This window comes from Myotis daubentonii, chromosome 1 (genome assembly GCF_963259705.1).
Source record: "Myotis daubentonii chromosome 1, mMyoDau2.1, whole genome shotgun sequence".
Taxonomy (NCBI): Eukaryota; Metazoa; Chordata; class Mammalia; order Chiroptera; family Vespertilionidae; genus Myotis; species Myotis daubentonii.
In genome coordinates this window covers 199,185,592-199,246,539 of record NC_081840.1, presented here as the reverse complement: position 1 = coordinate 199,246,539, position 60,948 = coordinate 199,185,592, and the positions used below count along the sequence as shown (strand labels likewise).

Sequence of the window (60,948 nt, the reverse complement as noted above, 5' to 3'; positions counted from 1 at the left end):
CATGAAAAGAAATGGAGAAAGTTTGAATGCATGTTACTAAGTGAAAGAAGACAATCCAAAAAGGCTGCATGCTGTATGATTCCAACTATAAGACATTCTAGAAAAGGCAAAACTGTGTCGATAGTTCAAAGGATAAGTGGCTGCCAGGGGCAGGGTGGGAGGGGGGAAGGATGAATAGGTGGAGCATAGAGGACTTTTAGGGCCATGAAACTACTCTGTATTACACTGCACTGGCGGGCACTTGTCATTACCAGTATACTAGTACATTCGGCCAAACCCATGGAATTCAAAACACCAAGTGTGAGTCCTAATGTTAACCATGAACTTTGGGTAATTATGATGTGCCGTTGTAGGTTCATGGGTTGTAACAAATGTACTGCTCCGATGGAAGATGTTGATAATGAGGGAGGCTATGCATGAGTGGAGGTATACGGCAAATCTCTGTGTATTCTGATTAATTTTGCTGTGAACCTAAAACTGTTCTTTAAAAATTTATTAGACTAAGAAAACCATTAGTTGAAAAAATAAAAAAAATTGGAAAGAGGATTTGTTCTGCAAAGTCTTCCTTTAAAACTTGGAATCTGTAGCAAAACAAAAAACCAAATTTGGTGAAGACAGCCCCTCCCATTGTTAGCACATAGACTTCTCTATCAAACTTTGGGTCTAAATGGCACATAATTGAACTTCAGCGTGCATGTGCAAATGATTAGTAATTTCGCTCTGAGATGCTAGAGTGTGTGCCTTTAAGGTCACTAGCTTTCTCATAGTCAGAGGTGCAGGATGGTGTTTAACAGCATGATATTACGACAGCCCATTCAGGTGTCTGAGGTCAGACCTTCTTTTGTCTGGCCTATGGAGACTGGTTCACACAATGATTTGGGATTATCAGAAACCCCGAATTTTCAGCCTCTGCCCCAAGGATGGCCATGAACTGAGTCCTGGACAATTCCTTAACTATTTTGTGTCTTACTCAGTCTTCACTCTGGCAAAAGACTAAACCAAATGCAGGCCACTTCCAGTCCCAAACTCTGATTCTATAAGGTATCTTTTTATTATGTTTTCTAGGGTGGTCAGGGGAATACCTAAGTTCCTGGATGCCTATTTCAAAGATGATGCTTTTAGATACGAAGTGATATCTCTGTTTTTCCTCACTTAGCCTTGTTTTTTTTTAATTTTAGATTCTGCATTTTAGCAATAAATGTTGTGGTCAGCATGTTTCCTTCAGGGAATAGCTATTGAATGCCAATATGGTGGTCACTGGTTGGTGCTGGGGATGAATAAAGCAAAGACGTGAAATATTGGCAGACTGTCAAGGGAGGCACATGTCTCAGGGGTTTCTAATGGAAACGGCCAAGACAGGTGCGAGTGTAGTAAAGAAGCTGTCTGGCCGGTGGTCTGCCCAACAGACCTCATGGGGGGTGGCATTTATTCCTTTGGAGAACTTTCCACACTCTGGTGTCTGTTGCCAGCCTTCCAGGCTGAGAAGCCATAGGTTTAGTGTGCATGCTAAGAGCTGGTCTGTCTTTTCATTCATTCATTTAATCAACATTTAATGAGCACCAACTCTGTACTAGAAAATGTGTCAGAACTCTTTCAGTTAAAAATGATGGAAATTCAAGTTAGATTTTTGTATGCCAAGAAAAGGGGATCTGGGAGTCTCATCATACTGGGAAACTTGGGCCTGGGTGGATTCAGGGGTTCAAAGTTAAAATGTTCTCCATCATTTGGCCCTGCTAACCTCTACTTGGCTTCATTCTCCAGATTCCCTGGGCGAGGGACATTCGCCTACCACATTCGTATACTAGTACAGCTCATGATCCCGGAATAAGATGGACCCTCTCCTTCTAAAGCAGCCATCCAGCAGATCTCAGGGAGGGCACTGATTGGCTCTGCCAGGGTCACGTATTCATCCCCGAACCAATCCCTGTGGTCATTTTGCCAGGACCAGCACTGGGCCAATGTGAAGGTCCAGGTGTAGGAAGAAGCTGACATGGGAAATTGCTTGACATGTTAGAGAGGAACAGGGAGGCTGGAATGTAGCCAGTAAGGGCAGAGCAGCCCCCAGTAGACTGGAGAGAGAGGCAAGGACCAGATCACCCACGGGGCCCCATAAGGTGCAAAGCTTGCAATTTATTTTAAACAGTTTGGAGCAGCGGTTCTCAACCTGTGGGTCGCGACCCCTTCGGCAGTCGAACGACCCTTTCACAGGGGTCACCTAAGACCATCCTGCATATCAGATATTTACATTACGATTCATAACAGTAGCAACATTACATTTATGAAGTAGCAACGAAAATAGTTTTATGGTTGGGTCACAACATGAGGAACTGTATTTAAAGGGCCAGAAGGTTGAGAACCACTGGTTTGGAGTGTCCTGATTGGAGGTCGGCCAACTCAGAACACCCGTCTGGAAGGCTCTGCAGAATAGAGAGAGAGAGAGAGAGAGAGAGAGAGAGAGAGAGAGAGAGAGAGAGAGAGAGAGAGAGAGAGATGGCCTGGACTGTCAATCTCAGCATCCCCTCCGTGCCTACGGAGAACCTGTGCCAGGGAACCTAACAGAGACTTGGCTCGGCTGTCTGAGTGGCGCTGTAACTGGTCTGGAAGCTGGTACGTTCTGCAAGTCTCCGCAACCGGAGCAAACGGAGTACTCGCCCTTGACACTCGGAACGGCTGGTCAGCAGCGAGCTGAGGCTGGGCACACAGGGGTCTCTGGCTTCTTTCTCTAGGGCGGAGCGTGCTTGTGGGCCCCTGGGGTGCGTCACGTCGCCTTGGCAACCAGAGAACCTGCCGGGAGCGGGCCAGGACGGGGCTCCTCGTCCGGCCTCTGCGTCGGGTGGGCTGGGGCAGGGCGCGGGCGGAAACTCATCCTTCTGCCATCGCGTCAAGGCCAACCGCGACCCAGCTAGGGCCGGGGCCCGCGCAACCGGAGCTTCCTGGGCCCCCATGAATAATAACCAAGAGTTTTTGGGTTCATCGGAGCTATCCGATGGGCATGATACGACAGAAATATCCGCTAGCTTGAAAGCTTCCCAGGCACCCTTAGTACAAGGCATCCTGACTGCGCTTGGCGAACAGGAGCCGGAGCCGGAGCCGGAGCCGGAGCCAGAGCCGGAGTCCAAGGTGTCGGAGGCAGCCGACGAGCAAGGCCAGCTAGAGGAGAGCAAGGAGATCCCCGAGCCCTCCGAGTCCTATGAGCCATACATACTCTGTGAACCCTACAAATACATTGGGCCCTTTGAACCCTCTGAGCTCCACGTTCACGATGCTCCCTACGAACCCTACGAAAACGACGAACCCTATGAACCCTACGAGCCTTACCACTACGAGCCCTACGAGCCCCAGCAGCCCCATGCATGCCAGGAGCCCCAAAAGCTCCGTGTGCGCGCTAAGTCCCACGGCGCCCACAAGGCCCACAAATCGGAGCTGCCTCACGACGCCGCCATGACGATCGCTCCGACTCCGGGGACCAGGAACCTGCCGCAGACTTCCCTGAGTTACCAGAGCGGTAGGTGTGCGGGCCCCTCCAAGGCACTGAGCAACCCGGCCCCACCTAAAACCGGGGGTCCTCGTGTGGAAGTTTGAACGCTCCTTTTGTTTTAAAGGAAGATGACTGGTGTGCCATCCACCTACTTCTGTTCCTGGGGGGAAACTGAGACTAGTCCCCAGAGGAACGGGATCAGTCTCTCCTCCCTCCACCTGCTGACCTCCTCGCTGTCTTGATTACCCACCATCGCTTCTTTTTAAAGCTCTTCGCAATTCTTCCCTACAGTTAGTTACTGCATTCCTCTGGGTTGCCCCTTTGAACATGATCTCTGTTATAGCACTTGAGAATTTGTATTTCATCGTTATGTTTCTCCCCAGCTAGAGGGATCGTTAAAGAGAGGATATTTTTGTCAGTGTTTGGCACATGGTGACAATCAAGAAATGCTTAGCTATCATATTGTGGAAGTTGTAGTAACAAAATACTCATGGAGCAAGTAGTCAACCAAGTAAACGCCTACTATATGCTCAGTCCTCACCAAGGTCGCAGGGTAGCAGCGCTGATGGGACTTGGGTGTGAACATCCTTTGCTCTCATCACCCCAGCTCACCTCTGGCCTCTCAATGATGACCCCACCCAAAGCAGTTAAATCTCATATTCTCCTTGACTCCTCTCTATCAGCCTGGATTTTATGGTCTATTGTTCCAGTTGCTCACATAATCTACCACCGCACTGGCTCTTTGGCAAACCACCATACTTCTCCTGGCAAAACCCCAACCCTGGTTAACCCCAACCACCCACCTTCTGCCAACACCTGAGCAGGTGACTACTGCTGTACGAAATTCCATAATCATATTGTGTGCTTCTATTTCCGTTTCACGACCACTAATCTCAAGCGGTCACTTGGCACTACCTGCAAACACACTTTATTCACCTGGTTACTTCTCACTCCTCCCTCCTTCATACCTTTGACTCTCAAACAGCTGAAGATCTTGAAGGAGACCCATATATCATTTTACACTCCATGGCCCACCAATGGAATTACTTATTCCTTTGCAAATATCCTTAACTCCCTTGCCAATTCTTGTCTGCACTTGAAAAAACAGATGATGACAACAAAACAACAACTGTTCTGGTCTTTGAAATTCATGATGTCGAACTTAGAGGTAGGCTCTCAGTGCTGCTTGGCAATCATAGTGCATGTCCCTAGTCAGCTCATTTTCCAACACAGAAGCTATCAAACTACCAGCACCTGTCTATGCACTCTAGCTTTTCTCCTGCTGATAATGGATGAACTGTCTCTGTTCCTATTCAAGGCCAGTCTCCCAACCTGCAAGTTGGATCCCATCCCCTCCAACTTTAAGCTGCTTTTCTCCTAAAATTAGCCTTCTCTCTCCTGCATCATTTTAGTCCTCTCTCTACTGGATCATTCCCATCAGCACATCGACATGCAGTGATAACTCCTATCTTAAGCAGAAAAACAAAACAAAACAAAACAAAAAAAACTTCCCTTAACCCCATGTACCCCTCCAGGTACCACTTCTTTAGAGAAAAATTTCTCAAAATAGTTGTCTATAAGTCATTATTTTCAGAGCCTCTCTTCCCATTTTCTTGAGAACAGCTTGAAGCTTTCATCTCCTTTATGTAGCGGAAGTTGCTCTTGTTGAAGTCACAATGACCTCTGCTTTGCCAAATTCAACGGTTCATCCTTCATCCTCATCTTACTCATTTGCCACACATTACCTCTTTCTTGGAAGTCTTTCTTTATTTGACTTTGGGGTTAACCACTGCTTTCCTTGTCATCAGACCTCATTGATTGTTCCTGACTCAGTTTCCTTTGCTTCTATTCCCAGCCTTTAGGCCAGTGGTTCTCAACCTTCCTAATGCCGCGTCCCTTTAATACAGTTCCTCATGTTGTGGCGACCCCCAATTTCATTGTTACAAATTGAACATAATTAAAGCATAGTGATTAACCACAAAAACAATATGTAATTATATATGTGTTTTCCGATGGCCTTAGGCGACCCCTGTGAAAGGGTCGTTCGACCCCCAAAGGGGTCGCGACCCACAGGTTGAGAACCGCTGCTTTAGGCGAAAGTGAGTGGGGATCAGTTTTTTTCAGAGTCTTTAGAACTTTCCTTGTTCCCTGAGTTATGTCATTGGTTTCATGGCTTTAATTATATGCTGGTAAGTTCCCAAATATCTCTAGCCTCAATTCTCCCTTAAACTCCAGAGTTTTATAACCAATTGTTTAACATACCTAGTAAGCATGTAAAATTTAATGTGTCCATATCTGAAACTCTTACTTCTGCACCCAAATTTGTTCTTCCCCCATTGTTCACCATTTTAGCAAATGTCACCCCCATTCATTCATCCAGGGGCTCAGGTTGAAAGCCTTGAAGTCATTCTTGACACCTGTTTTACTCTTACAGCCTGCCTCCAAATGATTAGCAAATCCTAATTTTGAAATATATCATGACTATGGCCATGTCTTAACATCTTAAACCAATGTCATTTTAAAATAATTTATTTTTATTGATTTCAGAGAGAGGAAGGGGGAGAGAGAAAAACATCCGATACCTGCAATCTGGGTATATGCCTTCTGGTGTATGGGACGATGCTCCAACCAACTGAGCCACACCAACTAGGGCAAAGCTTTATCATCTTTGTAAGCCACTATCTTTTGCTTGGTCCACTGCAATGGCTTCTACTCTTGCCCCATTCTCCCTCTACTTTCCCATCCCAGTTTATTGCTCATATACTAGTAGTGGTCACAGGGATCCCTTAGAACAGGGGTCCTCAAACTTTTTAAACGGGGCCAGTTCACTGTCCCTCAGACCGTTGGAGGGCCGGACTATAGTTTAACAAGAAACTATGAACAAATTCCTATGCACACTGCACATATCTTATTTTGAAGTAAAAAACAAACAAAACGGGAACGAATACAATATTTGTATTTGCATGTGGCCCGCGGGCCATAGTTTGAGGACCCCGGCCTTAGAACATAAATTATATGCAACTTTCCTGCTTTATACTCTTCAGAGGGGTTTCTCATCTCACATAGTTTGTAATCTAAAATTCTTAGCAGGCCTACAAGGCCCCACATGATCTGGCCTCTGCCTGCCTCCCCAGTCTCGTATGCCAAAACTCTCCCCACCATCACTGCTCTTCAGCCACGCGGGCCTCCTTGCTTCCACCTCACAATCATTTCATTTGCTTTTCACTCTGCCAGGACACACTTTCCTCAAATATTTGTCACCTCCTTATAAAGCTGTATCAGACCACTCTGCTCATTTTCTTTCTTTTTATGTGTGTGACTTTAAAAATATATATTTTTTATTGATTTCAGAGAGAGGAAGGGAGGGGGAGAAATAGAAACATCAATGGGAATCATTGATTGGCTGCCTCCTGCATGCCCCCTACTGGGGATCAAGCCCACAACCCGGGCATCTGTCCTGACTGGGAATCGAACCATGACCACCTGGTTCATAGGTTGACACTCAACCACTGAGCCACGCCGGCCCACTCTGTTCATTTTCTTTAAAGAACTTATCTGTTTCCACTTACAAATGTATTTGTTTAAGCTGTCAGAGGGCAGGACTTTTTTGTTTTTGTTTTTCCTTTTTTTATTGATTAAGGTATTACATATGTGTCCTTATCTCCCCATTGACCCCGAACCCCCCCACGTATGCCCTCAGCCCCCCTGTTGTCTGTGTCTATTGGTTAGGCTCATACACATGCATACAAGTGAAGGCAGGACTTTTATTTTTCCTACGGTTCCATCCTCAGTGCCTAAAGTGGTGCCTGGAACAAGTAAGGACTTAGCAATTATTGTTGAATGAAAGTTCTCTTCATTCAGCTTCTGTGTTACCAAATCCAATGGATCCTTCTCTATTGTTAGGGTTGTTAAGATTAAATGCATTAATACCAGTGAGGCATTTAAAACAGACTGTGGTACATGGTAAGTGCTCAGCAGTGTTATTAGCAGTGTTGTTATTATCTTACTTGACCTCTTGGCAGCATTTAATACAATTGACTACAGACCTCTTTCTCTTGGCCTCTATGACATCACAATCTCCCAGTTTATCACTGACCTGACTGGTGGCTGCTTCTCATTTACTGAGCCCTCCCTGTTCTCCTGAACTCTTAAAGGGCTGGATCCTGACCCTTTTCCTTTCTATTTTCACTTTCCCCCCTTAGGTGGTCATATCTATAATTATGGCTTTAAATAGCATGTTTATGCTGCTGCCTCTTAAATATGTTCTTGCTGTACTCTTGCTTCTGAGCCCTACACTTATATATTCAACTGCCTATTGGACATCTCCATTTGGATATATCATGGGCATCTCAAATGTAATGTATTTTGAGACAGAAATCTTGATTTTCCTCCTATTCTTGTTTCCTCCTCAGTCTTTTAGCTAGGTGCTTGCAGAAAATGGCATCCAGTTGCTTAAGCCAAAAAGAAAAAAAAAATCTATTTGTCCCTGGTTTCTCTTTCTTCACCCTCAAATCCAATGCATCCAATGCAAGTTCTGTTCATTTTCTCTCTAGAACATCTCCGAAATTCATGCATTTCCACTGCTAATTCTTGCCTCCCAATTACGGTCATTTCTCTCCTGGATTTCTACATTAGCTTCCTGAGCAGTCTCCCTGCTTCTACTCTTGTCATATGCAATCTCTTTGCTACTGCAGCCAGAGTGGGCATTTTAAAAACTGAATCAGATCACACCTTTCACTCGCTATACAGCCCTTCCTATGATTTCCCATTCCTCCGCAAAAAGTGTGCGTTTATCCTAAGAGGCATAGTTCTGCTCACTCTGCCCCAATCATAACTGACTTCTTTTCTGTTCCTCTGAAAGACCAATCTGATTTTTGCCCTGCTTCACAATCATCGCGTGCGGTTCTCTCCCTAGATTCGTATTGCTTTCCCCGGATCATCTCATGGTTACTTCCACAGCCCATATTTTTAAAAGGTGGGCAAGCCTACCATTGAGCGGGCCTTCGGTGTCATACTGCCTAAAGTGGCACCCCTAAAGTAGCTTGATGAGACTCGCTCTAAAAAATTTTTAGCCTGACTGGTGTGGCTCAGTGGTTAAGCATTGATCTATGAACCAGTAGGCCACAGTTCAATTCCCGGTCAGGGCACATGCCCCCAGTAGGGGACATGTAGGAGGCAGCTGATCAGTGATTCTCTCATCATTGATGTTTCTGTCTCTCCCTCTCCTTTTCTCTATGAAATCAATAAAATCTATTATTTTTAAAAGAGTTTTCAGATCTGCTTTAGAAAACACCACTTTAAAGTTTTCTATCCTCTCAATCTGTCTACCAGATTTCCCTTGTTAAAAATTCCAATAAGTCTTTATGTTAATTCCCTTAATAAAGTTCAAATAAGCATCAGGCACATTTATATAACATTTACATAAAATAGTGTGAACATTAAGCAATATTTAGTCATCATGTCACCATGCCCCTGCTCACGCAATAAAGATTTCTTCCCCAGCGAAAGTTTCCTGAGCATCTACTAAGGACAGCATGCTTCTGTGTCCTGGGGGGTGGAAAGGTGCCTGAGACATGGCAGTTTGGTTGCATACAAAGTTTTGAAATTTATATTGTAGACTAGGTGTCACCATTCTATCACCTTACTAGTTTCTCATCACCTAATCACTGTCGCTGTTAAACTTTATTGAGTGCTTACGATGTCCAAGTTGTAGGTCTGAGCTGTAGATGAGTAAGGCATGGATCCTATCTTTGAAGGACTGTCAGAGTGGTTGGGGAGGCTGCACACTTCCATAGCAATGACACATCCATAGCATAGAAAGTCAAGTTGACTGGTTGTCCTATACGACATTCACTTCCCTTTTCTGAGTTAAATGGCAGTACTAACTTCTTTTTTTTTTTTTTTATATTTTTTATTGATTTTTTACAGAGAGGAAGGGAGAGAGATAGAGAGTTAGAAACATCGATGGGAGAGAAACATCGATCAGCCGCCTCCTGCACATCTCCCACTGGGGATGTGCCCGCAGCCCAGGTACATGCCCTTGACCGGAATCAAACCCGGGACCCCTCAGTCCGCAGGCCGACGCTCTATCCACTGAGCCAAACCGGTTTCGGCCTAACTTCTTTTTTTAAAGAGAAGATGGGCTAAGAAAAAAAGACCCAAAGTGCTCATTAAAGCTACTCATCTAAAACTAGATGCCCGGTGCACAAATTCGTGCATGGGTGGGGCCCCTCAGCCTGGCCTGGGATCGGGCTGATCAGGGCCATCTTGCCTAGTTCCAATTGGGGCCGATTGGGGCCGGCCAGGGAGGGGAAGGGACCATAGGAGGTTGGCTAGTGGCAGGAGGTTGGCTGTGGTAGTGCACTGACCACCGGGGGGCAGCTCCTGCATTGAGCGTCTGCACCCTGGTGGTCAGTGCGTGTCATAATGACTGGTCCTAACGGTCGATTAGGCTTTTATATATATATATAAATAGGCCTAAATATTTAATAGAGCCTACATATGTAATCTCAAGTATACAGAACCCAGAGTGTTTGATCTGGATTCATAAGGGATTAAGGAAGTGATTTAAAAGAAACAGAATCTCAGGCAAGTGTGGGAGAATGGAAGGAAACTATATTGAGTGAAAACAAAATCTAAAAACTTTTGAAACTTGTAAGCTATTCACATGATTAAAAAGATAAAACAATATTAAAAGACCACAAGGAAATGTCTCTCTTCCTATCCTGTCCCCTCTCCTGTCCTTTGTAGGTAACCATATTTATTAGTTTCTATCTATCTTTATGTAAATACAAGAAAATACTATACAAGCTTGTCTGTGTGTTCCCCTTTCTTACTCAAAAGGTAGCATATGCTATACTGTTCTTTTCACTTGACAGTGTATCTTTCTTTATAAAACCATGTTGTTTTCCTCATTTTAAAAAACAGCAGCTGCCTCATGTTCCATTACATAGTGTTGCCACCACTAACTTAACACCTCTTGGTTCTTCCCAGGGTGTTTCTATTACAAGCAATAGATGTAGTAGGTAAACCCATACACCATGTCATTTCATACATATGCTGGTATCACTGTAGAGTAAATTTCTGGAAGTGGGATTACTGAAGGGTAAATATACGTGCAACTTCGATTTAGCAAAACTGGCCTACATGGGAGTAACTGCGTACACCCACTAGCAATGGAAGTTTCTATTTCTCCGTAGCCTTACCATTGCAGTATGTGTTCAAACTTTTGGTTTTTTGAAAATCTAAGAGACAACAAACTAGTAGTAGGTCAATTAAATTTTAATTTGTATTTATCTTATTATATGGGTGATGTTAAGCATCTCTTTTGGTATATATCTTTTTTCATCCTTTTGCCTATTTTCCTTTTCCTAAGTTTTTCTCTTGTACACAGAAAGATTGGCCCTTTGTCTGGGTTATGTATGACATATTTTCTTCACTTTGTTGGCAGTCTCTTTGTCTTCACTTATTTATTTTTTGTTTTTCCATAAAAACATTTTATAGGAAAAGTTATCAATCATCTTTCTCACAGCTTCTGTATTGAGTCATCATTGGAAAAGCCCTTTTCTACTCCTAGGTTAAAAGGAAATTCACCCACGCATTTTCTTTAGTCACCTTTGAAAAGAACATTTAAATCTTTCCTCCATTGGAATTTACCCTGGGCATGGTGTGAGTTATAAATCCAGTTCTAAGTGGCTACCCAGTTGCCAGTGCCGTCTTCACACAGGTGAAACCGGGTGAGAATGAACATGAAAAAAAGATTTGAAATTAGAAAAAAAAGTCACAAAAGTGCAGACTTGAGGGTGTGATGTTTTTGAACTTTATTTTGCATAGAAATACAAGTTTTTTGCTGTTGTTTCATCAGATGGAAGGCTTGCCCTCTCCCTGTCTCTGCCTTTTCACCGTTTCCTACATTCTCCCATCTCTTGCCCACATGACCCTGAGCTACAGCACTGGAGCGCAGTGCTAGGGAGCTGTGCCTAGCTAGGGGAGGAGCAAGGAAGAATGAATAGTAATATCAGATCATAGAGCTGAATATATCATATCAAAGAACACCCAAGGGTTTCCTACATAGCCATACCAAATATAGAACTGGACTGCTTTAAGACCAATCTTCAACAGCACACCTAAAACAAGCATGAATTCCACTTCAAAAAGCTGTGAAAAGTAATCTAGGTCTTACTGAAGTATCTTCACAGAACTATCGTCTAACAGAGCAAAACCTGCTATGATGTTCTTTTTTTTTTTTTTTTATTAAATCTTTATTGTTCATATTATTACATTTGTTCCTTTTTTTTCCCCCCCCCCCATAACTCCCCTCCTCCCAGTTCCCGCCCTACCCTCCGCCCTCACTCCCCACCCACTGTCCTCATCCATAGGTGCACGATTTTTGTCCAGTCTCTTCCCACATCTCCCACCCCCCTTTCCCCCCCAAGAATAGTCAGTCCATTCCCTTTCTATGTCCCTGATTCTATTATAATCAACAGTTCATTCTGTTCATCAGATTATTTATTCACTTGATTCTTAGATTCACTTGTTGATAGATGCATATTTGTTGTTCATAATTTGTATCTTTACCTTTTTCTTCCTCTTCCTCTTCTTAAAGGATACCTTTCAGCATTTCATATAATCCTGGTTTGGTGGTGATGAACTCCTTTAGCTTTTCCTTATCTGTGAAGCTCTTTATCTGACCTTCAATTCTGAATGATAGCTTTGCTGGATAAAGTAATCTTGGTTGTAGGTTCTTGGTATTCATCACTTTGAATATTTCTTGCCACTCCCTTCTGGCCTGCAAAGTTTCTATTGAGAAATCAGCTGACAGTCGTATGGGTATTCCCTTGTAGGTAACTGGGTTTCTTTCTCTTGCTGTTTTTAAGATTCTCTCTTTATCTTTTGCTCTTGGCATTTTAATTATGATGTGTCTTGGTGTGGTCCTCTTTGGATTCCTTTTGTTTGGGGTTCTCCGCGCTTCTTGGACCTGTAAGTCCATTTCTTTCACTAGGTGGGGGAAGTTTTCTGTCATTATTTCTTCAAATAGGTTTTCAATATCTTGCTCTCTCTCATCTTCTGGCACCCCTATAATTCTGATGTTGGTACGCTTGAAGCTGTCCCAGAGGCTCCTTACACTATCCTCGCATTTTTGGATTCTTTTTTCATTTTGCTTTTCCGGTTGGATGTTTTTTGCTTCCTCGCATTTCAAATCATTGACTTGATTCTTGCGCTCCTCTGGTCTGCTGTCGGGCGTCTGTATAATATTCGTTATTTCAGTCTGTGTGTGCTTAATTTCTAGTTGGTTCCCCAATATAAGATCGAGGGTCTTATTAGTTTTCTTGTAGATCTCATTAAGTTTATCGGCAGCTTCTAAACAGTTCTTGAGAGACCTTAAAAGTGTGGTTCTGAACTCTATTTCTTCCATTGACAATTTTGTCCTGTTTCTTTGTCTCCGCATTTTGTTATGCTTCCTTGGTGCACCCCCTAGTGGTCTTTGTTCGCAGTCTTATAGATAAATCTTGATTGCTGTAGCTAATTCCAGGGAGGGTTTGACCTCCAGGCCAAGTGGCTATGAGATTCAGCTGTGTCAGCGGTGAGAGAACTTCTGTCCTCTAGGGAGGTGCTAATCTAGCCTTTGCCTGAGGCTATCTGGCAAATGCCTCTGTGCAGGGCTTGGGCAGGGCCAGGGTGGGTCGAACAGGATCAACAGCGTGGGCCGGAGAGAGCAGTTATGGCGGCTCTCAGTCCTGTCCCAAGGGGCTCTGCCTCTCTGAGTCCCAGCACCCGCTGCAAAGCTCGGAGAGAAAGCTGCACTCGCTCTGACCGAAGCCAGACAGTCCCGCTTCTCCCGCCTGAGTCTGGGTCCCTAAAGACTCGCCCGGATCTGGAGCTCAGACTCTGCGACTCCCTCCCGATTGAAAACAACAACCACGCCCTCCGCCGCCAGCCCGCTCCGCGCACTCCGCACCTCAGAATTTGACTTCAGCACTGCGCCTCCTCTGAGTGTCCGTATGCGTTTCTCTTTCCTCCTAGTTGTAGGACTTCCACTCAGCCAGCGCCTCTGTGGTTCTGGGTGATGTCCCTTCCGTTTTTTGGTTTCACTTTTGAAGTAGTTGTTCAAAGCAGCAAACTCCAACGTTAACCTATGCCGCCATCTTGATTCTCCCTGCTATGATGTTCTTGAGGGGTCTTTCTTCTCAAGTCCCTGTCACCATGACAGCAATACCCCAAACATTCCTTGTTGTTTCTCTCAAGCTCCAGCTTGCCTCTCTTCCCCACTCCTCCTGTCCCCTTTAGATCTGTTCTGAGAGGTGCTCCCAGCCTTTCCTTGTAGATCACTGGTACCCCATTTCGCACAACCAAGGACTAGAGGCTGAGCAGCTACATGTGGGCTCCTTAGGAGGCAGGGTGGAGGGCAAGGTGGAGAATGAACTTTGAAAGTCATTCCTATGATGTTACAAAATGCTTCACTTCTGCATGCAGTGGGCCCTCCCGGGTAGGAGTGCCTCAGAACGAACAGCTTTGGAATCTGCTTTCTCCCAGCAGATGGCAGCCTTCTCCAGCAGGTGGCTTGGAGCGCGGCCCTGATCGTCCCATTTGCTCGCCGGAGAAGGCAGCCTGAGCAATGTGGTTTATGTGCTATAGAGTAAAATCCAAACACTCAAAGAGCATAATAGAACACACAAAAGAAACGTACAGGCCAATATCTCTGATGAACACAGGTGCAAAAATCCTAGCAAATCGAATATAGCAGTACATTAAAAAAAATATTACACCACTACCAAGTGGAGTTCATTCCAGGGGCACAGGATCTTAGAGATTTTATGAATTTGACCCCAAGAGTAAGGTAAATAAAGGAAAAAATAAATAAATGGTACTATATCAAACTAAAAAGCTTCTGTACAGCAAAAGAAACTGCCAACGAAACAAAAAGGTGACAAGCCAAACGGGAGAAGATATTTGCAAACAATAGCTCTATCAGGGGTTAATATCCAAAATATATAAAGAACACATACAACTTAACACCAAGCAATCCGATTAAGAAGTTGACAGAGGGCATACAAATGGCCAACAGATATATAAAAAGATGCTCAACTTCACTAGCTATTAGGGAAATGCAAATCAAAACTACAATGAGATACCACCTCACACCTGTTAGAATGGCTATTATCAACAAGACAGTAATAACAAGTGCTGGAGAGGTTGTGGAGAAAAAGCAGCTCTCAGTCACTGCTGGTGGGAATGTAAACTGGTAGAGCCAGTACGGAAAACAGTATGGCAGTTCCTCAAAAAATGAAGAATAGAGTTACCATGTGATCAGTAACCCCTCTTCTGGGCATCTACCTGAAAATTTTACTCCCAAAGATATATGCACCCCTATGTTCATTGTAGCATTATTCAAAACATGGCCCAAACAACCAAAATGTCCTTTGATAGAGGATTGGATAGAGAAGGTGTGGTACATATATACAATGGAAGACTACTCAGGTATAAGAAAAGATAAAATAGCGTCATTTGTGACAACATGGATAGACCTTAAGAATATTATGCTGAGTGAAATCAGTCAGTCAGACAAAGCTAAGAACCATATGCAACTGAAACTCACAGGCACAGACAATAGTACGGTGGTTACCAGAGGGGTAAGTAAAGGGTAAAGGGGGCCAAACATATGGTGATGGAAGATGACTTGACTTTGGGTGGTGGGCACACAATGTAATATACAGATCGTGTATCATAGAAATGTACACCTGAAACCTAAACAATCTTATTAATCGATGTCAACCCAATAAATTTAATTAAAAATAAAAAGAGGTCATCATTAGAGCCATAATGTTCTGACTGTCTCTTAGAGGGAGATGCTATCAATCATTGTGTTCAAAAAATTTTAGGGTGGCTTCTTCTTGTTGACCCACTAAATATTTAAGCTTCTCTAGTTATCTCAAACATATACTTTTTACAGTTAGAGCTTTTGAATTAGGCCTCAAACAAGAGCCATACATTGCATACATACATTGTTTCTTCTCTGTTATTCTTTATCACTAACCCTTACCATCTCTTCCTTTTTAAAAGGCCATTCATTTGGCAGAAAAATTGGGTAAAATATCCCATATTCTGAATTTGATTTGTTCTTTGTGATGTCTTTATCTTGTTCATCTAGCTCTTATATATTTTTTCTATTTAATGTCCATATTTATTTAGAAGTAAAGTTGAATGTTTTCCATATGTCTATTGGCCAGTTTTACTTTTTCATTAATTACCTGCTAGTGTTCTTTGATTATTTTTTTTAATATATTTTATTGATTTTTTACAGAGAGGAAGGTAGAAGGATAGAGAGTCAGAAACATCGATGAGAGAGAAGCATCGATCAGCTGCCTCCTGCACACCCCGCACTGGGGATGTGCCTGCAACCAAGGCACATGCCCTCGACCGGAATCGAACCCGGGACCCTTCAGTCCCCAGGCCGACGCTCTATCCAGTGAGCCAAACCGGTCAGGGCTGATTATTTTTTATTGAAAGTATCCATCATTCTCTTGTTGATTTGTCAGATCTTTCTACATACTTAAGCAGTATTTCTTTTCTTTGCTTTTTTTGCATAAATCTTTATTGTTGCGAGTATTACATATGTCTCTCTCTTTTCCCCATTGCCCTCTCCCATCCCTTTTGCAGACTATATAGATTAAGAGGCTTGCTTAGATTCAAAGGGAATTTTTTTGAGCAAGAATTTTTCAGAGGTGGGGCTGTGCCTCTTGCCTCACCACTTGAGGCACATGATGTCTCCCATTTGTGGTGGTTCTAAGATTGATGAGTAGGTTCAAGCAAGGTTGACTTGATCTCTCTATTATAAAGTTCCTCATTCACCTTTCATTGAATGGTTTTAGCAACCAATCTCATTCCTTACCTAAATTCCACTATCGGGGGTAAGAGAAGGCCCCTTTAGAACCTAAGTTTGATGCTGTCACTTATGTTACAAGTCATCAGGACTCATTCATGTAATATTAAACCGATAAGAACAGATACTACACTTGATCTTAGCCAAAAGGCCGAGAAGCGATGTAATAATAAGTACTTAAAAAATTCATGCTGTAAGTGTACTTTTATCTTCACAATACAATCACTATATTTTTTGTTTCTATTTTGCTTTTAAAAATGATGTTCACCCCTGGCCATTGTTCTCAGTGTTTAGAGCATTGGCCCAAGGGTTGTGAGTTTGATTCTCAGTCAAGGGCACGTACCTGGGTTGCAGGTTCGTTTCTGGTCTCACATCATTGTTTCTCTCTCTCTCTCTCTCCTTCCACTCTAAAATCAATGGAAAAATATTCTCAGGTGAGGATTAACAACAACAACAAAAAAAGATCAAAGTTGTTTAGAGCCACATCCAGCATTTAGGATACTTAGGATTATAAAATAACCAATAGCCTGGTACACAAATTCATGCACATTAAAAGGAAATTAATTAGAAGAAATATTTTAATATTGTTATTCGCCCTTTCTCTATAATAAAAGTGTCAACCAAATTCACGATCGGAAATGACAGATTGAAACATATGCATGTGATTGGCACCAGCGAGAGCTTTATATGTATCGTGCATGCGCAAGTCAACTTAGCCATGTGTGTGTGTGTGTGTGTGTGTGTTTGTGTGTATAATAAATTTGTTTAATTAGACTTGCTTTCTGATTTAGCTAAACTTTTTCCAGCCCAGTGAAGCAGCCCAACTTCTCTTTCAGGTAATTGTCAGCAACACAGCAGTAAATATCAATACAACACAGATTATTATTGTAGGTCACGCAGGGAGAACAAAGGGTAAAATATTTAACTGTAGCGTGTTTGACTATATTCTGCACAGTGAGAAAACCTTGTCTTTTTCAAGGTCCACCATTTCTTTCTTCTTTTCAGTTGGGTCAAGTTTCTAAACTTTCTAAATCTCTGTTTTCTGGCTAATGAAAAGAAAATAGGATTCTATCGAGTCTCCTATCTACCTACTCCAGGACTTCTGTGAGGATCAAAGGAGATGAGGCATGGGACAATGATTCACAGACATTTGGTTAAAGTGTGAAATGTTTGTATCTGGCTATAAAGCAAGTTGTGTTCCTGGGCTGAAGAAACTGCAAGGCGGCTAGTTGTTGCTAGGGAGAGGAAGCCGGGCGTTGCTACGTGACGTCATTACCTGGTGCCCACAGTGACTGTTTCCGGACTGGGCTGGGCTGTGGGCCATATTTTGCACCATGGGGTCTTGGCAGTGTCAGCTGCGACTTGGTGAGCTGTTGTTCCGGGGTGGTGGCGGGGCCTGTGTCCCACTTGGGGGAAGTCGAGTATTGCTTTGTGGGCACCAGGTCCGTGGTGCCGTTTCTCTGTGCACATCACGACAGCTCCTGCATTGAGGTCTGCCCCCTGGTCGTCAGTGTACATCATAGTGACTGGTTGGATGGTGGGACACTGAGCATATTAGCCTTTATATTTATAGATATCCCTAAGATCAATTACTTAATCTGTTATAAATTTCTTCATCTGTTCTCTCTTTCTAAGTACTAATTTTTGTAGGGAGAGCTCTGTAATTTTTCCATTCTCACATTTACTGAAGTTGTTTCAGGCAAATATGTTTCCCCTGAAACACTGAGCCAAATCAGCGAGGGTGAGACCTGCAATTTTATTTTATTTTTTTTAAATATATATTTTATTGATTTTTTACAGAGAGAAAGGGAGAGAGATAGAGAGTTAGAAACATCGATGAGAGAGAAACATCAATCAGCTGCCTCCTGCACACCCCCCACTGGGGATGTGCCCGCAACCCAGGCACATGCCCTTGACCGGAATCGAACCTGGTACCTTTCAGTCCGCAGGCTGACGCTCTATCCACTGAGCCAAACCGGTTTCGGCAAGACCTGCAATTTTAAAAAGAGCCCCAGGTGATTCTGATGTGCAGACAAGTCTGGAAATCATTATAACACAGCTTTTCTTGGAACATAGCTAACAATGGCCTTGTGAGAGCTAGTCCATCCTAGCAGTTGGAGAGATAATGTAACAAGTGTGTTTCTAAGATAATAGAAAATATTGAATTCAAAAACTCCAGTTAGTTCTTTTTAAAGTTCATAGCCTATCTCCTACGAGGCTGTAAACTCCTTGAGAGGAGAGACCACATCTAATTCATTTAAAAAAATATATATATATTTTTATTGATTTCAGAGAGGAAGGAAGAGGGAGAGAGAGAGAGACAGAAACATCAATGATGAGAGAGAATCATTGATTGGCTGCCTCCTGCACGCCCCCTACTGGGGATCGAGCCCGCAACCTGTTACCTGGAAATCCCTGGTTGGGTTCGGGCTGCCTGTCTGCTCTGTCCTATAATGAAGGCAGGGTTGAATCATATTAGTCGTTTGAGAAGGCTAGCCAACCAGGAAGACAGGGCACTTATAAGCATTCAAATCCTGTCCCCCATCAAGGTGCAGGGGACAGGATCATAAAGGGGAGTGGGCTGGGGAACGGAATGCAGCTCCGTGCAGTCCTGGAGGTCTGCAGACGTCAGTTATTGTCCTCGTCATTAGGCGATGACATTAGGAGATGATGTTGATGAGATGATGGTTTGACTCCTGGAGGGTCGGTCTGACCATGCTTATCGGTTCTGCTTGCTGGATTCACAGCCGAGTCACCTCCTCAGTCGCTTCTCAAAGGCCTTGAAAAGGAAACTTAAAAAAACTTAACCCCCTATTCATATATAACAAACTCCCCATTCACATAAGTATATGTGTTCCAAGATTTTAAATGATATAATTACTTTTCAGATTAATACAGGTGATACCTATCAGATTACAAATCCCCCCCCCCCCCCCCCCCCAGCAAACCCAGGCACGTGCCCTTGACCGGAATCAAAACCAGGACTCCACTGAGCCGAACCGGCGAGGGCCACATTTTTCTTTTTCTTTTTCTTTTCTTTTTTTCATTTTTATTCTCTCAGCACTTGACACCATGTTGCACATACTAGAAGCCCAATCTATACTTGCTGTGTTTCCCACATGCTCTAGTGAAGCCATTGATATGCTGAAGTTGTAACTAATATTTTTCACTACCATTCCTCTACTCTCTGGATCTACTGTATTCGAGGTGCTGTACACATAGGCCACTGAGCTTTACACAGACCTACCTCTGAGCCTCCTATCTGAGAAAGGGAAGCCGAGTCTCAGAGAAGTTAAATAATTTGTCCAAGATTGTACAGCTAGCTGAGTAACTAACAAAACTGGAGTTTGAGCCACGTCTGTTTGATGCCAGAGGGCACCCACTTTCCTTTACCCAAAACACTCCAGAAGGTAGAAAATGTTATTTCAGAACTCTCCGGTGCAATTAAAAGCTACCAAGTGGAAACCATCTGGAACAATCTGTCATCAAGAGACCTGTTAGAGTAAGCATTTATATAACATGGCCTATATGATTTAATACATTTTCCGACATTAAAAAAACCTCCTTCTAACCATGATTTTTAATTTGTGTAAACATATATTCTGTTTGGGACATTACAAGTGTATCCAATTTGCTGTTGCTAAAGATACCTCAATAAATTTGTGCATAAATCTTTGTTCACACTGGGCATTATTTCTTTTTCTTTTCTTTTTTTTAAATTAAATCTTTATTCAGATTATTATAGTTGTTCCTCTTTTTTCCCCCCATAGCTCCCCTCCACCCGGTTCCCACCCCACCCACTGCCCTTACCCACCCCTCCACTGTCCTCATCCATAGGTGTACGATTTTTGTCCAGTCTCTTCCCGCACCCCCCACACTCCTCCCCCCGCTGAGAATAGTCAGTCCACTCCCTTTCTATGCCCCTGATTCTATTATATTCACAAGTTTATTCTGTTCATCAGATTATTTATTCACTTGATTTTTAGATTCACTTGTTGATAGATGTGTATTTGTTGTTCATAATTTGTATCTTTACCTTTTTCTTTTTCTTTTTTTTTTTTTAGTATACCAGAATTTAATTACTGAAAACAAGAAGAATGAAGAATTTTAAAACTTTTACATAAATACATATTTCTTTTTCAGAGATACAGTTCTTTAAGTACTTCTTTTTTAACTTTTTTTTTTTTTGCTTAAAGTATTACAAAGGGTATTACATATGTGTCCATTTTATCCCCCCGCCCTAGACAGTCCCCTAGCCTCCCCTATCCCCCAGTGTCTTATGTCCATTGGTTATGCTTATATGCATGCATACAAGTCCTTTAGTTGATCTCTTACCCCCCTACCTCCTGCCCCCCAACCCTCCCCTGCCTTCCCGCTGCAGTTTGACAATCTGTTTGAGGCAGCTCTGCCTCTGTATCTATTATTGTTCAAAAGTTTATAATGGTCTCTATTGTCCATGAATGAGTGAGATCATGTGGTATTTTTCCTTTATTGACTGGCTTATTTCACTTAGCATAATGCTCTCCAGTTCCATCCATGACGTTGCAAATGGTAAGAGTTCCTTCCTTTTTATAGCAGCATAGTATTCCATTGTGTAGATGTATCACAGCTTTCTAATCCATTCATCTACTGATGGGCACTTAGGCTGTTTCCAGATCTTAGCTATGGTGAATTGTGCTGCTATGAACATAGGGGTGCATAGATCCTTTCTGATTGGTGTTTCTGGTTTCTTGAGATATATTCCTAGAAGTGGGATCACAGGGTCAAATGGGAGTTCCATTTTCAGTTTTTTAAGGAAACTCCATACTGTCTTCCATAGTGGCTGCACCAGTCTGCATTCCCACCAGCAGTGCACAAGTGTTCCTTTTTCTCCACATCCTCTCCAGCACTTGTCGTTTGTTGATTTGTTGATGATAGCCAGTCTGACAGGTGTGAGATGGTACCTCATTGCTGTTTTGATTTGCATCTCTTGGATGATTAGTGACTTTGAGCATGTTTTCATATGTCTCTTGGCTTTCTGAATGTCCTCTTTTGAAAGGTGTCTATTTAGGTCCTTTGCCCATTTTTTGATTGGATTGTTTATCTTCCTTTTGTTAAGTTGTATGAGTTCCCTATAAATTTTGGAGATTAGGCCCTTATCAGATATGACATTGGCAAATATGTTTTCCCACACAGTGGGTTTTCTCGTTGTTTTGTTGATGGTTTCTTTTGCTGTGCAGAAGCTTTTTATTTTGATGTAGTCCCATTTGTTCATTTTTTCTTTAGTTTCAAGTGCCCTAGGAGCTGTATCAGTGAAGAAATTGCTTCGGCATATGTCTGAGATTTTGTTGCCTTTGGATTCTTCTAGAATTTTTATGGTTTCCTGTCGTACATTTAAGTCCTTTATCCATTTTGAGTTTATTTTTGTGTATGGTATAAGTTGGTGGTCTAGTTTCATTTTCTTGCATATATCTGTCCAATTTTCCCAACACCATTTATTGAAGAGACTGTCTTGGCTCCATTGTATGTTCTTGCCTCCTTTGTCAAATATTAATTGAGCATATTGGTTCGGGCTGATTTCTGGGCTACCTTTTTCTTCTTCTTCCTCTTCTTATAGGATACCTTTCAGCATTTCATATAATACTGGTTTGGTGGTGATGAACTCCTTTAGCTTCTTCTTATCTGTGAAGCTCTTGATCTGATCTTCAATTCTGAATGATAGCTTTGCTGGGTAAAGTAATCTAGATTGTAGGTTCTTGGTATTCATCACTTTGGATATTTCTTGCCTCTCCCTTCTGGCCTGCATAGTTTCTGTTGAGAAATCAGCTGACAGTTGTATGGGTACTACTCCCTTGTAGGTAACTGACTTTTTTTCTCTTGCTGCTTTTAAAATTCTCTCTTTGTCTTTTGCTCTTGGCATTTTAATTATGATGTGTCTTGGTGTGGTCCTCTTTGGATTCCTTTTGTTTGGGATTCTCTGTGCTTCCTGGAGTTGTAAGTCTATTTCTTTCACCAGGTAGGGGAAGTTTTCTGTCATTATTTCTTCAAATAGGTTTTCAATATCTTGCTCTCTCTCTCTTCTTCTGGCACACCCCTAATTTGGATGTTGGTACACTTGAAGTTGTCCCAGAGGCTCCTTACACTATCTTCATATTTTTGGATTCTTTTTTCTTTTTGTTTTTCCGGTTGGGTGTTTTTTGCTCCTTCGTATTTCAAATCTTTGACTTGATTCTTGCGATCTTCTAGTCTGCTGTTGGAACTCTGTATAATATTCTTTATTTCAGTCAGTGTATGCTTAATTTCTAGTTGGTCCTTTTTCATAACCTCGAGGGTCTCACTAAGTTTATCGGCAGTTTCTAGGGAATTCTTGAAAAACCTTATAAGTGTGGTTTTGAACTCTATATCCAGTAGTTTGCTTTCCTCCATTTCTGTCATTTGTGACCTGTTTCTTTGTCTCCACATTTTTTATGCTTCCCTGTGTTGATAGAGTGGCTTTCTGTGCTAGGTGTCCTATAGGGCCCAGAGGCTCAGCCTCCCCAATTACCTGAGGTGGACACTCTTGGTGCACCCCTGTGTGGGCTGTGTGCACAGTCTTGTTGTAGTTAAGCCTTGATTGTTGTAGGTATCACTGGGAGGAATTGACCTCCAGGCCAATTGGCTGTGAGAATCAGCTGTGTCTGCAGTGGGAGAACTTCTGTGCTGGAGACACCCTTCTGGGGCAAGACTTGCTTCAGTGGGGCTTTGGTGCTCACTGAGTCTGCCCCCTGAGTGTGTCCCTTATGGATCTGAGGAGTTGTAATCTGGATGGTCCCACTCTGACCACTGGGTACACTGGCTCTTGGATCTCTAAGGAGGTGCTAATTTAGCCTCTTCCTGAGGCTACCCAGCAGGAGCCCAGCTGTGAAGCAATGCAAGCTGCTGTGGGGCCTTGGGCCTTCTTTTGGATTTCTGGGTTTCTCTGACCCAGCTGCAGTTTGTTAGGTAATTTTCAGATTGAAAAGGGCCAGGCCTTTCATATGCAAAAGCCTCTTTGTACAGCTTGGGTGGGGCGGGGTCTCAGGGGATCAACAGGGTGGAGCAAGCAGCTATGGCTTCCCCTCAGTCCTACCCTAAGAGGTCCCATGTCTTAGTGTCTCGGTAATTGCTGTAAGCACCTCTGAGAGAAAGCCAGCCTCGAGTTCCAACCCATGCCAGACAGTCCAGTTTCTCCTTTATGAATCTGGGTCCCCAGAGACTGGCCCGGAACTGGAGTTCAGAGCAGTCAGGAGCTTGAGACTATCTCCCGATTGAAAAAGACAACCGTGTCCTCAGTTTCCAGCCCTTTCCACGTGTGCCTCCGTACCTCTGCACTTTACTTCTGCACCTCCTCTGAGTCTCAGTGTGCTTTTCTCTTTTCTTCTAGTTGTAGAATTTCCACTTAGCCAGCCTTCCTGTGGTTCTGGATGATGTCCGTTTTGTCTTTTAGTTGTATTTTTGAAGTGGTTGTGTGATGCAGCAATTTCCAGTGTTTACCTATGCTGCCATCTTGGTTTCTCTTGGGCATTATTTCTTTAGGGTACATTTCTAGAAGTAAAATAGGATTAAGGAATATAAGCATCACTGACTCCTTTTGCCAAGTTATGTATGTATGTATGTATGTATGTATTTATTTATTTATTATTATTTATTTATTTATTTTTAAAAATTTTGTTTTATTTCTTAAAGTATTACAAAGAGTATTACATATGTCTCCTTTCCCTCCCTCTTGACATTCCCCCGGCCTCCCCTACCCGCCAGTGTCTTATGTCCATTGGTTATTCTTATATGCATGCATACAGGTCCTTCGGTTGATCTCTTACCCCCCCCCAACCCTCCCCAGGCCTCCCACTGTAGTTTGACAGTCTGTTAAATGCTTCTCTGCCTCTGTATCTATTTTTGTTCATCAGTTTATAATGGTCTTTATTATCCATAAATGAGTGAGATCATGTGGTATTTTTCTCGGCTTCCCAGGGGCCGGCGTAACCTCTCAGGGGCCATCTCAGCCTCACAGGGGCCGTCCCAGCCTCACAGGGGCTGTCTCAGCCTCACAGGGGCCGTTTCAACCTCTCAGGAGCCGTCTCAGCCTCAAAGGGGCCGTCTCAACCTCACAGGGGCCGTCTCAACCTCTCAGGGGCAGTCTCAGCCTCACAGGGGCCGTCTCAGCCTCACAAGGGCCGTTTCAGCCTCACTGGAGCCATCGCAGCCTCACTGGAACCGTCGCAGCCTCGCTGGGGCCATCGTAGCCTTGCAGGGACCATCGCAGCCTCGCAGGGGGCGCTTCATCCCACGTTGGGGATGAAGGTATGAGTCAGAAGCTCCTCTCGCTGTCTCTCCTGCTGCTCCCTTGTGTATCGCCGATGCTGGAAGTTTTTGAGAGCCGTCTGCAGGTGCTGGACATCATACTTTAACTGGTCAACACGAAGTTTGGCATTCTGTCTTTTGTTGGGTGGCTCTTTGCTGGACAAAATCTCCAGGCATTCTTGGTGGCTAAATATCTGGTATGCTTGCTTGGATTTTGTTTTCTACTAAGTGCACAGACTGCTTGTCTGCCGTCTCCCAGTGTCTCATGTGAGACTGGATCTGGTGGACCTGCTTGTGTGTTTGCTGGTACAGCGGTTCCATGTCGCTGGCCCAGCCAGGTCTGGCTCCAGCTTCCTCTGAACCTGATTATTCTTCTTGAGTGTGTCCCTTATGTATGTGAGGAGTTGAAATCTGCAGTTTGTTGGGTTAGGCTGCAAAAGCACAGGTGGTTCCTTATGTGCCACTGGCACAGCTTGGGCGGGGATGTAAATTGAGTAGGGCGGGGTCTCTGGGAATCACCAGGGCGGAGCAAAGAGCAATGGCGTCTCTGCGACTCCGCGTCTCCACATCCCCTGGTGCCGGCGAGTAGCTCCACAAGAAAGCCACCCTCGCTCTCCGACCCGCTGCAAGGCTGTCCTGCCTCTCCCTGTAGGGGTCTGGGACCTCAGAATCCCGCCCCACACAAGGTCAGTGGATTCGAGAGTTTGTAACCCCTTCCGATTGAAAAAAAACAGGCACGTGACTCCGTACCTCTGTTCTTGGCACCTCTGTACATCCTACTCAGTCTCAATGCTCTTCTTTCTTTCTTTCCAGTTGTAGAGCTTCCACTGGGCCAGCTTTCCCATGGTTCTGGATGATAGCTGTTTGTCTTATAGTTGGTAGTTTCAATGTTGTTGTGGGAGGCAGCATGCACAGGTCTGTACCTTACGCCGCCATTTTAGTTCTCCTATTTATTTATTTTAAAATATATTTGTATTGATTTCAGAGAGGAAGGAAGAGGGAGAGAGAGATAGAAACATCAATGATGAGAGAGAATTATTGATTGGCTGCCTCCTGCACGCCCCCTACTGGGGATCAAGCCCACAACCAGGGGATGTGCCCTTGACTGAAATCGAACTGGGGGACCCTTCAGTCCACAGGCCAACATTCTACCCACTGAGCCAAATCAGTTAGGGCATGCCAAGTTATATTTTATGAATTGTACTAATTTAAATTTCCATCTGTAGTCCACAAGAGTGCTCACTTCATCTCAGCCTTCCAACATTGTTATCCTTTGCAAAAAAATTTTATAGTTTAAAAAATACCTCATTTTTCTTTCTTTCTTTTTTTTAAAATATATATTTTATTGATTTTTTTACAGAGAGGAAGGGAGAGGGATAGAGAGTTAGAAACATTGATGAGAGAGAAACATCGATCAGCTGCCTTCTGCACACCTCCCACTGGGGATGTGCTGGCAACCAAGGTACGTGCCCTTGACCGGAATCGAACCTGGGACCCTTCAGTCCGCAGGCCGATGCTCTATCCACTGAGCCAAACCGGTTAGGGCCTCATTTTTCATATTACTGTTCTGATTATAAGTTTGAACTTTCTTACGTTTATTAGCCCTTTATATATGAATTCATATATAAATTCAATTTTCTCCTTTGTCCACTTAACTTTTAACATCTACCTTCGTGGTTTTCTTATTCAACTATACTTTTGAATAGTAAATACTCCTCACATATTAAAATTGTTAAGCCTTTATCATATTTGTTGCCAAATACTTCTCCAAATTTTTATTTCCTCTTCAGGTTTTAATTTTTGACATACAGAAGTTTCAAATATTTTAATCTATAAATTCCTCTGTGTCTTTTGTTGCCTTTAACTCATATTAAAATCCAGTGATTAAGTAGATAGTCTCTTATTTTTGCTCTAATTCAATTAAAAATATATTTAACTTGTCAATTGTGATTTATTAGCTGATGTGGTTTATTTTGGTACATACTGTGTCATATTTAATTTGACCACTTTCCTAAATAGTTATATTTTCCTAGCTCCTTTTTCTATTGATTTGTGATGCTATCTTTATATTTTTAATTCTTATTGAATCTAATTTTTGCTTTTACTTTTCTTTTTTGCAGATCATGATTACTATGAGTATGCAAGGAAAAGGTAAGACTACAGTTACAGTACTATTTTTCCAGACACGAACTAGTGGGCCAGCCTAGCTGGATGGGGCAAACTCATTCAGGGGCATCTGAAGTGAAAAGCTAGCTTGGGGTTTTTGAGAGGATTCCTGTGTTTTCCCTTTGTCATAAAGCCCTTTTCTTTTCAAAATATATTTTATTGATTTTTTTTTACAGAGAAAAAGGGAGAGGGATAGAGAGTTAGAAACATAGATGAGAGAGAAACATCAACCAGCTGCCTCCTGCACGCTCCCTACTTGGGATCGAGCCTGCAACCAAGGAATATGCCCTCGACCGGAATCGAACCTGGGACCCTTCAGTCCACGGCCTGACGCTCCATCCACTGAGCCAAACTAGTCAGGGCATAAAGCTCTTTTCTAATGACAATTCCTGTAGGAAACAGAAAGCAGAGGAAGAAAGTGATTAAGAAGTAAGAATGGGGGAGAATATTGAGATGCAGGAGAACTCTCCTTCTAGTCAGTGTTTTGCTTGTTTGCTAAATACTAGGTGTTACTTACCAGGTCTGAACCTTTGAGGGACTTGGGATTCTGCATTGACAATTTCATATCATAGATTTTGTGAAGCTCCAGGTCAATGTATTCCACTCCCCTAACATCTAATTCAAGCACAATAACTAGTGAAGTTTCAAGAAAATGTCCTCTATTTTTTAAAAAAGTATACACACACACACACACACACACACACACACATATATATCATATAAAATAGATGTTTATTCTTGGTTTGGCTAAGATATAGTTAGAAGAGGTATCAGAATAGAATCATTAAAGAGAAAAAGCAAGGGTTCATATCAATGGTTCATATAGATGAGAAATAAATAACACCAGATTTTATTTCTATCCACTCTTTTAATAAGTGAGTTAAACCATTCATATTCGTTATTATTATTTACTTATTTTGTATTTTCTATGTATTATGCATTCTAGTTATTGTTTTTCTCACCTCTTCTAGGCAGTAAACACTGCTACTTTATTCTTTTGTAACACTTTGCAGTTAAAAAAATTTCCTCCCCCCCCACAAGAATCCTGAGAAGTCGATAGTGTAGATATAATCAGCTAGATTACATTGAGAGAAATTACGTCACTTTCCCAAGGTTGTATGGAGGCTAAGCAGAAGAGCTGGTGGAGTGTTTACTGAGTGTTACCAAGTGTGCACTCAAAATAGGACATTACTCAAATAAATGTATGTGTGTGAGCAAACTCCTGTGGGTACATAGATAGTGAAATAGTTTACCTCCTAAGTGTTTATACTTAAATAAAAGACTGCTTAGAGTGTTTTTTAATGTTTTTGTTATAATTTTAATTATTACTATGATTATATACTGCTTCTTGCTTTTGTTTTGGGTTAATTTGGTTTGATTTGACGAGGAAATTGTGCTATCTCCATTTATCTATTCCTGTCTCCATGCTCTAAAAAATTTTTCTTAGGGAAGTGTGCTGTGCCTGATTGTAATGAAAGAAAATATTGTCTGACTATAAAGCAAAATAGTTGAATGTAAAAGAGTATTTTTAATGAAAGAAAAAATTATCTGAATTACCCCATCAATTCAGACCTGAAATCTTTTCCATAATTGTTGCTATATAAACATATATTTATTACGTTGCACCCAAGGTAAAGATTTCAAAAACATTTTTAGCTATTGGGAAACCATAGGAGACTAATTATCAATGAGAACAGAGACAGCAATGTAGTCCTCATTTAAAAAAAAAATCAGCCTTTGAGAGTTAAAATTCTTTAACCACATTCTTTTGTTTCTGCGAAAGATCATGACTGGACATTTTGAGGTTATGGCATAGCCTGTGTTAAGATGAGGTGATGTAGGCTGGAGATGTAGCTATGGTGACATGATGCACAATAAGTGAATGGAAAGGAGGTGTTAGATCTTCAACAGAATTGGCAAATGTTAATGAGATTGTTTCCAATTGAAATAAAACCCCCTTTAAGTATTTATAGGAATAAATTAGAAAACTATTAATGCTCCTGTATAAAATGATGCATTAAAAAACATTTTTAGCAGGTGAAGAAAAGGTTGCTAGGGAAATCTTGGCTTGGAGGTGATGATGGAAGCCAGAGTCTAACTTTCTTGAAAAGTTTAATATACAATAAGATATTCTGTCTGCAACTCTTTTTTCCCCTGCATCGAGCCACCTCCTTGGAAAGTTAGCTCAGGCTATTTCACAGGCTCATGCGGTACCTGAATGGTGAAGCCATTCCTCTATTGCATAAGGATGTAGATTCCCCCCCCCCTTCATTTTTTCTAGATATTAACATGTTTGGCTTGGGGATAGCAGATCTCCAAATGTTTCACCACCAAATAATCTTTTGGTTACCTCTATCCACTACCACAGTCATGGGGTTGGAAAGATTTTGTTGTTGTTTATAAAACTACATTGATTAATTTTTTTAAATTAAGGACACTTTGTATCTACTTTATTTCATTTGTTGTCTTTCTGTCCTGACATGAGAGCAAGGATTTTTGTCTGTTTTATTCACCAAGGTACTCTCAGCCCTAGAACCCTACTTTGTACATAGTAAGTACTCAATAAATATCTCTCTATATAAAAGCCTACGTGACCATCCGACCATTCCACCATCGGACTGGTAGCTATGATGTGCACTGACCACCAGAGGTCAGACATTCAACACAGGAGCTGCCAACCTGTGGTGACTTGGCAGCTGTGGTTCTCAAGTGACGCATCCAGAACCCAGAGAGGAGGGAGCCTGATTCCAGGGTGCCCTCTTGCACTCTAAAACCCCTTGGGGGATGTTGGAGAGCTGGTTTCGGCCTGATCCCTGCAGGCCAGGCCAAGGGACCCCACTGGTGCACAAATCCGTGCACTGGGCCTTTAGTTTATTGAATGAATGAACTAAAGCTCAGAGGATTTAGTAACTTTCTCAGGGATAAGAAAGTTAGCACTTTATTTTTATTTATTTATTTTAAAAATATATTTTATTGATTTTTTACAGAGAGGAAGGGAGAGGGACAGAGTGTCAGAAACATATATGAGAGAGAAACATCGATCAGCTGCCTCCTGCACACCTACGACTGGGGATGTGCCTGCAACCAAGGTACATGCCCTTGACTGGAATCAAACCTGGGACCTTTCAGTCTTCAGGCCGATGCTCTATCCACTGAGCCAAACTGGTCAGGGCTTGGTACTTTATTTTAAGACAAGTGGCCTGGTGCACAAAATTTGTGCACAGAGGGGGAGGGTTCCTTCAGCCCAGCCTGCACCTTCTCCAATCAGGGATCCCTTGGGGGATGTCTGCCTGCAGGTTTAGTCCCGATCCCTAAACCGGCAGTCAGACATCCCTCTCGAAATCTGGGACCGCTGGCTCCTAACCGCTCACCTGTCTGCCTGCCTGATTACCCCTAACTGCCTCTGCCTGCCTGCCTGATGGCCCCTAACCCCTCTGCCCGCCTGCCAGATCACCACTAACCTCTCTGCCTGCCTGCCTGGTCATCCCTAACTGCCCTCCCCTGCAGGCCTGATATCGCCTCCAACTGCCCTCCCCTGCCAGCCAATTTGGTTCTGATTGGTCAGTCAGCATCAAAAGCTCCGCCTCCTAGACAGCCATTGGCTCCTCACAGTCCATCCAGATTTGGTTCTGATTGGTCGGTTTCTATGCCAGTCAGCATCTCTGGGCATATCTCCAGGCCTGATCAGAGAGGTGGGGCTTATCAGCAACCCCCAAGGAGGCCCAGAGAGAAACAGAGGCGCAGCTGCTGGCAAAGCCTGGAGAGAAAGAGGCAGGCAAGGGCTGATCAACACCTGCCATGGATGCTGCGGATCAGACCCTGCCTCTCTCTCCGGGCCTGATCCATAGCCCCCACGGCGACCCAGCACTGACTGCAAGACTGACTTCCGGTGTTCCCTTGAGCCTTCGAGCCTTTGGTTGGTTGTTATGGACCCTGGGTTTTTATATATTAGGATAATAAACCCTAGAATCCCAGTGTTGGTACTGGAATAATAACCTCTTAGATGAAAATAATTGTTGGACCAAGTTTTCTTGTCCCCAAGATTGACTGTTGCTATCACCACCACACTGGCCTCAGGGAAAATGTTCCTTTGTTAATACTGTGGCCTGGCTCTGTGCATGGAATCCTTACTTACAGTATGCTCCTAGTACTGCTAAGGCAAGGTGTTCAGGGGCAAATAAGTCATTAATAAAGGCTGAGGGACAATGCAAGTGAAATAAACAGAGTAACATGGAGATAGGTAATTTGATTGAAGAATTTTAGTTTGATCTTCAGGGTGGATGGTCCAGTTTTGTGAATGTGCAATCATATGTGTTCCTATTAATCCCTCTTTGCCTCCTCCCACTTTCTGAAAGGTACTCCATGATGCATTAATAACCATTTAATTAAGAAGGCCATATCCTGCCTGCCCAGTGTGGCTCAGTTGGTTGAATGTTGTTCCATGCACCAAGATATCACCAGTTCAATTCCTGGTCAGGGCACATGCCCTGGTTGCAGGCTTGATCTCCAGTAGGGTGTGTGCAGGAGGCAGTTGATGGATGTTTCTCTCTTCTCCTTTCCCTTCTTCTCTCTCTAAAGTCAAACCAAAACATATTTAAAAAATAAAAATAAAAAAAGAGGGCCTGCTTTTTAGTTAGTTCCTAATTGTGGACGGCAATAAAGCATTGTTATATATTGGGCCTTTTAAACTACAAGCAAGTACATAAATAATTATAATATGAACTACAGTAACATAGATGATGTATTAGTCTGCATAGTATATAGGCAATGCTGCAGTAACAAACAAGCCACAAAACTCTCAATGACAATGCAATAAGAGTTTATTTCTCCCTCAGGTCACACAGTCCACTGTGAGCTGGTTGACCCTCCTCTGACTTGTAGATATGCCATCTAGAATATGTGGCTTCCAGGGTCATTGCAACAGGGAAAGAGAGAAATGGAGGAGGCATTCTACTTCTTAAATACATTGCTCTGGAAGTGATACTGAACACTTGTGCTGAAGTAAGACATAACTAGGCACATGGCTCTAAGCTGCAAGGGAGGCTGGGAAATGTACAGGAACACATGGATGTTTGGGGAATATAAACTCTCTCTTCTATAGGTAAGTTCAGAACAATCAGCAAGGTCCAAGGCAGCTGCATAGGGAAGAAAGGGAGGGGGAGAAGTGGTACCAAAAGTATATTTTGCCTATTTCATAGTTTTCCCAAAGTCAGACAATCAATCTGAAATTTATCTGCACAATCTCTTCAGAGTCCAATGCCGTAAAACAATTTACAAATTACTTAAATATGTGAATTGAGGCTTTTCCCCGTTAACAAGTGTGCAATTATTTTACCTGGGGCCCTTTGGAGACAGTATACTCTTGGTTTTTTTTACGTATTTATTATCTTTGTCTCATCATGTACTATATTATTAATAATTCTATAAGTGAGAAATTTTGGTCCACAATATTTTTAAATACTTTGAGCTCTTTAGCATTCTTCAAGTTACATTAAATAGGCCTGGCCAGTGTGGCTCAGTGGTTGAGCATCAGCCCATGAACCAAGAAGTCATGGTTTGATTCCCGGTTGGAGCACATGCCTGGGTTTGGGGCTCAATCCCCAGTAGGAGGCATGCAGGAGGCAGCTGATTGATGTTGATGTTTTTCTCTTATCAATGTTTCTATCTCTCTATCCCTCTCCCTTCTTCTCTCTAAAATAAATAAAAATATATTTTTAAAAATTGCAACAAATAGGATATTGTTTTGTTCTCTCCCTCCTCAGATGGGGTTTGAGTAGAAGTCATCTAATGTAACCATATTTATTAATTTGAATTCTCTTTGAATTAATCAGCTGGTATTTGTTAGTTCTTTTTCTAGGAAGAGACTCCAAGAACTTTCTAAGCCTAAAAAACAGTGGGGAGCCCCAGATAGGTAAGGAAATATTATATAGTTTTGCTTCTGATGATGTATTCCTTACATTAAAGAGTAAGTATTCTTACCTGCCCAAGAACCCCACATCCTAGGTGTATCCACCTCTCTTTTCAATTGGATCCATTGGACCCATACTATCAACTCAATTGAGTCAACATATGGAAGGCAAACTCCCTAAATCAGTGGTTTTCAGACTTGTCTGAACATTATAATCACCTGTAGACAAAAGACTTAGACAAAAGGAGATAGGCCAATAGCCAACAAGCACATGAAAAGATGGTCAATATTATTAGTTACCCAGGAAATGCAAATCAGCACAATCATAACATTTCACATGAACTGCAATGGCTAAAATAAAAAAGACTGAAAATAAAAAGTTTTGAAGAGATGTGATTACTAGAGGGACGAATATATATATATATATATATATATATATATATATATATATATATATGCACAAAGACTTCTACATGAATGGTCACAGCTGCTTCACAATAGCATCAATCTCAAAACAACTCAAATGTCCTTCAATAAGTGAGAAGACAAAGAATTTGTGGCATATTCTTACAATAGAAAAGTAATGATAACAATAACCTCACAACACATACAACATTGTGGGTGGTGGTGATATTAACCAATGTGATTGATATTGTATAATGAAATGTATAAATGTTTGGAAGATCTGCATAACTTGGCGAAATGATACTTTTCAAATGACCAAGGAATGGTATTTCAATATCTTGAGCTGCTATCATTATTGTTATTTTTGCTATTTCCTAGAGAAATAAAACAAAACAAAACTTAAAAAAAAATTTAAAAAGTGAATTGATGTTTGGGTCCCAGACTTGCTTGGACTGGGGTGCAGCGTAGGTGTTGAGACTGTCAAGAGCTCCAGGTAATTCTCGTAGGCAAACAGGCTTGTGAACCACCATCCCTGGGTGCTACTCCATACGCCTTTGAAACTCTTGTGCCCATCTTCCAGGTTGCTGCTCTAACAGCTGGTCCTGCTGTCTCTACGCCTTTGTCCAGACCACACCTATTCTCTGGGTCCCCAAAAGGCTGAACCCACTGTCTTTCCATCCTTGGCCACATGACTCCCCCTTTCCTTCGCTGACTCTGAAGAAAGCCTGACTTCCACCCCCCTTTTTTTTCTGAGCTCCTATTGCTTTTGACAAAATTAATAGACTTTATTTTAAAATTAGTTTTAGGTTTACAGGAAAATTGAGCAAAAGTACAGGGAGAGTTTCTGTATTACCACCCACTCCTCTAGTTTCCACTATTATTAACATCTTGCATTAGTATGGTACATTTGTTACAACTGATAAACAAATGCTGACATTATTATTAACTAATAACGTTAGGGTTCACTTTTAAGTTGTACAGTTTTATGGGTTTTGACAAGTGCATATTGTCATGTACCCACCATTGCAGTATTATACAGAATAGTTTCACTGCTCTAAGAATTACCAACTATTCATTTCTTTCATTCTCTCTCCCCTCTCTAAACCCCTGGCAAACACTGATCTTGTTTCCTGTATGTATAGTTTTGCCTTTTCCAGAATGTTATAATTATAACCAAACAGTGTGTAAACTTTTCTGACTGGCTTCTTTCACTTAGCAATAGGCATTTAAAGTTCCTCCATGTCTTTTTATGCCTTGATATCTATTTTTAGTGCTAATATTCCATTGTTTTGATGTACCAAAACATATCCATTCATCTATTGAAGGACATACTGGTTGCTTTCAATTTTTGGCAATTATGAATGAAGCTGCTATAAACATTTGTGTGCAGGTTTTTGTGTATAGATACGTTTTCAACTCATTTAGCTAAATACCTAGGAGTGCAACTGCTGGATCATATGGTAAGAATATCTTCAGCTTCGGCCGAAACCAGTTTGGCTCAGTGGATGGAGCGTTGGCCTGCGGACTGGAGAGTCCCGGGTTCGATTCCGGTCAAGGGCATGTGCCTGGGTTGCGGGCACATCCCCAGTAGGAGATGTGCAGGAGGCAGCTGATCGATGTTTCTCTCTCATCGATGTTTCTAACTCTCTGTCTCTCTCCCTTCCTCTCTGTAAAAAATCAATAAAATATATTTTAAAAAAAAGAATATCTTCAGCTTCGGAAGAAACTGCCAAACTTTCTTCCAATATGTCTGTGCCATGTCCTCCAACAATTAATGAGAATTCCTGTCCCTCCATATCTTCACCAGTATTTGGTGTTGTTAGTCTCTTGTATTTTAGCCCTTCTAATAGGTGTGTAATAACACCTAACTGTTTTAATTGCAATTCATAATGAGATGTTAACATACTTCATATGTTTATTTGCCATCTTTATATCTTCTTTGGTAAAGTGTCTGTTCATATCTTTTGCCAACTTTTTAAAAAATATGTTTTTATTGATTCTTCTTTTATAGAGAGAGGAAGGGAGAGGGAGAGAGAGAGAAGCACTGGTGTGAGAGAGAAATATCTACTGGCTGCCTCATGCACAATGCACACCTCCTACTGGGGATCCTGCAACCTGGGCATGTGCCCTGACTGGGAATCGAACCAGCACCTTCTGGGTGCATAGGATGACGCTCAACCAACTGAGCCACATTGGCCAGGGCTTGCCCACTTTTTAATTGGGATGTTTGTTTTCTATTGCTTAATTTTAAGAGTTCTTTTGTATTTTTTGAATACGAGTTCTTTTATCAGAGCATTCAGCTATTGACTGAATGTTTATGTCCTCTCAAAATTCATATTTTGAAATCTAATCCTCAATGTGATACTATTTGGAGGTGAGAGTCTTCGAGAGGTGATTAAGTCATGAGGGTGGAGTCCTCATGAATGGGATTAGTGCCCTTATAAAAGAGGGTCCAGAGAGGTCCCTCACCACTTCCACCAACCGAGAACACAAGCTTCTGCTTTAGCCTCTTATCTCCCCAATGTCATTCTCTCCTCTCTACTCTGTTTCACATCACCATTAGGTGAGTTTCCAGGTTTTACCATTGGTTCATTCATCAAACCAGGATTGAGCATCTACGGTGTGCAGCACTGAACTATGCAAGGGGAAATCTCCAAAAGATTAAGACACGATCTCTCTGCTGGAAAAATATATAGGCTGGAGGAGAAGGTGCTCCTTGTCAAAATTGTGGAGGGCCATGTAAACCACTGTAAGGAGCTGGGGCTTTATTCTAAAGCAAATGGAAACCTTTGAGGTATCTCAAACAAGAGGATGACTGGTCAGATTGGAGTTGGGGAAGATCACTCTGGCAATGGTGCCTCCTGCACACCCCACACTGGGGATCGTGCAGGCAACCTGAGCATGTGCCCTGATCGGGAATTGAACCGTGACCTCCTGGTTCATAGGTCGATGATGTTCAATCACTGAGCCATGCCAGCCGGGCATTACTCTTATTATTTTTTACTACCTGGTACAGTTCATCACCCAAAGTGAGAGCACAGTGTAGAGAAGTGGCATGACCATTTTACGTCAACCTGACTATAAATTGCAGTGTTAGTGACATTATGGCAGACACAGAACTGTTTACCTCTGATAGGTTCATTTTTGGTCACTACATTTTAAGACAGCAGATAAAACAGTCTGATTTTATTTTTATTTCAACTGACATGAGTAGTTTATCCACTTCTGATGCCTGAATTCTTAAGCTGAAGTAACAGCAACAGAGAGGCAGCCTAAGATGTCATTAACAGTGAATTTCTTTCCATTTTATTTTTCTGCTTTTTAACAGAAAGCTCTCTTGGGGAAATCAAGATCCTATTCGCCCTATTAGCCATGGTGCTTTGAAGAGTCAGCTGACCAAAAGACTCGAGAGCCTTGCCCAGCCCAAGGAGGTCTCCTTCAGATATGTACCTAACAGGTTAGTATTGCATGTTAGCAGGTTATTTTATCAGGAGTCTCTAGGAAAATGAACACTGAACCCAGCCCTTTTATCTAAAGCCATGAATAGTCTTGTAGTCAAAATTTATTGAGGATTAGGGATTTTATATGTTTCCAATCTGATGCTACAGTACAACTTTTCCAGAGCAGGATCTAATATTTAGCTATTGCAGACATGTTTTCTATCTTATAGTGTTTTGACTTACCAGAATGTTGAATAATTGAGTTATGTCTCTGGTGTCCTCTCATCTTCCTTTTTGTATCTCTCATCTGCTGCCTGGGTCTCTGCCCTTTGCCCTCCTCTGCAAAACATCTTGCTTTTGTGCTGCTCATTGGCTGCCTAATAACGCCTTCCTCCCACTCCTTTTCTGACTCTGATCTCTCTGAAGTGCCCCGTTGTTCAAAACCATCCCTTCCTTCTCTAGCTCCGATTGATTCCCAAACAGAACTGCCATTTCCTGCCAAAGGCTAGTCCCAGGTAAGTGCAGGAGGTCCCCTCCTGTGTGAGTTTGGCTGCGCATGTGGTGAGGGTGGCTGAGTCAGTGCAGCCAGGCAGTGGAGCGTGGGCAGGACAGCCAGAAGCCCTCTGAAAGCACAAGTGTGTATGGACAGGTCTCAAGGCTGGATGGTCACAAGCAAAGGAGGGAGATACAGGCTTACACACATAGCCAGGCCTACAGTAGCAGCCAGCAGGCAGCCTGGGCAGATGGGGCAGACCCACACCACGAATATGTTAACGAAGCAGAGGCTTTTTGGAAAATAACAGAAGCAGAAGTGGGACTGCAATCTGAGTTAACACCAGGGACAAAGTAGCCAATATCACTTCCTTTCCCACTGATGAAGAACAATATTACTATTTATCCCAAATAGTATTTAAACAATCTTAGTTTACAAAACCTAATAATGATGAAATAATCTACATACCATGATCAAGTAGAATTTATTCCTAAACTCAGAGTTATTTTTTTCACAAAGAAAAACATCAATACAATTCATTCTACTAACCAAAGATATAGTGAAAATATTTAAATTATCTATGTAGATGTTAAATAAATTATTTTGTTTTAAAGCAGCAAATTTTCTCTTTTAATTAGTTTATATTCGGGTCTATTTAAAAGGTGCAATTTATTTATTGTGGTACATTTTCTGCTAGGAATAGGGTATTAGAAGGCGCTGAAAACTCGATGGCTGTAACCATTTCTAATTTCTTCCCATGTCGATAATAGCTCAGCAGTAAAGAAATAAACTGTCATACCCACTCCCCTAGACCAGGGGTATCAATGTTTGAATTCAAGCGATAATTTGAACTCATGCTTATTTCACTCACTTCTTTTCTCTCCACAATGTGCAGGGCTCAGTATCACTACAACTGTGGCAGAGGGTCTGCAATCTGGGATATCCCTTTTCCTGTACTGATGAGACGACCTTCCAGAAGGATCCAGAGGCTGTCACAGCCCAACAGATTCAGGACAATACAGCTAATAAACAGGTAGAGTACCTGAGACCCTCTGTATATTCTAATCTAACTTGGTTAAACGTTGTTCTTATTGTAGTGGATGCAGGTCCTTGGTGTTTCAAAGGATCAGGATACAAAATCAAATATTTTCAGCAACTGTGGGTCATCAGAAGATCTTCATCAATCATTACATCTGACTCATATGGTAAAGTTAAAATTCACACTAAACTTAACCATTGTCTGCCAATTAAAAGGAAATGTACAAGTGAAGCATTATAGGTTTTTGCAATTTTTAAAACTTTGGGATTCTCTTATGCCCCCTGTGACTTGGCACATGATCCCCCTTTTGCTTTGAATGCTGACTCTCTCCTGTCTTTAGAAGACAGCTTCGTGATATTTTCCACAAGGGAGCTAAGATTGTGACGTGGTTGTTGGAAAATGTTAGGTTACATTAGTGCAATATTGCAGCGTATAATTACAGGAAGGTGATAGAACTAATGTGCGCTACGGTAGTCAGAACATATTAGGTATATGTGTCCAATTATGGATGCTATGCCTTAGGGTTGGGGGGCTGGGTGAAAAAGATGAACAAGTACTAATTGGTAGTCACAAAATAGTCCTGGGAATGTAAAATACAGCATAGAGAGCTAGTCAATAACATTGCAATAATTGTGCATGGTGCCAGGTGGGTACTTGAAGTATCAGAGGGACCACCTTGCAAAAGATATGATTGTCTAACCACTATGCTGTACACCTGAAACTGATATTGAATGTAAAACTGTAATTGAAAAATAAAAAAGAAACATAATAAATTTGAGACTGTCCAGAAGGAGATAAAGGAGGCGTTGAGCTTCTGAAACTATGTTATATGAAAAATAGTTCAGAGAAATGACATGTTTAGCTTAGAGAAGAGACCACGGAAGCAGTGATGGCTCTGTGTGAAAGGTCAGCACCTGAAAGAGGCAGAGGAGGTGGAAGTAACATTACTTTCCGTTGATCCTAGATTGAACTAGGTATTTACAGAGTAGCAGACGTCAGCTAAGTGTAGGAAAACCTTCCTGAGGAGCTATCCAGTAGTGGAAAGTTTTACCTGGAAAACTCAACTGTCATCTCCACTCCAATTCCTGAACGTGTTCAAGCGTAGGCTACAACGATCAATCACTCTATGTTGGTTTTAGTAAAGATTCCTGCAGTTAGAGAGGTTGAAATGGACAACATGTCTTTTTCCTTCATAGAATCCAGCAAAAGAGGCTCAAGTCCTCCCACAAAATTTCTTCGTTTGCTTATTTATCAGTTCATTTGACAAAATCTGCTAATTTAGTTAAAATATATATGTAATTTGTAGTTATATATCTACATTTATAAACCAGAGGAATACTTTCTTTATCTGTCACCACTCTAATATATATATATATATATATATATATATATATATATATATATATATATATATATATATATACTAGGGGCCCAGTGCACGAAATTCATGCACTGGGTGTGTGTGTGGGGGGGCAGTGTCCCTCAGCCCAGCCTGCCCCCTCTCACATACTGGGAGCCCTCAGGTGTTGACCCCCTTCACCCTCCAATCGCAGGATCAGCCCCTTGCCCAGGCCTGACGCCTCTGGCCTAGGCGTCCGGCCCTGGCAGCGGGGACCCGCAGCTGCAGCGGCCCCGCGATCGTGGGCTTCGCTTTAGGCCCAGGCAAGGGGCCCCTAGCTCCTGGGACTGCCAGCTTCGACTGTGCCCAGCTCCCATTGCTGGCTCCACCCCTACTTCCTGCTATCACTGGCCAGGGCGGAAAAGGCACCTGATTCTCCGATCATGGCTGGGGGGCAGGGCAAAGGCGGCCCCAGGGCCGCCTTTGCCCTGCCCCCCAGCTCTTAGCTCCCCCCTGGGTTTCTGATCACTGTCAGTGGCAGGGGGCTTCTTCCTGCTTTCCCTTTCGCCTCCCTGCATTGTGCCTACGTATGCAAATTAACTGCCAATCTTAGTTGGCAGTTAATTTGCATATAGCCCTGATTAGCCAATGAAAAGGGTAGCGTCGTACGCCAATTACCATTTTTCTCTTTTATTATATAGGATTTGATTTCAGGAAGCAAGGGAATTGAACCAGGACCTCCTTGGTTCATAGGTCGATGCTCAACCACTGAACACATCGACTGGGCTGTCACTACTTTTTGAGACTCCTGAGTTTGATGTTTCATATAAGTAAAACCTCCTTGAGTGTTAAAATTTCCTGGATTTTAAAAAGTTTATGGCCCTCGCTGGTTTTGCTCAGTGGATAGAGCGTAGGCCTGCAGACTGAAGGGTCCCAGGTTCGATTCCAGTCAAGGGCACATGCCAGCCAGGGTTGCGGGCTTGATCCCCAAGAGGGGGCGTGCAGGAGGCAGCCGATCAATGATTCATATTCATTCTCTCTCTCTCTCTCTCTCTCTCTCTCTCTCTCTCTCTCTCTCTCATCATTGATGTTTCTATCTCTCTCTCCCTTTCCCTTCTACTCTGAAATCAATAAAAAAAATAGATTAAAAAAAGTTTATGCCTCCCCACTCTCCTAAGCAAATTCTTCTGCTACTGAACAATATGTAAGCATTGTTCACTGGCACTGGCTTGAGATCTTTATTATGAACATCAACTACAACATAATATTTTAATACAGAAAGCTTCTTAGGAATTGTCTGAGTATGAAGCACAGTTTTTCTTTAAGTGAAGTAGTCTGACCTCAGTGCTTTTAGTTTAGGAGATATTTGCCTCTCAGAGTTTTCCCGTCATTTCTCTTTTTACTGGGGGAATAGTCTTTAACCAGGCTCTTTTCTGATATTCTGTGCACTGCAAACAGATAAGCAACCTTGTCAGAATTGTGTGAGGGAAGGAAAGCAAATGCTTAGTGAAAACACAGAGGAAATCTTAAGGAATCCACATAATACTATTACAATGAATAATAATGTTAAAACTGCAAGTTTTAAGCAACCAGTGGATCATGAAATTAGTTCCATCTTTTCTTTTAATGAAATCAAATGAAATTTAAAAATCAGAATACATTGCCTAGGACAAGCATTGTTTCATGATAATTTTGTTTCAGATATAGAGATTTACATATACTGTATCACAATATAAAATGTACTTCTTACTGTAGATCAAAGTAAAAAAATTCTAGAAACACCAGTCTGGTAGAAAGAGCACTAATGATTATGGGAAAAGATGTTCAAAGTTAGAAACAATATATATAACTGTGGGAGGCTGATTATAGCCATCAAAAATGCAGTTATTGTTCCTCTAATGATACTTTACATTCCATTTGCGTATAGGTCCCTCAGTGATTACTTAACAAGAGGTTCTCTTCCAGTCTGTGCTCCTTCTCCCCGGATATTACGACTCTCAATAGCCAAAGGCCTCAGTCCAGACTATATTCCTCCAAAAGATGTAAGTGGGTCCATGGGAAAGAACCATTTCCTGATTGACTTTGTAACATGAAACACGTTTGTAACTGTAACATGCTCCCCTTTTATTTCTAGGTGTGTGTTTTCATATTCTTCTCTCATCAAATGAACTTTTCTGGCTGCCTCCCTGTGCCTTATGCATCAGTCGGATTTGATCAGAAAAGCAGAACCACTATGAGTAATACAGAATTAGACCTTAAGCAGTAAGGATAGAGAAGCAGATAGAGAAATCTATGAAAGGCTATTATGCCACCTGGAACTTGGGTCTGGTTATAGATCTGGAAGCAATGAGAGATAGAGGTAGGTCAGCAGTTCCCTGAAAGGTTTTTACTTCAGGGGACACCATTACAGGTTCTACAAGCAAAGGGGGAGTCTAACCTTCCCAGGCAGGGGAGGAAGGGCCGGTTCTATTGGTAAGGAAGGCTCAGTGGTATTTAGGGGTTTAAAACTCCCAGCCTCATTGGACTCTGCACATATGTCCCTATTCCAATGTTTCAGGTTCCATTTCTTCCTGATCATTACCCTAACTTTAATATAGGAGACCATACAAGTTTGGGATTCAATTTGCACTGTAATTCACCCGTGTGTAGAAGTAGACTTTGAGTTTGATTTTCAGCCATGTAACCAGAGAAGATAGGGTTGTTATTAAGGAAGCCATAGAAACGTTCTGGTCACTTACCCACACCTTCCGGTGGGGATTTAAAGGCTTCAGCTGATCATCTCTTTCCTCAAGTGCACTTAGAAGCACAACTGACCCCACTATACTTTTTTATTTTACTAAAATGGTCTCTGCTGCGTGGTCACTCAAAGTCTTGCTTTCTGTTTTGCTACCACATGCTATGGACTACGAGTGTCTTTTTTTTCTTAATCACTGGCAAGAGGTTTTAATACCTTTCAATCTAATCAGCTCAGAAAACAAATGACAGATTATCTAAAACCGATGCAGAGAACCCATCTTTAAAGTTCTGACCTGGTTACCTGTTGCTTTGTGACATAAGACCACCACCATTTCATTGCGCTCAAGGATTTGATGGGTCAGAAGTTCTGACAGAGCAAGCAGGCTTGTCTCTGCTTCGTGATGTCTGGGGTCTCAGCTGGGATATTTCTAACGGCTCAAGTGCCTGACGTGGTCGGGGCTGGAATCATCTGAAGACTCCTTCACACCTGTCTTAGTCATCTCAAGCTGCTATGACAAAATGCCCGAGGCTGGGTGGCTTAAACAACAGTTCTGGAGGCTGAGAAATCCAAGATCAAGGTGCCAGTGGGTTCTCTTCTTGACGAGGGCCCTTCCTTAGGGGTAGCAGCCACCTTGTGAGCACGAGGAGAGTTCTGATCTCTCTTCTTCCTCTTAGAAGGACCCTAAACCCATTAGGAGGGCTCCACCTTCAAGACCTTATCTAAACCTAATTATCTTCTAAAGACCCCACTCCTAGTAGCATCACAGTTGAGGGTAAGGTTTCAATTGAATTCAGGGTAGTGGGGAGGACGTAAACATTTAGTCAGTAAGAATACATGTTCGGCCCAGCCTGTGTGGCTCAGTTGGTCGAGCATCATCCCATGAACCAGGAGGTCACAGTTCAATTCCCAGTCAGGGAACATGCTTGGGATGTGGGCTTGATCCCCAGTAGGGGGCATGCAGGAGGCAGCTGATCAGTGATTCTCTCTTGATGATATTTCTCTATCTCTCCCTTCCTCTGTGAAATCAATTTAAAAAAAAATTAAAAAAGAATACCTATTTGTGGTACCTAGGCTGGGATGACTTGAAGGCTAGACTCAGTTGGCAATCCTATATAATAAAAGCCTAGGTGGCGTGATGCCCTCACACAATGTCATCACAAGATGGCCGCCCTCATGTTGTCACAGATGACCGCCACAAGATGGCTATCACAGATGGCCGGCAGGGGAGGGCAGTTGTGGGTGATCGGGCTGGCAGGCGGAAGTGGTTAGGGGCAATCAGGCAGGCAGGCAAGCGAGCTGTTAGGAGCCAGCAGGCCTGGATTGTGAAGGGGATCCCAGATTGGGGAGGGTGCAGGCCGGGCTGAGGGACACCCCCGCCTCCCCTCCCTGCCCCGTGCCTGAATTTCATGCACCAGTCCTCTAGTATATACAGAAGCACCTTCATATGGTCTCTCCATGTGGCTCAGACCTCTCAGCATAGCAGCTATATTCTGAGAAGGAATAGCCTAACTTGGAATTCCCAAGGGTGAGCATTCCAAAAGAACCAGGTGGGAGCTGCATGGTTTCTTTATGATTTGGCCTTGCAAGTCACATGATGTCACTGCAGGCATACTCTGTTGATTGATGCAGTTACAAGTCTGGCCAGATTCAAGGGGGCAGGGACACAAACCCCACCTTTCCATGAGAGAGGTGGCAAGGAATTTACAGCTTTGTAGGGAAAAAACCCTGCCACACCCAATGATGTGAGTCTTTTGGTATCCTCCAGCATGGTTTGTGTATGCAGAAAAGAATGTTCAGAGGTATGCTCTTGACTTAAATAATTAATAGTTAATTTTTAAAATTCCATATTTAAAAAAATCTATTTCTTTCTTAGGCTATACATTTAAGTTTAGCTGGGAAGTTTTATTATTCTGCTTATAAGTCTAGCAGTTTTTAACAATTATTTAAGAGTCCTGAGTGTTCATTCATGGACAATAGAGACCATTATAAACTTTTGAACAATAATAGATACAGAGGCAGAGCTGCCTCAAACAGATTGTCAAACTGCAGCGGGAAGGCCGGGGAGGGTTGGGGGGCAGGAGGTAGTGGGGTAAGAGATCAACTAAAGGACTTGTATGCATGCATATAAGCATAACCAATGGACATAAGACACTGGGTGATAGGGGAGGCTAGGGGACTGTCTAGGGCAGGGGGATAAAATGGATACATATGTAATACCCTTTGTAATACTTTAAGCAATAAAAAAAAAAAAAAAAAAAAAAAAGAGTCCTGAGTGTTTGATTTGGTTTCAAACTGAATTAAATACCGTCAAATACTTTATAAGTACATTAAATTTGATTTCTTTTTTAAATATTTTATTTCAATCATCTGCATTAGCAAACAAAACCTTCTCAAGAATCAAATGATTATTTAAAAATCTAACACATTAAACTTATAATTTTGGTGAACCTGAAGTTTTTTGGTTGTTTTGTTTTGTTAATCCTCACCCGAGGATTTTTTTCCATTGATTTTTAAAGAGAGTGGGAGGGAGGGCAGGGATATATATATTTAATAATAATTTCAATTATTTAATAATAATTTAATGATAATTTCAATTTTACTGAAAAGTTGGAAAAACTCACAATTAGCTCCATTGGCTTTATCATTTTTTCTCCTTCATGGTGTTTGTGTGTGTGTGTTTGGTTTTTTATCTGAATATTTTTTTTTTTTTACTTTTTTTCTCTCTTTTTTTTTTAATCTTTATTGTTCAGATTATTGCATTTGTTCCTCTTCCCCCCCACCCATAACTCCCCTCCTCTCAGTTCCCGCCCCACCCTCCGCCCTCACTCCCCACCCACTGTCCTCTTCCATAGGTGCACGATTTTTGTCCAGTCTCTTCCCACATCTCCCACACCCCTTTCCCCCCCAAGAATAGTCAGTCCATTCCCTTTCTATGTTCCTGATTCTATTATAATCACCAGTTCATTCTGTTCATCAGATTATTTATTCACTTGATTCTTAGATTCACTTGTTGATAAATGCATATTTGTTGTTCATAATTTGTATCTTTACCTTTTTCTTCCTCTTCCTCTTCTTAAAGGATACCTTTCAGCATTTCATATAATCCTGGTTTGGTGGTGATGAACTCCTTTAGCTTTTCCTTATCTGTGAAGCTCTTTATCTGACCTTCAATTCTGAATGATAGCTTTGCTGGATAAAGTAATCGTGGTTGTAGGTTCTTGGTATTCATCACTTTGAATATTTCTTGCCATTCCCTTCTGGCCTGCAAAGTTTCTGTTGAGAAATCAGCTGACAGCCGTATGGGTATTCCCTTGTAGGTAACTGGGTTTCTTTCTCTTGCTGCTTTTAAGATTCTCTCTTTGTCTTTTGCTCTTGGCATTTTAATTATGATGTGTCTTGGTGTGGTCCTCTTTGGATTCCTTTTGTTTGGGGTTCTCTGCGCTTCCTGGACTTGTAAGTCTATTTCTTTTACCAGGTGGGGGAAGTTTTCTGTCATTATTTCTTCAAATAGGTTTTCAATATCTTGGTCTCTCTCATCTTCTGGCACCCCTATAATTCTGATGTTGGTACGCTTGAAGCTGTCCCAGAGGCTCCTTACACTATCCTCGCATTTTTGGATTCTTTTTTCATTTTGCTTTTCCCATTGGGTGTTTTTTGCTTCCTCGCATTTCAAATCATTGACTTGATTCTTGCGCTCCTCTGGTCTGCTGTCGGGAGTCTGTATAATAGTCGTTATTTCAGTCCGTGTATGCTTAATTTCTAGTTGGTTCCCCAATATAACATCGAGGGTCTCATTAGATTTCTTGAGGATCTCACTACATTTATCGGCGGTCTCACCAGTCTTTTCGAGGGCCTTACTAAGTTTATCGGCAGCTTCTAGACAGTTCTCAAGAGACCTTAAAAGTGTGGTTCTGAACTCAATATCCTCCATTGACAGTTTTGTCCTGTTTCTTTGTCTCCGCATTTTTTATGCTTTCTTGGTACACCCCCTAGTGGTCTTTGTGTGCAGTCTTGTTGCCTTTAAGCCTTGATTGATGTCGGCAATACCGGGGGGGGGGGGGGGGGTGATTTGACCTCCAGGCTAACTGGCTATGAGAGTCCGCTGGGTCTGCAGTGGGAGGGCTTCTGTGCTGGATCTCTAAGGCGGTGCTAATCTAGCCTTTGCCTGAGGCTATCCGGCAAATGGTTCTGCGCAGGGCTTGGGCGGGGCGGGTCCCAGGGGATCTACAGGGCGGGCCGGAGCGAGCAGTTATGGCTGTTCTCAGTTCCTTCCCCAGGGGCTCTGCCTCTCAGAGTCCCGGCAATGGCTGCAAACCTCGGAGAGAAAGCTGCCTTCGAGTTCCGACCGAAGCCAGACAGTCCCGCTTCTCCCGTTTGAGTCTTGCTCCCCAGAGACTCGCCCGGATCTGGAGCTCAGAGTCTGAAACTCCCTCCCGATTGAAAACAACAACCGCGCCCTCCGCCACCAGCCCGCTCCGCGCGCGCACTCCGCACCTGAGTATTTCACTTCAGCACTGCGCCTCCTCTGAGTCTGGGTATGATATTCTCTTTCCTCCTAGTTGTAGAATTTCCACTCAGCCAGCCTTCCTGTGGTTCTGGGTGATGTCCGTTCTGTCCTTTAGTTATATCTCTGAAGTGGTTGTTCGAGGCAGCGATCTCCGGCGTTAACCTACGCCGCCATCTTGGTTTCTCCCTGAATATTTTTTTTAAATAATTTTTTTCTTTATTGATTAAGGTATTACATATGTGTCATTATCCCCCCACTCATTTTTTAAGAGTGAATTACAGACATTATATACCCTTTTCCCTAAATACTTCCGTGTATATTTCCTAAGAGCAAGGATATTACCTTATCCTATCTAATAAAAGGCTAATATGCAAATAGACCAAATGGCAGGACAACTGAACAACCTGTCGCTATGATGTACACTGACCACCAGGGGGCGTGCACGAAACATGGTGGGCGTTGACTGTGGAGGGATGGTGGAGCAGGTGAGCGGGGGCGCCAGACCAAGGCGGGTGCCAGTTGCTGTCTTTGGGGCAAGCCTTTGGTGGTTACTGAAAATTCTCTGCTCCTGCACGCCATGGTCCCACCGGGTGCTCGCACCCACTGCTGGCACCAGAGCTGCTGCTTACACCACTGCTCGTGTCTGGCGCTGGCCCCAATCGCTCGGCGCCATCAGTGGGTGTGAGTGGCGGCTGCTGGCCCTAGTCGCCCCTCAGGGCTTCTCCACCTCCCCCTGCTCCTGAGGGGTGATTGGAGCCAGCAGCTGCCTCTCGCACCACTGCTGGCGACAGCCCCGCTCGCACCTGCTGCCGGCACTGGCACCGCCACTCGCACCCGCTGCCGGCACTGGAGCCACTGCTCACACCCACTGCCAGCGCTAGCCCTGCTTGCACCCGCAGCTGGCACCAGAGCTGCTGCTTGCACCCACTGCCGGCGCCCAGCGCCTGTCCTAATTGCTTGGTGCTGTCAGCAGGTGCGAGTGGCTGCTGCCAGCCACGATTGCCCCTGAGGGCTTCTTCACCTCCCCCTGCTCCTGAGAAGTGATTGGGGCAGCAGCCACTGCTCACACCCACTAATGGCGCTGGTCCTACTTGCATCTGCTGCTGGCACCAGCCCCAATTGCTCTGCGCCATCAGCGGGTGCAAGCAGGGATGGCACAGTCAGCGTGAGGGAGCGGTGGTGGCGGGAGCAGGGCTGTTGGCAGATTGGGGACTGGGGGCTGTGGTGGGAAGGGCCAGGTGGGGGTGTGGAGATGGGCCGAGACCTGCCACTGTGCCCACCACAGCCTCGTGGCCCACAGTTCCTTTCAAGGTGCACGAATTTGTGCACTGGGCCCCTAGTATAACTATAATGCTAATATCAAGATCAGGAGATTTAACATTGATATAATACTATACTCACTCCATGGTCCATGTTCAAATTTCATCAATTTTTATACATACTTATTCTTAACACAAGCATTAATCTTAATCATTTTGATTCTCTTAGGATTTTTACAGTTAATTCTAAATCTTCCCAGAGTTTAAAAAGAATACATTCCTGCCCTAGCCAGTTTGGCTCAGTGGATAGAGCGTTAGCCTTCGAACTGAAGGGTCCCGGGTTGTGGGTTCAATCCCCAGTAGGAGGCATGCATCATTGATATTTATCTCTCTCTCTGAAATCAATAAAAATAATATAAAAAATTAATAAAAATAATACATGCCCACAAAGGAAGCCAAGTTACTATCAGGCACCTGGGGTTATTTGCCACCAGGCTTTGGATGGATGAACTGTAGGAAGTCCTGTCACCTCTGTGAATGTCACCCCAAATCTCTTTCTATAGTAATGTTGTCAGGACTATAGAGCTTAGAAAAGGGGTTGATTTCCTAGCTCACTTATTCTCTATTTACGGATGTCAGAAGCTCCTACTCAGACTAATCAATCTGTTTGAATTTTTAAAATCGTTGACTTTGGTAGATTTTGACTTTTAAAACTCTTATTTTTGTATTTAGCAGTTACCTTCTCACACATGCCTAATAGATTAATCTCCAGCTCTGATCATGCTTACTTTCTAATATAAATATTTGATGGCCCTGGCCAGATAGCTTAGTTGGTTAGAGCATCGTCTCAATATGCCAGAGTTGTGGGTTTGATACACGGTCAGGGCACACACAAGAATCAGCCAATGAATGCATAAATAAGTGGGACAACAAATTGAGATTTCTCTCTCCCTTCCCTCCTCTCTAAAACCAACAATAATACTACTAATAATACTAATAATAATCCTATATAATAAAAGGCCAATATGTACATTGTCCCCTCAATTGGGAATTCAACCACGGGGCAGGGCCGTCTGACCAACCTCCCTGGGCCCCTCCCCCCATGGGCCCTGATGGGGGCGGGCTGGCCAGACCAGACCCATGTAGGAATTCGTGCACCAGGCCTCTGGTAATAATAATACTAGACTTGATGGGTCTCTTCGGCTATGAAGAATGCTCCCTCCCCTACATCTAATCTAGTTACAAATGCATCCACAAGCCTGGTCTCCCTGCATAACCAGAGACCATCGGCTCCATGCTTCCTTGCCTCTATGCTGAGATTTTCCTTCCCATTATCCTTTCTTTATCTCTCTATCTTTCCTCCTCCTTTACTTCCTTCAAGGTCCAATCTAATGTTTCTTTATCTTTTTTAAAAAATATATATTTTTATTGATTTTTTACAGAGAGGAAGGGAGAAGGATAGAGAATTAAAAACATCGATGAGAGAGAAACATCAATCAGCTGCCTCCTGCACACCCCCTACTGGGGATGTGCCCGCAACCAAGGTATATGCCCCTGACTGGAATCAAACCTGGGACCTTTTAGTCCGCAGGCCGATGCTCTATCCACCGAGCCAAACCGGTTTTGGCTGTTTCTTTATCTTAACAAGGGAATCCTTCTTGGCTTTTCCCACTCTTCCTCGGATATCTCTCAAAGTTTTATTTATTCTCTTGTACTGGTATCAAATTATTTGCCTGTAGGACATGGTTTCTTCTAAGTTGAAAATTACTTTAAGATGTCCTAGCAAGTTTGGCTCAATGGATTGAGCATCTGCCTGTGGACTGAAGGGTCCTGGGTTCGATTCTGGTCAAGGGCACATACTTCGGTTCCAGGCTCCTTGCCCTGGTTGAGGGTGTTCGGGAGGCAACCAATTGATGTGTCTCTCTCATATGGATGTTTCTCTCTGTCTCTCCCTCTCCCTTCCACTCTCTCTGAAAAAAAAAAAAAATCAATGGAAAATTACTTTAAGAAAGGGATTGTTTCTAATGGGGGAAAAAGGAGGACCTATGTAATACTTTCAACAATAAAGATAAGAAAAAAGAGAAAGGGATTGTTTAATTATTCCTTGTTGTATCTTACATAATATAATTGATTAAGAAATATTTGTCTAATGAATTAAATTAATAAATGATTGTTTTATTTTTTTTCCCAACTGTAGGCCTTAACTGAAAGCAGTGGTTATCATATATCTCTCTGATTTTCCCAGAGCCTGATAGGAGACAAAGTTTAATTCATAGGAAATATTTACAATGCTTAATGAGAATTTTCATGGTGTTGTAATGACAGATAGGACTTTCAGTTTGATTCCCAGCCCTGCCACTTACTAATTATATAAACTTAAATAAACTGCTGAACTTCAAAGTACTTTGGTTTCTCCAAGTATTTCAATGAAATGAAATAAAAATGATACCCCAGGTGAAGAATAAATTAATTAATACATGGCGAGAACTGTCAGTGTTAGTATCATCATCATTTTAAACAACACAAGAAGGGATTAGAGCATACCTTTGTATTATTTTTCCACCCACAGTGAAAAGATAAAACTGTATTTTATTTCCAGTTAATGATTATATTCCACCTCAAAGTCTTACGGTAAATTTTGAGTTTGAGTACAACTAATTTAAATAGAAAACCATGAGTTCAAACATATTTCCACAATTAAGACCAGAACAATATTCTCCATGGAGATAGGCGGTTCTGCCTCCTTCCTCCTGGCTTTGGTTTCTCTTTCATCTCTGTTTGACTTAGAAGAGAGCCACTAACATGTACTTGAAACATGGGGATCTGTGATAGTGCGAGTCCCAATTTCCAAAGGGCAAAAGTAGTTAAGAACAACTACTGATTGATTTATATAGCCCTAACTGGTTTGGCTCAGTGAATAGAGCGTCGGCCTGTGGACTGAAGGGTCACAGGTTCGATTCCGGTCAGGGGGATGTACCTTGATTGCGGGCACATCCCCAATAGGGGGTGTGCAGGAGGCAGCTGATTGATATTTCTCTCTCATTGATGTTTCTGACTCTCTGTCCCTCTCCCTTCTTCGCTGTAAAAAAATCAATAAAATATATATATATATATATATATATATATTAAAAAGAACAAACGTACAGTGCCCCTTACAGCGCCTCATGTGTGTGGTGGGGCTGGGCCTTCCCTCTTGGCTGAGTTTACCACTCCATCACCAGCATTACCATGTATTTTTTTTTTTAACATTTAAAAAAATATTTTATTGATTTTTTTTACAGAGAGGAAGTGAGAGGGATAGAGAGTTAGAAACATCTAAGAGAGAAACATCGATCAACTGCCTCCTGCACACTCCCTACTGGGGATGTACTCACAACCAAGGTACATGCCCTTGACTGGAATCGAACCTGGGACCCTTACAGTCTGCAGGCCGACGCTCTATCCACTGAGCCAAACTGGTTAGGCCTACTATGCATTTCTTAGACAACATGCACCACAGCCATTTCCTCCACATCTTTACGTTCCTGAAAATTTGAGTTGGAATCCGTACAACTAGTTTGAGAAAGATGGGCATTGATCCTTCAGCTATGATTGTGGTTATTCTTTCTGCTGAATTTGCCAGGAAGTCTGGTCCAGAGGTCAGACCTACTCTGTCATCTTTTTTTTTTTTTTTTTTTTTAATATATTTTATTGGTTTTTTACAGAGAGGAAGGGAGAGGGATAGAGTTAGAAACATCGATGAGTTAGAAACTCATCGATCAGCTGCCTCCTGCCCGTCCCCAACTGGGGATGTGCCTGCAACCAAGGTACATGCCCTTGACCGGAATTGAACCTGGGACCCTTCGGTCCACAGGCCAATGCTCTATCCCCTGAGCCAAACCGGTCAAGGCGCTACTCTGTCATCTTGATCGAGATGGTGTTTATTATTTTATGCTTACAGGCATTGTTTTATTTTTCTCCTCTAGATTGAAACCAAGATTTTAGCTCCTGCCCTGCATGCTATTGCAACTCCAAGAATTATAGACCTTGCCTGTCCAAAGATCAAGATAGAGGGTCTGTGCTATCCAAGAGAAAAAACTGGTGTGCCCATCCGTCCCGTAAGCCATCACTGCCTTGCCATCCCTCAGCTCACTTTCTGGTTGTTCCTATGGTGCTATTTTCCCCCTACAGGGCATTAGCCAAAGTCATTGCTAAAGGGAATCTTGAAAGAGAAGTCTGTGGCAGGAAGACCTACCTGCCAGATATGGAGAAGGCCTGGGGGGTAAAGGGTGAGGAACATGAACTTTGGAGCCAGTAAGAGAGCTGGGTTCAAATTACAGCCTTGCCACTCTAGCTCTATGATGTTGTGACAACCTCCCTGAGCCTTGTTCATTCAACAAGTATTTGAATGCCTACTGTGTGCCAGACACTGCTCCCAGTGGACAAGATGGAGAGAAACAAACACCAAAAAAAAAAAAAAAAAAAAAAAAAAAAAAAAAAAAAAGGTAAACAAGTAGGATAAGGTTGGGTAGTGAAAAGTGCAATGAAAAAAATAAAGTAGGAAATGAGTGATTATAGGGACAAGCTACTTTACAGATGGTAGTCAGAGAAAGCCTCTCTGAGGAAGGTATATTTGAGCTGAAACCTGAATGATGAGATGGAGTTATTCATCCGAAAAGAGAGTATTTTAGTAAAGGGAAGAGTACTAAAGCTGGGTCCCAAAGCTGGGATGACCTTGAAGTTGGGTGCAGCAAGGGGAACCAGGGGACTGTAAAGATAACAGTTCCCATTTGCAGGACTGTTAATACCTGCAAAAGTAGAGAAGGCCCTCGCTCAGCACAGAGCCGCCCGGCACGTTCAGGAAGCCCTTGCTCTTCCTCCTGGACACTGCAGTGGCAACTTGGTGCCCAATCCCAGTCGAGTTTTCAATAAATATCTAATGATTATGCTATCCAAGGATGTGGGGCCAATTTCACCCTCTTCCTCAGAATCTGAGGATTTGATATGGAATTCTATTTGGGAAATAAAAACGAATCTGGGTATTAAAAACCCTTGGGAGAACGTCTTAAGTTTGCTAAAGTGACCTTCTGACCCTCGGGCAAATCACTTTATTCTCAGTTTTGGGGGGATGTAAAGTGAGACTTACAGGCATCTTTCTTTAATTGCTAGAACTGTTTGAAGGAGTGTTGAGAAAATCTTTTTAACAAGTGATACCACTGCAGACAATCATACATGGAGAACCCAAAACAAATCTGTCCCACTGCAACACAGAACACTTTCAGGGGTGCTGCGTGGTGTTTGTTGTCCATCCCAATTCTTTTCAATGAGCACTTAAGAAAGAGATTATTGACATCCTTCCTATTTTACCAATAAAGCAACATAATAAAAAGGCAACCTGGCAAATGGGACTTTCAAAGTAAGACCAGAGGGAATTGATTCAGCACCAATTAGGCACCAGAGCCTATTCCAGCTTTCGACAAACAAGTATAGTAAGTTCTCACTTACCATTTTGATAGTTTCTGTGACCTTAAGCAACATGGCATATAACCAAACCAATTTCACCATAGGCTAATTGGCATACACAAGAGTTAACTTCCTAGGCATGTCATCAGTCCTATAATGAAACACTATCTGAGGACCTGCTGTACTTCTCTCAAGCAGCTTATATTCTAAGGGGACGAAGCACACAATAAACATATCAACGCGATCAGTGAACTAAGCCAGGTGTTGGTAAGAGCTATAGGAAAATGAGTACCGTGGAAGAGGGTAATTAGTAAGACTGATTTGTTTGTATGGCTAGGGAAGAAGTCCTAACCATACATGGTTGAGTCAGAGACTTGAATGACGAAGAGCAGCCATAACAAGATTGAGGAACGGGGAATTCAAGCAGAACTAGCAAGTGCAAAGGCCCTAAGGTGGAAAGGGCTAGGCCAGAGGGGAGTTGTGTGATCATGGGAGGGGCCTCATAATAATCAAGGTAGGGAGTGGGGTTGCAGCCCATCTGGTAAGGCCTTCTGGGCCACAGGAAGGAGCCCAAGCATTATTTTTAGCAAAATGGGGGATCCACTAGAGCAGCGGTTCTCAACCTGTGGGTCGTGACCCCTTTGGGGGTCAAATGACCCTTTCACAGGGGTTGCCTAAGACCATCGGAAAACACATATATAATTATATATTGGTTTTGTGATTAATCACTATGCTTTAATTATGTTCAATTTGTAACAGTGAAATTGGGGGTCACCACAACATGAGGAACTGTAGTAAAGGGTCGTGACATTAGGAAGGTTGAGAGCCACTGCACTAGAGGTTTTAAACCCTGGGAGTGGCATGATCTGACTTGAGCTTCAGAAAGTACTTACCTCATGGAGTTGTTATGATGATTAAGTAGCAATGACATAGGTCAATGACTTAGAACACTGTCTGGCTCCTGGAATGCCCTCATTAAAGCGTTCATTCTTTCCTCAGTAACTGCTATGTGAACGCTGGATTGTCCAGGGGTAAGAATGAAAGCAGGGAAACCGGTTAGGAGTCTATTGTAGGAATCCAGGAAAGAGATGGTGGTGACTGAATCCGGGATATAGTTGTAAAGAGAAGGATGTGTGGTAAATTTGGGGATATATTTTTGTGTCTTTTTGTTTCCACTGTAGATAACCCAAGCTGCCTTGCTAACTACACCTAGCCCTCGAATAGTATTTCTAGCTAAGGCCAAAACTCTTCATCAAGATTATATACCTCACCGTGATCCCTACTGGCCAGTCTCTTATGCTGCTACACATTCCAAAATATCTCCCAGAATTGAAGAACTAGCTAATCCAAGTGCAAGGTATGTCAACTTAAAGAAAGACAGAATGGCAGAAATGTGAGATTTTTATTTTTTTTTTTAATTTCAGAGAGGAAGAGGCTGGGAGAGAGATAGAAACACCAGTGATGAGAGAGACTCATTGATCGGCTGCCTCCTGCACACCCCACACTGAAGATTGAGCCTGCCACCCAGACATGTGTCCTGACTGGGAATCGAACTGTGAACTCCTGGTTCATAGGTTGACACTCAACCACTGAGCCACCCCAGCCAGGCTGAGAAATTTTTAAAAACATCTCACTTATTTGTTACATTTATCGTGGCAAACCTATGGTCTTCTTACCATAAATATAAGGCTATCATTAAAAGGTTAGTGGCTGGTATTGCAACATAGATCTAAGAATCAACTCTGTAACTATGGATATGGGGTTATTTATTTAACACATGTTGTCTAAGTGAAACAAATTACAAAAACAGAGTACATAATATGTTACAGTTTTGTGCAAGGAAATATACATGTGTGCCATATTTTTGCTTGCATATTCCTACAATATCTCAGAAGGGTATATAAGAAGGTAGTAACAATGGTAATTTTGGGGAATCTGGGAACCTGGGATGGGAGGAAGAATTATTTTTCATTAAATAGACTTTTGTATTTTTCAATGCTTTTGTAGCACGTACATATATGACCTATTTCAAATAAATAAGAAAATACTTCAACAAAGAAGAAATCGTCTTTAATTCCAGTTTATTTATTTTTATTTTTAAATGTATTTTTATTGATTTCAGAGCGGAAGGGAGAGGGAGAGAGAGAGAAACATCAATGATGAAAGAGAATCATTGATCAGCTGCCTCCTGCACGCCCCACATTGGGGATCGAGAACCCAACCCGGGCATGGGCCCTGACTGGGAATCAAACCATGATCTCCTGGTTCATAGGTCAACACTCAACCACTGAGCTATGCTGGCTGAGCTCTGTTTATTTTTTAGACCTCTAACTCGCCTGAACCTCAATTCATTTTGTTGCATTCACATGATAATACTTGATCTCCTTTTTAAGTATCATCAGGAAAATCTGGAGGCACTGAAGAAAGTTGTAGAACTCCTGAGCCCAGGGAACAGGAAATATGTTAGTTCTTATATAACATAATATTTAAAAATTTTTATAAGGTGTTTTGCCTTAAAAAATAAAGTTCAGCACCAAATGAAATGAAGCATATTCCCTGCCCCTTGACAAAGCGAAGGGAAGAGTTAGACCAAGTGCTCTAGGTCCCTTCTCTAAAGTTATTACTCGGTGGGAAGGTGAAAAGGGTGAAAACTTCAAAAATTTTGATTTAAGTCCACCAGAGGACTGTGTGGCTTGTTTTAACATTGCCGAATTTTTAAGAAATTTCCAGAATTTACTTTTTGTGGAAAGAGCAAAGGCTTTGGAATCTGACCGGTACACTAATCTGGATTTGACCACAGTTCATTCTCACAACTTTCCCAAGCCTTTCCTTATCTGTGTAGTGGGGGTCATGATGCCTGTTTCATGGGAGGCTTATGAAAATTAAAACAGGATCGTATCACCGTGCCTAGCACAGAGGGGATGCTTGAGAAACGTTAGCTCCACTTTCCGATCATCTTGCCTCAGGTTGGGTTCTTTTCCCCCCATTCCAGGACTCCTATGCACATTGTGTACTACGATCCAGAGGTCTTCAAAGTCAAGCCAGCTGCTCTGAAAGCACAATGTTCTCCGAGGGTCCTGGAGTTGGCAGAACCTCATACACGTTAAACATGGAAACCTACATCTCTTACTCTCTAGTTGTGTATCTAGAAGACATTAGATGACTTAATTCCCTACTCTGGTACTGTCCGTCTGTATTCACCCCACAACCTCAAAAACATGAGATCTCCAGGGAACACCGCATAGACCTTCAATAGCAATTGCTGCTGGGGGCTGGAATCACGTGTCACACAGGTTTGGGGACTAGCAATAAAAGAGATAGCCCGCCTTATCCTTACTACCTTCTCACAAGCATCTTGGCTGTCTGGTTGTGGTGGCTGGCCTGAAGAAACACTCTGCCTTCTATTGGCCGGCTTTGCTTCCTCGTCCCAGTGAGATCCACATTCCCCAGTAGCTAATCTCGCCTGGGTCCCTTCTCTCATGAGTCCTAAGAATTAAAGACAGTCTTTGTGTTACTTGTCCAACCTCCCCTCATTTCCGAGAAATAACACTGAAATAGTGGAACTTGTTTGAAGATGTCTCAATGCTTTGTATAATCTGTAGGTGAAATTTAGGGAACAGGTTACCTTAAATCAGGGATGGCAAACCTTTTTTTCTGCTGAGGGTCCTTTGGATATTTATAATATCATTTGTGGGCCATACAAACTTATCAACTTAAAAATTAGCCTGCTATATTCAAACATTTCATTAACTCACCCCTAATGTCTTGGCAGGGTCACACCAAATGATTTCTCATCCTTTCATGGCCCAAGGGCTGGCCCTTCCCCTCCCTTGCTAAATGATCACACCTCCACCAATTACCATTCCTTTGCTCATGCTTAGTGGCATTTATCATTTATCATAAACTAGAGGCCCGGTACATAAAATTCATGCACAGGGGATGTGTGTATCCCTCAGCCCAGCCTGCACCCTCTCCAATCTGGGACATCCCTCTCACAATCCAGAACTGCTGGCTCCCAATGGCTTGCCTGCCTGCCTGATTGCCCCTAACTGCTTTTGCCTGCCAGCATGATCACCCATAACCACTCCCCTGCCTGCCTGATTGCCCCTAACTGCCCTCCCCTGCCAGCCTGATTAATGCCTAACTGCTCCCCTGCTGGCCTGGTCACCCCCTACTGCCTTCCCCTGCAGGTCTGGTTGTCTCCAACTGCCCTCCCCTGCAGACCATCTTGTGGTGGCCATCTTGTGTGTTGGAGTGACAGTCAATTTGAATATTACCTCTTTATTAGATAGGATGACAGGAAAAGAGTTATAATTCTCTGTCAAATTGCATTTGCTCAGAGTTTTTTATTTAGTTTATTTTATTCTCTCCAGGGATCAGTATTTTATAAATTAAACTAACTTTTATGACATATCTGGATTTACATGGAAATGGGTCCTGGAGCTGGCAGAACCTCTTACATGTTAAACATGGAAACCTCTTATTTAAAAACGAATGTTACAGATGAATGATCTCTGTCTCTAAGGCTTTGTGTTAGAAGATAACTAGTGTTATGGAGAGGCAATGCTATATCGTTTCAAACTTGACTTTTGGAATCAGACAGCCCTGGGTTTGTATTCCCCATGAATCATTTACCAGAGATGTGATTTGAAAAAATTCCCTAACTCCTTGTGCCTCCCTTTCTTTATGTATAAAGTGGGTTCCTACTGCATTATTATAGATTAAATCTATACATTGTTGTACAGATTAAATTATATTTAAGAACATTATCTACTAAACTATGAATAGAAAAAATTGTTAAAAATTTAGCTACATTTGCCTTCTAACGAGGGAATGGCATACTTTATCTCACTGGGAAAACAAATCTCTTTATGGCTTGATTCATACATTAAATAAATGCTTGTTGAGTATCTTTGCTTTTCCAGGTACTGTGCTAGGCACTGAAGACACCACAGTAAGCCAAACAAACATGGGCTCAGCTCTCATGGACTGTTTAGACAATTGGGAGTGATGTATGTAATTCAAACACTAACAAATAAATGTAAAATTGCTGCAGTGGCAATTTTAAAGTGCTATAAAGGAGAGGTTATAGTACTAGGAAAGTGCCTGGGTTCCAACCCCAGCAGGTCCAGGGGTCCCCAAAGGTGTGGACGGAGTCGGCAAAGAAGGAATGACACGGAGACAGCGTTCAGTTGATCAGCAGCCTAGTCAGGATCTCCCGCCAGGATCTCCAGCGAAGTTCTGGTTAGGATCTCCAGAGAGGTTCTGCTTAGGATCTCCTGCCAGGTTCTGTGTCCATGTTCTCTTGCTAGGTTCTCCAGGTTCTCCAGCCAGGTTCTGTAGCCATGTTCCCTCGCTAGGTTCTTCAGCCAGGTTCTGTCCAGGTTCTCCAGCCAGGTTCAGTCACCAGGTTCTAGTCAGGTTCTCTTGCCAATTTCTGTAGTCAGGTTCAGTCCAGGATCTTTTGCCATGTTCTCTCCAGCGAAGTTCTTCTGTCTCTAGAGAACGTTCTGTGTAGGTTCTGTGCCTAGGTTCTGTCTCTCTTGGTTCTGTGTTCTAAGTTCTGTGTTCTAAGTTCTGTCTCTTTCTGTCTTGTTACATCTGTATTTATACCAGTTGATTCAACCCTATCAATCTCTATTACAAAGGTTAGGGCGTTTCTTATCTCCACTCCAGGGAGTAAAGATTATGTAGCTTAAGCATGATTGTTCGTAGTTAAAGTGATTAATTACCCGCCTGGCACTTAGTTAAGAGGTTTTATTCCCTCCCTAACTTCAGGGGAAAATCCCTACCTGGGGAAACAACCTTTCTCAGAGAGGAGACCTTGGTTAAAACACATAGTGCCAAGAAGGTGAGCAAACATATTAAGAACAGTATGCCATATATGCCAGGTCCCTTGAAACAGCAAGCATGGACCGGCTCCCGGCAGGAAAGGACAGAATAGAGACCTTTGACTCCCATGGGAAGATGAGAGAAAGCATCTTAAATGAAGAGACAATTGGGCTGAAATCTGAGAATGGAGTAGGGTTAACTAACCAAACAGGGGGCAGGGAGTCAGTCCAGGTAGTGGGAGGGTGTGTTTAGTGGGCAATTTGCTGATTTGGGGGGCCCACCCCCACTCATTCCTCTTCTTTCTGCTAAGAACTCCCATTTTCATTTTGGGAAGTTACTTTCTCTTCATTGTTTAATGCTTTATTGAGACTTTTGTTTAAGGTGTTCTGGCTAAGGGATGGGCATATGACCCAAGCCAGCCAAGCCCTTTGAACTGTCCCCCAGGGCTTAGGGTCTTAAGCAGCATGGCACCAGGGGCAGGGCATAGTGGGAGCTGATGTTACCCAGAAGTGGTGCCCTGATGAAACTTCATATTGCTCCTGCTACCTGTGTCGCTGGAGCTGCCCACAGCCTTCCAGTACCTCGCCCGTGACGGACGTGGGCGGATGTGCTGGAGACTGGAAGATGGGCCCTGTGACTGAAACGGAAAGACAAAAGGGCTTGTGTGATGCAGGAGGTGGCAGGAGGATGGGAGCCAGACGAGGGGAGGCCCTGGAGACCACTTTAATGTCTGTATCTTAAAACCACTGTGAGCCCTCGATGTAATTACAGGGATGATGTGATCAGGGTTGCCTTTTGAAAAAACTACTTTGACAAATAATTGGGAAGGAGGCAGTGGAGGCAGGTAGACCAAGTTAGGAGGCTATTTAGCAGATCAGATGAAAGGTGAAGGCAGTTAGGTGGCACCCTGGTGCCAATGGAAAGTGACAGACTTGAGAAATATGTGGGAGGGAAACGTTTACAGGGTTTGGTGATGGATTGGATGGAAGGTGGAGAGGTAATTCCTGACTTCTAGCTTATGAAACAAGATTGGTTTTGAGCGCTTGAATATATAAATGGGCAGTGGCCAGGCCACACGTGACAGTAGAACTCTGACTCACATCCTCTGTAGCAGTCAGCCCAGAATGCCCGGGATTTGGTCAATGGTCCTTCTTGGTGACTATTTTTTGCCCCCAGTGCCAACAAAAAGCCAAAGAGACTCCTTTAGGCGGTCACATAAGATTCCCTGCTTCTGTTTAGCCTACTTCCAACTTCTCCATCAACAGCCTCTCACCAGATCCTGCTGCCCTGGCCGCACCTTGGAGCTTTCCCGCTCCTCGGTCTGCCTTTGAGCCCCATCAAATGCAAGTGATTGCAGCGAACTCCCAATCTTGTTTCATAAGCAAGCTCTGAGTACACAGCCTGGTGTGTGCTCACTTGGGTGACCTTTACTTACACACCAGTGAGCCCTTCGCGGATGTAGAGAACCCTGGGAGAGGAGAGTGGAGACTTGTGTGTGCAGTTCTGGAACTTAGATTAGAGGACGCCTTTGGAGCACCTAAAAGGGGAAGTCAGGTACAGGGCTGCCTTAGGATGCTCACAGGCCCTGGGCACTTTTGCCTTTCTGGGTCTTTTCTTTTTTTAAATAATAGTTAAAATTATATTTTGTGATTGCATTGGTATAAAGATGGACATATTCACATTATATATGAAAGCATTTTTAACTAAATGTCCATTGTTTTCTTC

At 42.7% G+C, this 60,948-nt stretch overlaps 1 protein-coding gene and 1 pseudogene across 1 annotated transcript; one reads left to right on the top strand and one right to left on the bottom strand.

Moving 5' to 3' along the window:
• The first annotated feature begins 2,943 nt into the window (after window positions 1–2,943).
• SPMAP2L (sperm microtubule associated protein 2 like) lies at window positions 2,944–56,498 on the top strand. The gene is made up of 9 exons (XM_059708248.1): window positions 2,944–3,505; window positions 26,777–26,807; window positions 32,668–32,733; window positions 36,464–36,592; window positions 37,964–38,101; window positions 41,374–41,488; window positions 51,915–52,046; window positions 54,573–54,748; window positions 56,384–56,498. The coding sequence occupies exons 1-9, from the start codon at window positions 2,944–2,946 to the stop codon at window positions 56,496–56,498; spliced, it is 1,464 nt and encodes a 487-aa protein (XP_059564231.1).
• On the bottom strand, window positions 16,392–16,521 carry LOC132222951 (U2 spliceosomal RNA; annotated as a pseudogene).
• Window positions 56,499–60,948: the final 4,450 nt, after the last annotated feature.

Bases quoted from the DNA above. Each gene is read 5' to 3' on its own strand.
- SPMAP2L (XM_059708248.1), top strand. From the start codon at position 2,944: ATGAATAATAACCAAGAGTTTTTGGGTTCATCGGAGCTATCCGATGGG. The intron at 3,506-26,776 runs GTAGGTGTGCGG...TCTTTTTTGCAG, and splicing joins TTCCCTGAGTTACCAGAGCG to ATCATGATTACTATGAGTAT. The intron at 32,734-36,463 runs GTAAGGAAATAT...GCTTTTTAACAG, and splicing joins CAGTGGGGAGCCCCAGATAG to AAAGCTCTCTTGGGGAAATC.